This window comes from Manihot esculenta, chromosome 3 (assembly GCF_001659605.2).
Source record: "Manihot esculenta cultivar AM560-2 chromosome 3, M.esculenta_v8, whole genome shotgun sequence".
Taxonomy (NCBI): Eukaryota; Viridiplantae; Streptophyta; class Magnoliopsida; order Malpighiales; family Euphorbiaceae; genus Manihot; species Manihot esculenta.
Window position 1 is genome coordinate 26737617 of NC_035163.2, and position 69136 is coordinate 26806752.

Here is a 69136-nt window from a genome sequence, read left to right on the forward strand (position 1 = left end):
TAAGAATTGGAAGGAGATATTTCGTTATTGTGAAAGAGTCATGTGTCTATTTCTGTAATTGGCTTTTTTTCAAATTTTATTAATTTAATTATTTCGGGATGTAATGTTCAATGGAGATTTACTATTATGGATTTCTGAAATCGCAACGACGACGTCAATCTTGAAATGTTATTCGAGATTTATCTCGTAAAAATTTTATTTCGTATTTTTATTCGGGAGATTTTAATGATTTATGCTCGAGAAATAAGAAATAAGGAGAGTATCTTTACCAAATTATTTTATGCAAAAATTAGACTCTAGAACTGATATATCTATTAGATGAATTCATAGTAATGCTACTCTAACCGCTCATATTTTAGTTAGAGAATTTATTAGATATAATCATATTTTTATTTGGAATGATATCTCTATTTGTTTAATGAAATTTTATTAATACAAACAATATTTCTTAAAGAAGTGAAATTTAGCATAACTTTATCTTTCTATTCCAATTTTTGTAGTTTATAGTTTGAAGTATTTTTTAATATTTTATAAAAAATATAATAATTTAATAATTTATTTCATTCATCTCATAATTTTTATTTATTTATTTTTTAATATATTAAGTGATGTGATAGAAATAAGACTATTTTGTAATTGATCAATGTTGTAAAAGAGAAAATCATAAAAGAAATTAAAGCAATCATTAAAATAAAAAATACAGCGAATATAAAAAGTGATTTAAAATTTAAAAATAATTAAAAGTAATTAGATTGGAGAATACATATATTTATTTATGTGATTTTTGACTTTTATATTATTAAAAAATGAAATAACTTACAAGTAATTTATTCCATCAGTTGCCTCTAAAGTTTTCGAAAATAAATAATTAAAAGAAAATTTTGTATTTTGTACATTTTGTTTAATATTTTAAAAATATTTTTAAAAAAATAAAAAATAATTTAAACTTTGATCGCCCCAAAATATCTCTAACCGTTAGAATATTCTTATAAGCAAGCTGTACTCAGATTCCTCCCAATATTTTCAAGCCTGTGATTTATGACTTTGACTTAAGAAACTAGAAGAGTGAATTGTTGAAAAATCAAGATGAAGCTCCTTTATCACTGTTAATAAGAAGAAAATTCTGATACGATATCTAATTTAGAATGAAAAATAGAGATTTAAAATTAAAATTAAATATTTAAAAATAAAAAATAAATATTTAAAATTAAGTAAAAAACTTTTAAAATATAGTATTATAATTATATATAAAAATATTAAATGGCCAGCAATAAAATTAAAAATTAAATATTAAAATTTTAGCTTTAACAAATGCATAACAAAATACTCAAAATATTAATTAATAAATCATTTGAATAATAATACATCTTTCAGTAGTGAGTCTTAATATATAAAATATATAAAATAATTTAAACACCCTAATACAATTAATTTTTTTTATATAGAATAAACTATTGTAATTATTTTTAAACATGCCGCGATGGATTACTCGTTTGTCGCCAACAAAAATGTTTCCTCAGATTTTTTTCTTTATGGCTGATTTTTTTTTTTTTTTTTAAATACAGAATCACAACTATGAATTCCAGTCTGTTTATTTCTTTTTACCTTAATTTATACGCACTCAAGTATGGATCTAGAATTTAATAAAAAAATAAAATATATATTTATATTTGTAATATTTTTATCCATAAAATATATGTAATATATTCTTGTAATTTCTATTTAATTCGATTAATATTGTTTATTTAAAATGCAAATAATAAAAATTTTGATAGTGTTAACTAAATGAACTTTTTTTTTTGTCTTGAAAAAATTATTGAGGGGGTACTCACTCCTTTTCTTGCCTGGTGGCTTTTCTCTGGGCGTGGGCTGTGCTCTCCTATGTTGAATGTGCTGCCCTTCATTTGATTTTGGGCTTTGGACCTTCTTTTCTAAATAAAATTTCTGTAAATTATTTTGGGCCATAGCCTACTGTTGTTATTACTTGAACCTTCTTCTATTGGGTCATTGGCCTTCCTATTAATATAAATTTTTGTTTAAAAAAAATGTAGACAAGAAAAGCCCATAAGGACTAGGGAGGGAATTACTATTGCCATGTTTTCATACATTATAATTACGTTTCTTGTTAAGATGTCAAATTATAATTTCTTATAAACTGATGTTTATTGGTAATGTCACCTTCAAGCTTTGATGGTCCAACCATGTTTCTGTTCTTTCCTTCAAGATTTTTTGCATTTTTGCCGTGAGTCCATGTTAATCTACTTTTACTCTATGCTCATTATGTGGTGAGTATTTCTCTTCTTTCCTTCTTAAAAGAACTAACACGAGTTTTCTCAATTTTCATTGTGAATAATGCTGGTTTGATGCAGCCATTGATTATCCCCAACCTGCAACACTTGCAGCAAACAAAAACCCAAACATACAAAAGGTCCTGCAAATTCTGTACTTTGATTAATAAGTGTAAAGTTGAACAATTTCTTAGCTTTTCAAATTAGGCTATTAGTTTGATAACCCAATGGCATATAAACCAATACTATCAACAAAAATTCAATAGGAAATCCAATTCCTGCCATAACCCAGAAAACCATGTTCCATAACTCCCACTTTTCTCTGGCTTTGGCTTTAGTTATACCTTCTCAACCTGGAACTTGATTTTACATCCCAGAAAGTCCACTACTGTATAGCATGAGAATTTGCCTTTCAAAACTTTATGAGGCATTTCTGCTCAAAGCCATCTCCTGTATGACAAGTCAGTACCAACTACTTCATTGGATTTTAACCATAAGATACAAGAAACCAAACCTCACCTAATCATCAGCATAATAGCATATTAAAGTTCTTTCTGTTACCATCTCTTTAAAAAAATACTTTTTCAGATACAGAGATCTCTTTTTTCTTTCTCTTTATATGTATAATCACACATACGCGGAGAGTAATCAAATCCAAAGAATAGGCAGAAAAATTAAAAAACAACATAATTTGATTTGCTTCATAATTACAGAACATGTGGTCTGGCAATACTTGCTCAAGGCCATACATGAGATATAACAAGGTAAGATTAAATTATCACTAGACAGGATTAGAACACAGCCTGCTCTGTTCGCTAGCAAGAGAGAACTTCAGTTCTCAAATACAACACAAGGAAAATTTTCAAATCCCATCATAATACCAACCAAAATTTCCAGATTCTAACCAAGAACAGAGCCCCCTAAATAACATAATCATACCACTCAATGTGGGAGGTGTGGTCCATAGTAAAACTGGGAATTTTGTCAAGCTTAACTGGGTTCTGCTTCCCTCCCACCAATTTAGCTGGGTTACCAACAGCAGTTGTCCTGGCTGGCACGTCCTTCAACACCACAGAACAAGCCCCAATTTTGGCTCCATCACCAATCCTAATGTTACCCAAAATACAAGTCCCAGCCCCAATCAAAACCCCATCACCAATCTTTGGGTGCCTGTCTCCAGAACACTTCCCTGTACCACCCAAAGTTACATTATGCAAGATTGACACATTATTCCCAATCACAGCAGTCTCTCCAACAACTAACCCTGTAGCATGATCAAGTAATATACCCTGTCCAATCTTTGCTCCTGGATGAATATCAACAGCAAAAGCCTCAGATACTCTGTTTTGTATCAGTAAAGCTAAAATATTTTTACCTTGCGCCCATAATTTATGAGCTACTCTATGGGCTTGGCACGCCAGAAACCCTTTGAAATTCAAGAAGCAGTGCACATAGCTTATGCAGGCTGGGTCTCTTTCCTTCACAGCTCTCAAGTCTTCCTTCACCGCACTAATGACGTCTTGATTCTCTTCAAGCACCGCCAGAAAAATATCATACAGAGTACTACTAGGAAGGCTAGAATTGCTCAGCTTGATTGCAAGATGATTCGCCAACGCCCTTTCTAGCGTCTTCTGAGACAGAATGGATGTACAGTAGTAGGCGGAGAGAATCGGTTCCTTTTCAACATCTAACCTGGCTTCCTCCTGCATTTTGAGCCATGGATCTGCTTTATACTCGTCTTCGTGGTGAAGATCTTCAAGAACTGACTGCGAGTGTATGGTTTTCATATGATTCTTAGCAAAGGGTAAGCCAGAAACGTGCTCAGAGAAACTGGGTCGACAGTATTTCGCATAATTGTATACGTTATCATCACTTTGAGACCTGTTTGGATCGCGAGAAAATTGAGAAGTGTCAGCTCTAGGGGCGTCAACACAAGCAGCCATGCGATTACAATAGAGATGCTCGGAAAGGGAGCAAAATGATGAAGAAGCGGATGGAAGCAAGAAGGGATTGCGGCGGGAGAAGGGAGAATATAAGGACTTATATAGAGAAGGGGTTACATCCAGGAGCTTCATTGCAACTTGCAAATGAGATTTTCTTGGGAAAATTTTTTAGTGGATGCCGAAAGAAACAAAGAAAACACAACGAGGCGATTGTGATTGCAAGTGGACTGTGACCTCATAAATTTATAGACTCTGAGAAAGGAGCCTTGACAAGCTCTGGTGCTCAATCTCACACGCGATCTTTGCTCTATGCAGTTTCAGTTGGGTGAAGCGAATATCCGCCACACGGCAAAATTATTGAGGCGCACAAAGTTATGCTGTTGAGTCCTTTTCATTTCAACCATAATTTTTATTAGAAAAAAAAAATTATTATTTAATATCTGCACTATAAAAAACTCACAAATTATTTTTTTTTTAATTTAAAAAAAATATTAAAAACACCTTTAAAAATTTTAAATTTTTTCATTAATTTTAACATTAATATATTAAAAAATTACAATATTTTCAATATTAAAAAACTAATTAATATATTATTTACAAAATTAAAAAATAAACTAGTAAAATTTTTTGTATCATATAAATTAAATAGCAAATATTTAATTAATAAAATAATTAATTCACATGTTTTTTATTATTTTGACTTTTATTATATTTTAACTTTACTAGTAGCTAATAGATACTAATATAATGCCAAATCATTATTTTATTTGTGATTATTAATAAAAAGTCTAATATATTTTCTGTCAACTATCATAGCTTAGTTTCCTTAATTTAAATGTTTACTTCATTTATATTCAATTAAATTATTTTATTATTAATTAATTTAAAATAGCATTTGACAATAAAAATTATATTTCTTTAATTAGTATAATGAAAAGCAAAATCTTTTTTCTCTTTTTTCTAAATATAGATAATTTTATTTAACATGCATTATATATTCTTATACTCATTACATTACTTTTAAATATAATATAAAGTTATATTATAAAAAATATTTATATTTTATAATTTAATTCTATAATAAAGTATTAAAATTATAATATTATACTTTATATTATTATTTTTAATTAAATAAAATAAAAATAATTTATAATAAATATAAATATGAGTGTTTTAGATAATCTTATTATTTATTGCTCCTACCATTTTGATATGTAATATAAAATATATGTAAACTAAAAAAATAAAAAAATTATATGAATTTATTATAGATAATAATTTAATTAAATTAATATTTAATTAAATACTTGTTTATTTTATTTCTAAATATAATATATTATAAAATTTTATTTTTTTAGTATATTAAAATACATCATTTTTTATTAATATTATTATAAACATTTTAATATTTATTACAAAACTCATTTAATTAAAAAAAATCTATGAAACTGTTTTAATCAGTTAGAACCACGGCTTTTTTTATAAAAAAAAAATTCAATTATAATAAAAATAATTATAAGAATTTAAACAAAAAATATTAAGAATTTAAATTTTATATAAACTCTACTATTAATTTAATTAATATAAATTAATTAAATTGAACTTTTAAAAAAAATAAATTATTTATCTAATAAATTTATTATTTTTTATTAAATTTAACCTACCTAAAATTTTAATTAAAATTATATATTAAAACCATATCATCAATAAAACTATAAACATATTTAATTAAATTTGTATTCTCCTCTTTCACACATAATTATATATTATAGATTACATAAACATATGATATTATGTTAAATATCCATATGTAATTGTATAAATATTCTAAAAATATTATTATTATTGTTATTTACATTTTTAAATGGATTTTCTAACTTTGAAAATAAAAAAAAATACTTATTCATAAATAAAATTCTATAAATATAGTTTTAAAAAATGAGGGGTAAAGGGAAATTGTATTAATTAAAAAATATTAATTTTAATTAATTTAAATAAAAATTTAATTGATTGAATATAATTAAAACAAATATTTTTAAATTAAAATTAAAGAACATGTAATAGTTATTTTATTAAAAAATATTTTTTTGATAAGAAAATAGTTTCCACAAACAAATACAAATTAATTATATTTTTTAATTATGTCTCATGAAATATTTATAAAATTTAGGGTGTATTTATCATTTAAGGACATGATGGGAATTAGAAGTAAATTTTAATAAAAAAAAAAAGAATTTATTTTAATGAAATGTGTCAGGAGCATGACATATATATATAAAAGGTTAATTATTAAATAATAAAATCGTATCCTCGTTTAACATTTTTTAATATAAATAAAGATACGTGCACTTAACAATCATATTGAGTCAAATAGAAGTTAGAAACGGTGAGTTTAGGGATAAAAATAGTAATAAAATTGTTGGAGGTATGTACCGTAAGAAGCACATTACACATGGCCATGGCTAAAGAGAAAGAGAAAGAGAAAGAGAAGTGCAACTCCATTGTTCACTTTTCCTACGTCTCCTTGTCTTCGTAATTGACAATGGAGTGGACAGAGATGAAGTGAACCTGGGCTCTTGTCCTGTCTCTTACAAGCACAGAGATCCTATCCTTTCTCTTTACTCAAAAGTTGCAATCTTTCGACTTCCTTCCGCGCTTCTCTTTCCTCTCCCAACGCCGCATCACTCCGCGTAAAACATGCCGTCCAACATATAATCTTTGAACATCCTTATTTAAACTAAATATATATATATATAGTATAAAAATTTATATATTTACGTTATAAATTAATTTAAATTCAATTTAAATAAAATTTTCTTTTTTTTTTTAAATAGAGGTCGAGAGAGTCGAACCTTAGATCTTTCAAGATTACATGATGCACTTTCCATCAGGCTAAACTTTAAAATCTTAACGAGATTTCATTTATAATTATAATCACATTCAAATGTAAAATTTTCTTTTTATATACAAGATGTAATAAATTTTATTAATATATTCAATTTTAAAAAGATGTATTTTAATCAATGCATTAACCGTGTTCATGTAAATTTATAATTGAATTTGTAAACTTTAATCTTTTTAAATTAATTTTTTTCAACACTTATTATATTTTTAATTGGATTTTCTAGATATGTCAAAGTTTATATATTATATAATACGTATAAATATATATATATTTTTTATTTTTTTATTTTCAAAAAAAAAAAATTGAATGAGACTAATGCAGCACGCAAATGTTTCCATAATGTCTAGATTCTTCCAAAACGCCGACTCACGTCTAAGTTAACCACTCAAGAGTCAAGAGTGACCGGGCAATTACGGAAGCAGGTCAAAAAAAAAAAAGTAAAATTGGGAAAGTGACAGGCCCATGACGTGAATGCCGATGAATCCAGTGCACAACGCGCAACATTGTCTCTTTAACCAACGCAAGACAGACCTTCAGAGGAAAAAGTAAAAAAAAAAAAACTAAAACATACTAAAATTTATATAAAAATAAATAGAATTTATGTTTTTCTATTTTAAATTTATTATCAATAGAATTAAAAAATATTTATTTTTTATTTTTTTATTATTAAAACATTTAGAATTGAAATATTTAAAATAAATTTAAATTTTTACATAAATAAATTAATATAAAATTTATCATACACACATAAATTTAAATATAAATATTTAATTTTAATAAGTATTAAAATTTTTAAAAATGGAGTATGTGGAGGTTTAACGGTCGTTCTTCACGGGCCTTACGGAATCGATACGTATTCAGATAGTAACCAAAAAGCATATGCTTTCACTGCATTCCTCCACGCGTGCACTACTCTCAGATTATGAAAAAAAAAAAATAAAAACACCAAAAGTTACGGTACGATTTGATTTTAAAGCACGTTTGTCGGTGAGTTTGTAGGCCAAATAAGTAATTTTCAGAAAAAAGTACAATTTTTAAATCCTATTAAAAAAATAGTTTGTACAAAAATTATTTTATTATTTATCTTTTTATATTAAAAATAATTTTATTATTTTTAAAATTAAAATTGAATGAGTAAAATTTAATATCTCTCAGATTTATTCAGATATAATTATTATCGTACTAAATTATGAGTGCATAAGTGATAAATTAGTTAAAATTTATTCTATAATTATTATTATTAATTATGGTAATTTTTGTTTTGTGAATATTTAAAATTTTAATAAATGGAAACAAAATATACATAGTAAATTCTACTAGCAATTTAGTAAATAATTTGCAGTGTTTGCTTCTTTAGGCAACTCATTGAAGAAATTTATATTACAATTAATATATATTTATATTTTTTATATATTACTATTTTAAATATTTATAAACAATAAATATATTTTTATAATTAATAATAAAACTAAAGTAAATTTTTATTAATTTATTAACATTATATGAAGGCTTATGTTTTCAATTAATCATAAAATAAATATTTGAAATATTACAAAATTCATAAAAAAAAAATACTATACTAATATAAATATATAAATGCATTTACCTTTACTAAAAAAATATAAAATAAAAGCAAAAATATAAGCTAATTGACACAAGAAAACGTTGTTTTTTTTATCTGTATTTATTATACATATATAATTAATTATATATACATATTTATATTTATATATTTATTATATACAAATGATTATAAATTTTTTTTTAAATCATGTGATGTGGGGACATATATGGTTGTGTAAGTTGATTATAAGCATTAATTGACAGGACATTAGACATGAGCTTTCAAATTAGTTCAGAACGAATAAAGTACAGGGGACATTTATTCCCAATGAAGTTTGGGCTAATGTTAAAATTGGCCCTGTACTTTATTATTATTTTATTTTATAAATTTTAAATATTTAATTTATTATTATTATTATTATTATTACTGTTTTATAAATTTTAAATATTTAATTTAACTAAATGCTGCAGATAAAAAATAAATATATAAACAATTAAATTAAATTGTTAGTAAGTTTTTATTAAAAAAAAATATTTTATAAACATTTAATATAAAATTTATTAAATTTTATATTTCGAATTAACTCTGTAATTAGTGTTATTTTATACTCAAAAATTTAGTTTGATAATAAGTGAAGTAAATTCAAGAGATCTCAAATTTTACTTCACTAACTTTCAATTCTCATTTTTAAAAAAATAGAGTTATTTTAAATTTATTAATAATTATTTTAATTTTATTTTTTTATTTATATTATGTTACCCTTATAAAATTTATTTTTATTACTTTTTTAAATTAATTTTTCATATTAATAAATTATTCAAAATATAATAAATAATAATTAAACTGATTATAATATATATTTTTTAAAAATTTATAATATTTTTATTTTATAGTTTTTATTATTTCAAAATTATCATTTATTTTTCTTTTTAATATATAAATTAATTATTATAATTTTATTTATCCTTGAGTTGGATAAATTATCTGAAGAAAATCGCTTAACCGTAATAAGAGTACAAAAAATTAAGTGTTTCTCATCACAACACTTTTTCATAGCAAAAGTGTTTACCGATTTTCTGAAAAAATATTATATTCTAACATTTTAATTAAGCGAGATATGATATACGATGAATTAAGTAAGAAGAGAATACTCCTATTATTACTTGCTCAATCACCTAAGAGTTTCTCCGCAAGGTTCGTCCGCAAAAGATGAATCAAAGTCTAAAATCAAGTTGAAAAGCGTAGTTAATACACAACATTATGTACTACCTTTGTTGGTCTTGAAGGACCGAGGAGGTTAAATTAGTCGAAATTTTTAAAATTAATATAATTAAAAAATTATTTTTTTTTATAAAAAAATAAATAATAAAATAAAAGGAATAATATTTATTATTATATTAAAATAATGATATATATATGAAAAATAATTATATATTTAAAAATTATTATTAATTTTGAATTATATTATATAATAAATTAATATTTTTATATTTATTTTATTAATATAATAAATTAATATATATTTTTATTAATTATTTTACAAAATATCAGTAACAGTTAAGGTGAATTATAAAGTATCCGTTGCAATCACTTGTATATATGTGTACTTTATTATTATTATCTTGTTTTTGTCGGAACATATGTGTACTTGGCTGTAGGGTTGATCATTTGGTCGGTTTGATTTAAAATCGAACTGAATTGAATAAATTGAAAATTGAAATTTTAGTATTTATGAAAATCGAACCAAATTGATTTTGGTCAGAAACCGAACCGAATCGGTCTGATTCGGTTCGGTTTGATCGGTTTCAATTTTTAATAATTTTTTTATTTTTTTACACTTTATTTTTAATATTTTAAAATTTAATTAAAATATTTTAATTTTAATATGATTTAATTTCTCTATATTATTAAAAAAATATATTATTATCACTAATCGGTTCGGTTTAATTTTTTCGATTTTTTTCTGATTAAAACCGAACCGAACTGAAATAACTGAAATTTTTGAAATTATAAATCAAACCGAACCGAAATGTATAAAAAACCGAATTAAATTTTCAAATCGATTCAGTTTGATCAATTTTTTCAGTTTGAATCGAATACTGTCCACCCTTGGTTGAGGTTTTGTTTAAAAATTAGAGTTATTAACGACATTAAAAAATTTCCAACTGCTAACTCAGAAGTCACGATTAAAAAAAACATTGAAAATTTGGACAAAAAAATCATAATCATTAAATTTAACAAGTAAATTTTAAAATTAAAATTAATTTAAAATAATTATAAAAGAAAAATAAGAGGTTCTGATTGACTCGAATCATCAGGAAAGAAAACGAGAGATTCGGCGATCAGCAGCACAGCAGTGAGCCACTCAAAGTGAAGTTGGTAGGGCCTAATTTCCGATCAATATCACATCCCCTGGCCTCTTGCGTAAAATGCTCAACTCCACAGCCTCATCTATAGATAGAAAAATCCTACCCAAATCTCAATTTGTGAATTTAAAATATAAACAAGTGTTTGGACGTAAATGAAAACGTTGTGTTGGATTTATAATTATAAATTCAGTTTAAATAAAAATTATTGTGTATATATAAAATTAATTTTTTTAATTTCTTAAAAATATTTTTTTTATAAAATTTATAAAGTAAACATAATACAGGCCCTTGCATTGCAATTCAGAAACTTCCAAAATTAACAATCAACTCATACTCATAATATAAAGTCCAAGCCTCCTCAAGATTATCACCGTTGGAAACAAAGGCAAGAGGAAAATTTAAATAGACTAGAGCTTGGAACGACGGATACAGAACAATAAGGGAAGAGATAGAGGTTCCAACGATCTCAATTTCTTGTAGATTTTAAGAACCTAAGTATTCCACCTATTGTATCGAAATTTTGTTCATAGAGAATATCAATTCCAAAATTTAAAAAAAAAAAGTCATAAGCAAAAAAACAATATCAAACTGCAAAGTAAAAATTTACACTATCAAAGTACAATAACTTTATTATTTGATTTCACTTATCCAGATCTTAGAGGCTTTTCTCTTTGCAGAATCACCCGAAAAATAAAGAAATTTTAAATAATATGTATAGTTCACTTAGAAGTGAGAAGAGATATCTACTTTATAAATAACTAAGAGTAAAAGGCATTTTCGTTTTAAAAAAGGACAAAAAAAATAACGGATTGGAGATTTAAAAAAGGACCTCTGGAAAAAGAAAATTGCAAGAAAAATTTTCTTTAAAAATTTAGAGAGACAGTACAGTAATTTTTTTCTTAAAATAAATCTTAGATTAACCATATAAGAAATACATTTATTATATGTGGATCTCAGCAATATATGTCTTGAGATTTCTCTTCAATACTATTCAATAAAATTTATTTAAAGATAATAAAAATAATCAAAACTCAAAATAACAATTTAGGGATGTGATAATTTTAAGATTCAAAAGTTAGAAAGATGGAAATATGTGGATGAATTATAATGACTGCTGGACTTTCTACACTCGAAGTAAGGTTGGACTCTAAAAGAAGGATGCAGGTCTGAGACCCATCAGACCCTTCTTAAAATAAATTAGTTCCATGCGACACATATCAGCCTAGTAATAAGAATCAGACCGGACAAACTACACGCGTGGATCCATCTAAAGAAAACTTAATTTGGTGACGTGACAAGATATAAAGGAGCAGGCTCGGTCGTCTCGCAGCGCTGCTTCTATGCGCATTGGAAGGTATTAAATGGCCGCTTGACGTGGAGAGAAATTGTAACACACTCGTACATACGAATCTGAGTGACAAAAACAGATAATATTATAGCAGAAAAAAAAAGATTAGACGTTACTAGCAGATAAAATAATATAAATAAAAAGAGAAAAACGTCTTATTCTCCAATTCAGTTTATACGACCACCGTAAATATTATTTTTCAGATCTTAGATTAAATGCTCTGTTGTAGTAAGTGAATAAGTTGACATTAAGTAAGTGAATAAGTTGACATAGTAATGATACTGAATATAAAATTTTTAAATTCTTTAAGATTGGAGTCGTATAGGGTTATGAAGTTGAAAGATGGAATAAAATTCTTATTTTTATTATGAGAGGGTACATATATACCGTTTATATAAAGTGTATATGGTGTGTGTAAACTGTTGCATAAGAATTTTCAGTCGAATTATTAATAATAAACTGTTACTTCATTTAATATTTAATTAAATTATCTAACTTTTAATAGAAATTATGTGAGAGCAGTGAAAACAAACACATTTAAAATTTTATAAGATTATTTAAGGAGTCAAGTGTTCAAGTATTCATAACAGGGATGTTATAATAGTTGAACTGCTTTGCACTCCTTATAAGTCCTGAATGTCAGAGAGTTTGAATGGGCCGACCATCTTTATACACTCTCATTCGTCGTTTGCCCAAATCACGAGAATAGCATTATATACATCTTCCACAAATATGATTAAAGTTTAAAGAGGCAAAATCAAAGCCAACTTTTTTCTTTTATATTTATTTATAGATAGTATGGTTTGGTATTATTAATTAATCCTCGTGCATGGAATTTCAGACAATTCTCATTTCCCGTCAAGGTTCTCATTTAGGTAAGAGTCGTAATCAGGAAAAGAAAGGCTATTAAGGGTCGGAATTGTTGGATGGATGGGGCGTAGCCGTAGAGTAGAGGGACTGAAAATGGAATAGACCAATGATCTGCTGAAAACTCAGCGCCACAAAAAAGTATAAATAGTAATAATTGTCACTCAAGTCCCTTTCACAAATCACAAATTCTTTTTACTTCTACTTTACCTGCCAATGAAAATTATATCAGCAAAAGAAATCTGCTTCGATACGTAACAATATTTAATCCTTGTATTATTTTCAATTTTAAAAAATATATAAAAATATTTTAAAAAATTTACTATTTACATTTTCAAATCAATTTTAATTATTAAATATTTTATTATTTAATATCTATAATTTAAAAAAATTTACTAATTAATTGTTCAATTTTATAAAAATATACTAATTAATCTCTATTTTAAATTTCTTTTACAAAAGTATACTAATTAATCTATATTTTAAATGCCATTTATAATAATTTTATAACTTCAAATAACAAATTTATTTTTTTCAAATACCATCTAACTAATATATTATATATATTTAAACAAAGAGAAGCACTTTGTCAAGTTGGACAAAAAAAAAAAAAAGAAATGATAATATTATAAGAAATTACAGGTTCTTAGAGAGTCAGAGACGCTAATCAAAACACAAGAAACATCCACAAAGAAGCTCTACATGTCTATTTTACCTTTCGAACATCCGACCAGCATTAGTGAATTTTCACATGCAACATTGTTTATAATTTATCCAACGAAAAAAATTTTAAGAGCTATAAGAGCCTTGTAGGACAAGCAAACAACTTACTTCTTCAAGCAAACCTTCCCCAAGCTTGCTTTTCTTGGAAGAATTGGTTGGATACCTGACAATGACTATATTCATAAGTCCACAAGCCCTGTGAAAAATTAAAGCAAATTAATCACAGTTAAGAACGATATCCTGCATAAAACACAATCAAAACAACCACAGAAAGAACCATATCTGCCAAACCATAGTAATGACACATGAAATCAAACTTCCCCTATGGGGAGGACAAGGAGATGAGTAGGTTTGTACAGGAGATTGGATGTGATGTGGCATTAAAACGAAATCAAAATAACCAAAAAGATAGAGCACACTGAAGATTGAAATACATATTATTTGAGGTTGTTAAATACAGAAAAATATGGCAAAAAGTTGCTTCCTCATCTGACAGTAAAGTGGCATCTGCATTTTTTAATTTATTCCCATTTATCCTTTTGATCTCCACAGCAGCTACTCATATGCATTGATTGCCTGTTTTACTGAAATGTGCTATTTAGCATCATTCATAATGAGATAGTAATTAGAGTTGAAAATTCAAAATCAATTTAACTTTTTCCTAGATTAGAATGACATAGCAGCATCTCTGGTTCTGCATGCATCTAAGTTTCAATTTGTCAAGGGAATGCTCTTTTATGGTCATCTTTGGCCATAATTGTATAGGAACCGAAGTTCATGGCTTAATCTGTTTGCTTAAAATTGCAACAAGGGTCGACAGTCACGGATTTCTATGTAACTTGGACAAATTGCAAAGTTAAAAAGGGATACACGGAGTAACTTGATAACTTCAAGAAATTTACCTAACTTGGTGTTTCATGTTTGCTACTTCATAGCTTGACCTCCACATCAACCCCAGCAGGAAGGTCAAGTTGCATCAATGAATCAATTGTCTGAGCAGTTGGGTAGAGAATATCTATTAGGCGCTGGTGTGTTCTGATCTCAAAATGGAATCTAGCGTCCTTGTGCACATGGGGGGATTTCAGGACACAGTATATTCGTTTCTTTGTCGGTAATGGTACAGGACCCATGGTTTTTGCATTGGTAGTCCTAGCAGCATCCATTATCTGCTTGCAGGAGTCCTCGATCAAGGGCACCCAGTAAGACCTTAGCTTAATCCTAATTTTCTGCTTTGGAGCCATCTAAGAACAGGCACAACATTGAGGAAAATAAACTTTTCTTAAAACATATGGATCAGTAAAACAAAGAGATAGTTCAAGATGAAAGAAGATAATTATGATTATTGGGAACAACTTCAGTGTTGTTAAATATCACGGTAGCAGTGTTGTGATCTGAATCTGATTTAAAATCATCTTGGCTGCCACCAGAAACTATATTGTGCAAACAACATAATTGAAAATATAGCTAATGCAGAAACCAATGCTCTGGCAATGGGAAAATGTGTTAGATGCCTACACCAAAATCAATTTTCCTATATTATTTCAAAGTAAAAGCCCAAAGTAGTATTTTTGCTCAGACAGACTATGATTACTTAACAAAGTCCTTCAAGGCTTAAACAGACAAGAGGATCCTATGATTACTTAACAAAGTACTTTCCGGAAAAAGGAATAGCCAAAGAGAATTCTTGATCTCTCTCAATTAGAAAATCCAGGATACGTATAAATTCAATTTATTATTTTACGTGTAAAAGAATTTAAGTAGGGGACAAACAAGAAAAAGAAAAGGAATTTTTTTAAGAATATTTGTACCCTATGTCCCTAGCAGATAATAATGATCAATTGCAGACATGAAACTCAAAGCTTGCAAAGAAAAAAAAATGGAAACCTATCTAGATTATGACTTAAAATTAAAAATATCATGCACGTCTCAAAAATACTTATATGCAAAACCACTGCACATCGACAACTAATTCTAGTTGCAAAAGGCTTCTACAGGAAGGCGCTCAAGCACATGATTCTGAGAAACATGGAGTGATCCAAAACACTTTACAACAAATACACAAGTTTCTGGTAAAAATAATTCCAACATCCCATGGCAGTCTTGCGTGAAATTAAATCTTTCTGGATACTACATTACTCAATAGAATTCATAACATCAGAGGCACTAAACAAATTGCCTCTCATCACTAAAAAGTATGACCCCCCTATCTGAGCTACAAAGATAAATAATAGGTTGTTTTACATAATGAATTACAGATATAGACAGCAGGCAAATTTCAATAAGAAGCTGCTTTTATAACAAATTGCATCTCCACATTTTTAGATGTGACAAGATCAAACCATACTCAGAGGCAGAAAATAACTCAGTGTATGCAGTTTCATGCAATTCATTATTCAATATAATATGAAAAAAAAAAATGACTGACACCACCTTAGTAAAACTTTGAGTCTCACTGGCATATCAGACAGAGGCTTAAAAAAGAAGACAACTTATATTTCTTAGCACAAAATGTATATGAAAGGGAGTTTTCAAACGTGCAAAAGAGAGCCACCAATGATATTATGGAGAAGCTACCAAAGTTACGCATGATTCATTCTCTATTAAAGGGAAGAGGAACAAACGGGAAAAGTAAGCTCTACGTCTTATTTGTTTGGCTACCTTGGTTCCTTCAACTACGCTGTATGGTTACACAGAGAATGAGAGGCATACTGGCATTTATGCGAGGTTCATTAGTATGATACTCCATTCGTCCCACAAAATTAAGCTTCCTTTCCGATTTCACTTGTCCAAAATTATAAGCCACCTTCCTTTTTCATATGGTGATTTATTTATTAACTTACTAGTGTACCGCTATTAAACATGCATTCAAAATGTAAGATTTATTTCAAGAATAATTTAGTTTTTAATCAAGCCAGAGTGTAGGATATATTAGGAAAAGACTACACAAAATTTATTACTTTAACCATATTAACATATTTTCTTAATCCATGTGAAAATAAGAGCTTATCTTCGTGAGATGGAATACTATAATTCCTCTGCAATCCCAAAGTAACAATTATATATATCATTTCATGATTTTTTTTTATTTCCCCACAATGTATCAGGAGAAAGATACCTTATCTGCATCTGCTCCAATGCCGAGCGATGGTGAAGTTGGTGTTGCAGAATCTCCAACCTGCAGCACACACAAAGTCAAGAAAAGGATGAAATTATTTTGAATACTTCTATGCTTTCCCCATAATTTCTGGGCAGCCAACCAGAGCATTGACATAAAAGTGAGAAAAAGGTAATCAACAATGAGAAACAATATATAATTTGAGAAGGAAATAAAAGGGAAAGGGGGGAAATTGAAACTAGACCTCACCAAGCTAAATTCTAGTCTTACCCTCAATTTTTTTTTTCCTTTATAGCATTTTTTTCCCATTTTTCACAATTTGCACGAAATAAAGTTTGCAAACTCAGTGCGAGAGCAAGATACCGGAATATTTAAAGCGAGAAGGATATGCAAAAACCTCAAACTTAAAAATTAATCGTAATTGCATCAGAAAGAAAAATTTTAGCTTCATTCTCTTACATTTCGCCCATTTTCTCAGAAACCAAACATGAACAGGTGGAAAATAGACATCGAAACAGACCTGAAAAGTTTCAGTCTCAGGTTCATCAAGGGTTTCTGGAGGTGGGTCTAGAGTATCGTCAGAATCCAAAGTCTCAGGAGCAGCAAAAACCCTGCTTGGTGAGAGCTTTAGGGAGCTAAAGGCACCGTTAACAGAATTGGAGAGCAAAGTCAATGAAGACGAAGAAAAGAGCTTGGTTGGTGTAGCAGGTTTAGTGGCGAAAGAAGGCGAAGTAGCAAGAGGAGGGATAAGCGTCGTAGCTATTGAAGATATTGCCATGCTTTTCTTCTTCTTCTTCTTCGTCTGGCAGTCTCCGAGTGTTGAAACCTCTCAGCCCTTTGTGAAATTATCCAATCATTTTGTCCATTTAAAAAATATATATATTTTTTGCCATTTTGAAAAAAATAAAAGGAAGAAATTTAATACATTAGGTCTCTGGTCGGGTCTGCTTGGGTGGGAGGCCCATCTCCATCTCTGGTGTTGGTTTTGATTATATGGGTTAGGCCTAATGGCCTGCATTTTCTTATTCATTTGGCTGGATTAATTTAACTTTGCTAAATCAATTATCTTATTTTAAGAACTTTTCACTTATTCGTCTCCCCTTCTGCTTTGTCCCAGAATCTAACAGCATGTTCCCTATTTAAAGTTGTAAATTTTTTGGAGATGACAAAAAAGAAAGGGAGAAAGAAAGAAAAAATAGAGAGAGAGAGAGATGTCACAAGTGAGAATACTGAAGCAAAATGCACAATCATTTTCTACGACCAAGCATTCAAACCACTGAAGACAAGTAGAAGTCCAGCTACTCAAATGGGAACAGAATATAATAAGTTATTTCAACATCATCAAGCTACAACTTACAGGCAGGAAGCACATTGAGGTATCACTATGGGAAATCTGACTCCATTAGGCGCTTTTAACCAATGGAATTCATATGCCAGTCCAATTCTCAAGTAAACAACAACCAAGAGAACCTTTAAAATCATATATAATTCCTGTACATCTATGATTTTGAATGCCAAACTGAGTTGGAGGGGTTGCCATTGTCATGTTAATATTTACAAAGGCGTACCGACCACCAACTGAAACCTACCCACATTAGTAGCACCATGGGAATCATGAGATGATGCACTCCAAGCCTGCTTCGAGCATCTTATGCTGTCACTCCCATGAATTCCACAGCCTTGCAATTCTTCTCAGAAGACTCCAACGCTTCTATATCTGTTTTTTCATTATTGTCTCTACCATCACCTTCATCACTGTCTTGAACTTCACCTACTTTATCATGACAAACATTAATGTCATTACTACCATCCTCATCAGCTTTATCATCAGAGTCCATATGATCTAGGATGCCATCGTTGCTGATTAATGTAGCTACATCAGGCTTTTTCTCTTTATTGCTAACAAGTTCAGCACTGGTAGGAACTTCAGTACAGGACAAAGCAAAACCACTGGGCTTCACGTCCTCGGTAACTGTTGAAGACATGGACATTTTGGCATCTGGGCTAAATGTTGCTGATATGGCTGAAAGTATATCAGGTTTTACCTGAATATCAATCCATTGATTTCCCACCCAATCTCTGGAAGTTCTCAGATCCTTTTTGTGTATGCTCAAGAAGAAGCTCTCACCTAATGCCACAGCAATTGATGAGGCAAGGGGAGATATAAAGAAGAGTAGAAAGAAGGAAATAATAGTAGCGCATCATAGTATTCTCCTAAAATAAGCATACCAGGAAAGTAAACTTGCAGCATATCATCACAGCTACTGTTGATCCCGGTTACCACCCCTTCCCACCAGCCATCACTCCACCATGCATCAACTGCAGAGCCAACCTCAAAAGCTAGGTCTGCTTGTTCATTTACAGGAGGAGATGGTCGAATTGTTGACCGGCCTGAATGCCTCATGCCAAGTTTATCAAGCATAGCCAATTTGAAAGCTGGGATCCATTCCTACAGATAACAGGTCAAACTTAATAGAGAAGAATTTCAACATTCAACCTCAAAAGAAAATAGTTGAATAAATTGATAACATGTATAGAATGTCACAATCCATTGCTGATGAACAGAACTTTCATGTAGGAAGAACAAGAAGAGTCAACAAGGCTGTAACAATGGTAAACACCAAACACCAGTGGTGTAGCCACAACATTTTCAACTGGGTCACTTATTTGATGAATTAATTTACAATTACTATCTATAAATATAAAGAAAATTATTACTTATAAATCACCAATAAAAAAAATTCTCATGCACACACTTGTTTAAGCTTTTTAATCACAATAAAAAATTGAAACTAATTTAATGAACTATGAATAACTAAATAATACCATAAAACAACTTTTGAACAATAAAAGGTTACTAAAATTACATACAACTTGAAGGTTTGGAAATATTAAAAGAAAAAAAATTCTTGGTTTTGTTTAATATTTCCAGTGCGGTCAATTATGTAAAAGATCTCTAAAATTCTTAACTGACCCAATTTTCAGATCCAGGAAAATTTATAACATGTATGAGAATCTTTAATGTCTCATGATGAATACTATCAAAGCAATTCTATCATTACTGGTCGTATACACATATAACAATATAGGTGGGAAAAAATAGAGAGTAATAACAAGACGGGTGGGAAAAATAGAGTGCAATGTTTTTCCAAAGCCTTTCAAGCACAAAAAAAAAGGGAACAAATTAATGAACTAGAAATAACTGAATAATATCATAAAATAATATTTTAAAAATAAATTGTTACTAAATTACATACCATTTAAAGTTTCGGAAATATTTCAAAAGAAATCTTGGTTTCATTTAATATTTTCAGTGGGATCAATTTAGCAAACAAATTTAAAATATCACATTTACCCAATTTCTACTTCTGGAAAATGATATACCAGGTGGGAAACTCATTATCATTACAAGTTTTATACAAACATAACAAGCTGGATGGAAAATAATATGAAGAGTATTTCGTAATGTCTAAACATACCTCAATATTGCCATACTCATCTTCATCCCGCAAATCATCATATTTAATTTTTATCCGTTTTTGAGACACCTGCAATACGGTACACTTAAACCAGCAACCTCGTATGCCACTATCTTGGCACAATAATTCTATCTTTTCATCAACCTTAAATAGTGGGCTACATGGATTCTGAGACTCAACGTGCTTGAGTGGAAGCAATCTCTTGCCTGGCATGCCATATCTTAGATTAAAACATGAAGGCTCCAAAGTCATCATCTGGCTTCCAGAAATTCCAACTCCTGAATGATCTCTCGCAAAAGTTTCAATCCCTCTACCACTTCTGGTTCTCTTGGCTCCCAATTTCACATTCTCATTTAGACTCAATTCTTCATCTTCTTCACCAGCTAGGCCATTGTCTAGGCCTATAGAGTCAGCCCCAGAAAATGGTTTGGAGTTCAAACAAGAAAGAATTGGTTGATCAAAGTACCCACGCAATTTGCTCAAATCAAAGGGCTTTACTTTATTGCTTCTGAACTGCCTAAAGCACAAATGCGTTCTGGTTGATAAAGCATTAGGAAAAGAAGCCAAGCATTCCTCATAATGCTCCAATGTCAAGACTGTAGCAGGACCATCAACACATTCTGCACTAATGACCTGTGAATAAGGTGTGATGAAAACTTCTTTTGGGTGAGTATTTCTTAGAGGAACCACACCCTTGACTTCCTGGTTATGATGAAACCACCTCACTTTGACCTTCTTTTGTCCCCTCTTGTCTTCATACATATCTTCTAAATAAGCAAGATAATGATTCTCTCCTTTAGCCATGACAAAAACAAACGACTGAATCTGGAAATGCAAACAAGGGAACAGGTAATAGGAATGTTAGGCTAGTGAAATGGAAATACTAACAGGGTTACAATTAAATGTCATCATTCATAGATGAAAAATGAGATAAAAACCAACATGTCCTAAGCTGGGGAGAAACACATTCAAAATCTATGAATTAAACCCTACGATCCCTCCGCACATTTTATTAACTTGAATAAGATCTACTTCATACCCGCCAAGAACATATAAGTCAAATTGCATATTGCAACATGATAGTTTATGATGCATCTGAATTCAACTCAATCAATTTTTCCTAAGCACTCATTCAAGTGAATCTCACACATCTTAATACAACCAGCCCATAATTAGAACTTAAAAGCAAAATATTTCCTCTTTTTCTAACATTTTAAGAAAAAAATTTAAAGCTTTCAATTTTACATGTTTGGATTTCACTCGTTAAGGCTTTTCGTTTTCTGACTAGGTTGTAAAGGAATAGCAATCATTTAATATCAGATATTCATACTTCCAGTGTTCCACTAAATAACTGATGAAACACTAAATACTAGAATTCTACAGAAAGGTGAGGAAGTTTGATCAAGGACACGAATGCACTTCTCCCTCACTCAGAGTTAATACCTCATCTCCTGCATTCCCTTTTTGATTTAACAAAAAAAGTTGCTTACCACTATTCTCACCCCATTTCTACAGAAAGCTGGGTAGTGTTTGAGCTGTTTTCCACATGTCCATGGAACACCTGACCACACGATGTCCGAATTGTGTCCAGTCAAGCTCCTAGAAAGCCGGCCCTGTAATGCATGAGCTAATTGTACATCAGAGCACTAATTTTAAGAGGAATCTGAAGCGATTTTTTTAAAAAGGAAAGAGAAGAAGAAAACCCGAGGACAACATCCCATATCTGGTACCTGTGTATGTTGAGCACTAAATCCATTCAAGGTATGTTGAGGAGATTCTGAAGTTTGCAGTGAATCATATTTTGGTGATTCTGCATCAAAAGACATTCAATTAACAGTTGCTGATAAAGCAAAAAGTAATCGGAACTCGAGAAACAATTAAATAAAATATATTTTTCGGCTTTGCAAGTAGGTATACATAATAAATACTCGAACGTAGCTACAAAGGGAAAATAACAGACAGAACTAGCAGCAATTAATTTTGCAAGAAACAAATGAGATGTATAATGCCAGGATTTAGTGGCATTTGTCTAAAGATTGCATTGGAAAGGCCTATCACGTACTCTAGCTAAGATCTTTTAGTTTGGACTGCACGTGTCTGAAGGTAGTAGATTTAATGAGACAGCCATATGCAGTACACAAACCAACAAATGTTAAACTTCAAACTCAATGCTGGACAAGAGTTAAAAAATACAAATTTTGAATATAAACATTCTCTTGAATAAACAATTCAAAGAAAACAAAAAAGTTGATAAATTTGTGAGGAACGCAATGAGGAGCATAACTTTTAGAATAGTGGAGGAAGTATGAATCATAAATGCATATCGCATAACATTAAACAATGAACAATACAAGTTGAGATGACAATTTATGGTTTTGAGCTTAACTAAAACCAGAGAACATTAAAAGATTTGAACTTTCCATCAGATATCAGCTCACAAATTATACATGCTACACATATCACAAACTAGCGACTGATATGTATAATATCAAATTTACATGATAAACCATAACCATATATGAACTAAAACAATAAATAATAATAATAATAATGAAACGAGGATAAAACATACTGGACCGGTCACCCTGTAGATGCTGCTTTGATAACATAGACGTAAGCCAATCCACGACCTCCCTTCTTGACCTCCATTTGAAACCAGCATGAATTGAATTGTCAGCGCCATAAGCCTGCACAAACTCCTCAGCAACTACATAGAACATGTGCCTAACACTCCTCTCAGTGCCCACAACAGCAAGAATAGATTCCCCAGCAGAGTCCTTTAGGAAATAGTGAACCACACGGTTTCCCCGCTCCTGGGAAACAAATTGCTCTTTCCATTCCACGAAACAGTGACCACTTCCGGTCATGTTGACAGAAGGCACCAAGAGGGAGCATATAAAACACCAGAAACCCGGTGATAATCCTTTTTACATAGCCAAAATGCTCAATGGTACTGGCAAAGTTTTAAAATCCCATCCAATGGATGCTTAAATAGTTGGATCGCACTATTTTCAAACTAAGCTACAATTACAATATATTGTTGTTCTAAAGCGGTTAACCCTAGCACAGCCATGATTTATCTGCCCAAAAGCAAAACAGCTAAAGCAACAAGAAGTAAAAGGTCACAAATTTGACTGAATGCCATAATAGCAATATAGCTTAAGCAACAAAACCATATCAGAAACTCTAATCAGGTGGCTAGAATGCTCCACATAACTAAAAAGTGAGACACATTGAGGAAGCCAACCAACTACCTCGGTTTCTTCAAAATCACTTCCTCAGCAATAGTTCAAAAAGGGTCTAAAGAGTTATAAATCTAATCAAAGCACAGATTGGTTTGCAGTCATGAAATTCGATAAGCCCTAGAAGCCACACCGAAGTTTGAACTCAAACTCAAAGGAGTCTACCAAACAAGTAGGTGCCGGAGAAAACTGACCAGAAGAGAGAACAATCTAAGCTTTGAAGATCTGAGAGCAGATCAGAAACCAAGTCAAGGGAACTGAAATCCAAGTTATAAAGCATCCAGCAGCACCAAGATATGGCTTTGACCGACTCAACTAACAGAATCATCAGAAAAACAAAATGGGCATTTCAGTTTACGCAGGCAAAACAAAATACTAAGAACAAAAAACGAATTTCTAGAGGTCTTTCTCGAGAAGGAAGATGACTGTGACGGTGGTTGTGAAGAGTTTAAGAAATTGGTGAAGAAATGAGGTTGTCCAGCATTTTTGGTGGGCATTGAAAGGGAGAGGAAAAGAAGAGAAAGTGAAGGGAAGGTGAAGAGATGAGAGGAGAAGAGAGAGTAGAGAAAGAAGCCATTTTCATGAGCGTTTTGAGAGCTGAAGAGGTTAAGCATGCAGATGATGATGATGATTATTAATGGAGAGAGAGAAAGAGGAGGGGAAGGGAGGGAGGGAGCAAGTGAGGGTGGACAAATGGATGATGAGAAATAAGGAAACAGTTTGACAAAAGGAATGATGATTAACATGGATAGACTTTCCCTGGTAACCAAACAAAACTTTTTGTGGGGCCTAGCTCATCTCTGTCCATTTTTTGGATAGGGTTTTAAGTTTCAAGTTCGTAAACTCATTGGGCCCAAGCCAGCTCTTTGTGAGCTATGTCTCTCTTTCTAATTGTGGGCTATATAACGGTTGATTGAGTGGGCCATGTAACGTTCTTCTTTCACTTTTCTTCGTCTTCGGAACCACGTTTGAGTTTATGTCTACGTTACTCTTCGGAGATAATCAAGAATTATCCAAGGTTTTATGGGGCGTCTGAGGCAGAGAGCTAGAGAGTGGCCATGAGTCATCATGGAGTTATCTTCGATGAAAAACTACTGAAAATTTCTAAAGAGCAAGCGTTGTATAGTAAATGCAAATAAAGCTATATATCATCATTACGAACATCGATCTGTTGATATCCATTCGATTCGAGGAGGTCCAATTTATTGAAGATTTGATTATGTAAATAGGGTTAGGAGTCGCTGTATTTCTTTTCACAATTGAAGTTGATGAAAACTGTCCTTTGTGTTGAAATTCACTACTGGATCTTCTGAATCATTAATTTGAGAAAATATGTATTTACTGAGTTGATACTCTGGGTAACCAGAGGTTCTTATACAAAAGGTGGCTCAATAACAATCGCTCCGAGATCTAAATTAGCATTATCTTTAGGTTCAACAAGGCAACTCTTGGCAGAGTGTCATACGAAGCAACTGATTTCTGAAAATCTAGGCAATTTTCTCATCCAACCAAGGCATTAACTACAGTTTAGACAACAATTCATCAAAACAAACAGCAAGGGAGAAAGTATTAGATTAAACCACCTTTTCAATAACTAAGAATGGAGAGAGAACAGGACATACTACGTCCATTCTTAGAACTGGAGTTAATGTTTGTCACCAAAACACCCGCTCTAGTAAAGCAATGCCAACGATTTCATAGACAATTCAACAGGAACATTCAACTGTTTTGGACGGCTACAGTTTGCGGACCTTCTTGATTGCACCTCTTACGTGCCAAGATTTGGTGTGCGAGTTGATACTGGTGGACCATATGAATATCTCCATTGATTGCAAGCTGAGCACTTGTCCAACTTCACACTGTTATGCAAGGTGCAGAATTTGCAGGACCACGTTGTATGCTTGGTGCTTGCATCTTTTGGCTTTTCTGTGCTACAAAGCTTGCAGATTGGGGCTAATGACTGCACGAAGCCAATATTATTCACATGTAAATGTCAAGTTTAAGCCATCTTCAAAATAAATAAATAAATAAACAATTCAAACTTTCAGATACCCAGAAGAAACAAAGATAAGCAGAGCATAATGTGTAGCTATAAAAGTTAAACACCAGGTCTATGTTTAAACCTTAAAGTATACAGAACACATTACCTAACTCTAAAATGTGTTCATGTAAAATGTGCTCATCACATATACAAATAAACCACAACCACAAAGTACGTCCAAACAGAATGACATTTTATCCATAAAGTAATTAAATAAAAAACCGATCACTTACTGGATTCAATAATGTACATGCTCCACATTCCCACATATCACGCTCCTCTGAATTATGTACTGTACTGTGATTAGGTTTCCAACCTAAAGATGAACCACTAGTTGAATCCACAAAATTAGAATCAGAAGATGAATTCTTATAAGAGTTAGAAATTCTCTTTTTAGTGCTGGTGCCATAGTCAAGAATTGAACCAGAGGTTGGAACTTCTGTAGACAAGTCTATAATATTGGACCCTGAATGACCATTAAAAGATAGAAAAGTTGTGCTGTTATTTTGTTCACGGCTTCTTTTTTTACCAATATCTGGCCTTGAGCTTCCTGTAATTTGCCCCATGCTCGAGAGGTCTTTTATGATATCACTGCTACTTTCTCCTTCCTCAAAAACCTCAGCAGACTGAGAACCACACCAAATCTCATCCTGCAATCTCCTTTCTGCAGCCATTGCAGCAGCTTGTATAGGACTAAGTGCAACCATAATGGTGCTATCACCACCAAGCCGTTTAGGTCCGGATGGTAACATAGATCCCAATTTTGCCCTCTTTTCTGCAGCTTGTAAGGCAGTTTTGGGAAGAGATGAAAGGGGAGGTTGGCGGGAAAACCCACCCAAACGCCTACCTGGCAGATCAAACCCCTCCCCTGTCCCACTTATTCCCTTGGAAAGCAGCTCCTCACATTCCTGTCAAAAGCAGTAAAATAAAATGAGCAATGCATATGAAGGCCACCTGACTTGTGTTCAAGTTCCACACAAGCAAAGATTACTAGTGACTAAAAGACTGCATGAAATACGAAGGACATTCTAAATGATTGGTATAGCCATATCAATAATCATACTAATCATAATACAAGCACTAAATTGAGGAAAAACATATAGTACCTTTCTCAACTCATCCCAAAGCTTGTAGAAATTGGCGTTGTGAGGACCGTGAGCATTATGGCATAGTTCATGAAGCATCGTATCAAGAACTTGATCGAATGGAATGAAATCCCAATCTCTGTTTGGTCTGCGAAGCCTCAGTTTCACATGCACTCCACCTCCTACGTTCAACCCCAAAAGAGATGGATTGTTTGGACTGCAGTTCCATTTCAATATTTTCATCAATCAGTTGAAGTGGAAGCAAAACAAAACAAAAATCATCTATAAAATGTAAACTCTAAGCATCTGAGAAGATTCATTATTAATTGTGGATAGCAAAGAGAGCAAAACTTAGACTTCAAAAAACTAAAATAAAATTAAGAAATAAGGAGCGGAAAAATTCGACGTACCAAAATTCGGAGAGGAGCTTGACACGCCATTTGTGATTACGCATAATGGGTTGAACTTGTTTGGCTATTTTCTCGAGCACCTTCTTCGCTTCTTCTTCTCCTGGTTTCTTTAAGGCTTTGACTTCCCATACTTTATGCAAATCCCCCAAATTCATCTGCTTCGTCTTCTGGGCTCGAAAAATCAAAACCCTAATAAACCCAGAGGAGTCAAAAAGTAGTACAAAGAAATTGCTAATCGAAATCCATCGCCGTCATTGTTGCCACCGGATTCTGAATTCTCATTTGCTTAATCGAAAATAGAACGAAACGAATTAGTAATGCAATTGGTTCACAAAGTGCTTGATTTCGTCTCGTGCGCGGATGACACCTCATGCCTTGGCGGGATTTCGAATATAACGCGAGTTGCGTTTTTGCTTTCAAAGTTTAAAGAACCTTCATTTGCGGACCCCGATTCGTGGGGTCCACATGGTCCGACTATTAGGTGAACCCTTGATTTCAAAATTTTCAAAGATCTAACCCAAGTAAATTAAAATATTTTTTCCCTAAAAAAAAAATATTATTTAAAGTAAAATTTTATAAAATAAGATTTTTATTGCTCGTTAACTTTTATAATTTTTATTATTTATAAAATAAAAATTTTAAAAAACATTTAAAAGTTATTTGGGTTGAAAATAGATGTTTTTATATATTTTTAAGAATTTCCGTCCAAATCACGGCTTGAGAGGATCAAAATTTGAAAGCATGGAAAAGGAAATGTTAATTTTTAGAGGAGATTTTTTTTTTTCAAAGTAATAGAAGATTTTATAATATTTATAAACCTTCAAAAATTTTGGAGGTGCCTTTGGAAGAGAGAGTAGAAAAAGAGGTTTTCTGATATTTTTAAAAACTTTAAAAAATTTTAATTTCACCCTACCAATTAATACTTTAAAAATATTTTTTTAAAATAATAAATAATTATTAAAATTTAAAAATCAATAAAAAAATTTATCTTATAAAATTATGCTTTAAAAAATCGTATTTTGCTTTACTCTTTTGGCCAATCAGAGTGTAAAAAGGATAAAAATGCTGGAAATGGAGGGATGAGAATAGGCTGGGCCTCCAAGACTCTTGACAACTAGCTCAAAATCGGGCCAAATTTTCCATTTCAACCCAACTTTGTTTCGTTAAATAATTTTGTACAATTCTCAAAAAATTTTCAATTTCAATTGGCTATCGATTTATAGTTCCTCCTAATTTACATTCGATTTTGATTCGTCCTGATTTTATATTAAAAATAAATATGTAATTTATTTACAGATTTAAAAAAAATTTCTAATTCTGAAATTCTATTTAAAAAAAAATCAAATTGATTATACTTTTAATCGTGTTAGTTTAATCGTGTTTGTTCATATATAAAATAGTATGCATTTTTTATCATATTTTGACCATTACGAGCTTCATGTTAATATGATTTTATCTAATGGCCAATTTGAAAATTTAAAAAAATATATAATATTTGAATAAACTCCGAAGTTGATTTATGATTTATCTAATGATCAAATTCTCCATTCATATTTAAAAAGTATAACAATATTAAATTCATAGAGAGACCGAAATCCCAAGCCTCCAATTATTTTTTCTTCTAAGAAAGTGTCAAAATTTCTAATGTATTTTCTTGGAAGAATTAGATCCACCCACTAGAATCTAGCAAATGTTTGTTCAATTTCCTTATAAGAAGGGCTTGGTAAAAGAAAACAACTCATGGGATATATGGGTATTGCTGAATACAAAGAACCAATGAAAATAAGAAAATTGGAAACGAACTAAGATTAATTTCTAACAAAAGCCCAAATTAAATTACTTAAATGCTAATTTTTTTAAGTTTTAAGCATTGATAATTAAACTAAGAAAGGATTCTGAAATTTTGAATCCTGTATTACATACTTGATTTTTTTTTTTCTCCTATTGATTAAAACTAATTAAAGGGCCTTGCTAGTTTCAAGGACTCCTAGCAAGCAACACTAGTAAATGCACAACTCCGAGAGATAATGCAGCAGAGCCCTCAAATTTTTTTTAGAGATGCACAAATCTCCAAAGCGTGGAACAATCTTGAAGTTGTTGACACTGTTGCAAATTTTCTTAAAGTAAAATCCTTTTTGACAAAAAAATATCCTACTTAATTTAAACACAGTATATTTATCAAATTTTAATTAAATTTCAACAAATTGGCATGTAATACATATCAAGTTCAATAAATTTCTTCAATTTTGTTGCTTTAAATGGTTAAAAATAAAAATATATGACTTGCCTCAGAACGCTGATTGGAGTCCTTGCCGAGACAGAAGTGTTTGGGTGTTTCGCTTGTATTTTTACCACGCATCGAAGTTTGAAAAGGGCTGGGAGTTGAGAGTGTCCGACCAATCCTTCGACTACTACACTCAAACGGAAACCAATTGCTTAACAGAAAATCCTTGGTCCAATTTATTGCCCTTTAGCTCAACCATCGATCGCCAATATAGCACCTCCTCTTCCTTCCCAATAATTCCTGCCAAAAAAACCCAATCTTTTCGGTGTCCCAAATCTCACCCATTGAAGTATTATCAAACCCAGCTGCTACTTTCCCGAGAAAAATTATTTCTGCTCTGGAAGCCATAAAGTTTCTCTCTCTTTCGCTGTTTTTAATTTTTATGGTTTGATCATAAAGGGGGAGTTTGTTTTCAATCTTCTTGGTTTGTTTTAGAGCAAATAACAATGGCGGGTATAGCTATAGTATTAGATCTGTTGAGGAAAAATCCCAACTTTTATTCATCTCAGTTTTCTGCCTCCGCGGCTGTCACCGCTGCCGCCGCCTCCGTTGCTGCTGCCGGCACACCCTTTGCTTCTAGGTTCTTGTTCGGGTACCTCCCTCCGCTCACTCCATGAGATATGTATGCTTGTGTGCGTGTTTGTATAGACATATATAGATACATGAGCTCTTTGTGATACAGTGGCTATTGCTACAATTGATTTTTGGGTATTGGGTGTTCACAGGCATGCATTAGATAGGTTATGGTAATTGATTTTCTAGGTCTTTTATGCAATGGGAGTTTATTCAGCATATGTTATTTAGTTTGATTGCTCATTATTTACTGGCAGAACTATGGTTTGATGAAGAATTGCTGCTGGTACGTCTAGAGACTGGAATGTGAATAGGTTCCAAATTTGAGCTTGTGATAAGTAGATTACTATAGCAGCTATTGGGATTATTTTTAGAATCATCTTATGGTAATGATTTTCATATTGAATTACCAATGCTCAATGCCTGTCCTTATTGTTGGGTATTGTAGTATAGGTTGGGGGCCATGAACAAGCCTATGACACTTTGCTTTTGAAATAGGATATTACGTCCATTGATTGCGTTTGCTTCCTAAGTTATATAAACTATCTTCCTTCATTGTTCTCAAGTCACTAGTAGCTTACAATTGATCTATTTGCAGTCGTCACTAGTTCATTACTTTATACTTTTAGCACTAAAATATTATCTCTGGTTTGCGGTCATTATTTTGGGAAAAGCAGGGAAGGAAAAGACTAGCTCGGAATTTTGAGCCTGGAACTTCTGCTTGAAATTGTTTGATGTTTTCCTTTCCATCTTTCTTCATTTCATTTGTTCTTTTAAATGTTTGGCAGTAATTGTATAAATATATGGCTTTTTCTTAATTTTATCTTTGGCCACATATTAATTCTCTCCATGCCATGACAGATATTCTGGGACACGAGTTGCTCATTGTGATGCTGGTGCAGTATTATCCGATGATTACATTTCCAATATACGAAAAGCATCTGGAGATACTTTTCAGCATGATTCTTTGAAATACACCACTAAGGAGTACCATGTTGAGTTAAAACCACTCTTATCAGCTTTTGAATGGAAGCAACTAGCTATGACGTCTCTGAGGTCATTTTTGCTGTTTTATTTGCCTCTTCTGGAGCCTGCTTCAAATACAGAAGAGGATGATGATGACTTCCTGCAGGATGCTCCAGAAGAGCGCCATGTAGATTTTGTAGTTCCTTTTCAAAAATCAGTGAAGCAAATTGTTCGTGAGGTGAGTTTTGTTGCCTCTCAATTTCATGAATGCTTATTTTTAACCATTTTAGACCAAATTTCAGTCAATGAGCTCTTACTTTAGTGTTTTATATTGCTGTAACTGGGATAAGGGGTAGTAATTTCAATCACTAAGGCAACACAAAGTACTCTAGGAAAACTTCTTGCATATTTTATAGGAATATTTGTTGATGGGTGATGACATATTAGAATTATACATAAAATATTGCATGTGTGGCTGGCCATTGTTTGTTCTGAATGAGATTGTAGCAACAGGAAATAAGTGAGTCAGATTTTGCCAAGAATTTTGATCACCTTTCTTTTTTATATTTGGATTTTTTTAAAGGATTTTATCATGAACTTTTCTTGATAAAGAGCTACAGTGAATAAGGGTTTTTATTTGGCTTGCATTTCCACAGTTGCACTTCTTTGGTGTTCTTGTGGCTGTTTGATTTATCACTTCAGTACATTAATGTTTATCAACTTTTATTGTCAATCGGACTTTACTTTCTCAACATTCAAATTACTGATGCATCTGCCACTTCCTGGTCTTATTCTAGTTTTCACTTAGAGCCTGTTTTACTTGTGGAAAATAGTTATTTGTTTTTCATTTTTTATAAAAAACATGGGGAAACATGAGAAATGTTTTCATCTATCAATAAGAGGAAACAATTTTCTAATTCAAAAAACTTTAAAAACTATACATATCTTTCATAATAAAAAAAAGTCATTATTACAGATTATATTATAAAAAAACTTTTTCCATTTTTCATTAGAAACCTTTTCCTGAAATTTCCATAATTTTTCCATAAATGAATAGGCACTTAGTTTTTCTCAGTAAGCCCCTTATTATTGTTTTTTAGATTTTGATTTTCTTAAGTGGTACTAAGAAGGTATCCTTGTTGGATTGCGGAACCTGTTTTCACCCATGTTATAACATTCTGCCTCTCAAAGCTATGGATCTTACTTGAAGATGTAGTGGAGCTCTACAACTTTTTCTCCTACTGAATCTCTGTAACAGCTATTCAAATATTATTAGCTTGTGCACATCTATAAAAAACAGTGCATGAATCTTGCACTGGTTTAGTTGTTTTGATAATGTAATTTTGAAAACCACTTAACGGAATTATGTCTTGTTTGCCATCTCAGACTACTGTTGTTACCACAAGACGAATTCTGGAAAGGCTTGCTGTGCATTATGTTTCACAGAGGTTGGCTTGGAAACTTCTAAAAGGTAGTTTCCTTTAGTAACATAATCATTGTGATAGTTTAGAAGGCACTTTCCTCCAGGAATATAATCATTATGATATTTTTATCCAACTCCCAATTGTTGCATGTGAAGAACCAATGACAAACAATTATCAGTATCAGTTTTCTATTCAGAACAATGTTTCTATTTTTACAACCTGCTGACGTTACATTATGAGAGAGAAGAATAGTTATTGAATAACAAAGGATTGATGAGGTGGCATTAGAAAGGCAGGAAAGGAATTAAGTATTTAGTTGCAACAGGTTAGTTGTTAAGTAGCTCAATTAGTTACTAGCATTGTGTCTACTATATAACTCATCAGAGATCATCTCTTGTTTTGCCTTCCAGATTTTATCAGGAAATAACAATTCTTATCCTCTTCCTGTTATCTTCTAATTTCTTTCTATCTATTATTCACAAATTTCATCTGTAATTCTTTAGGGTTTCTAATCCCAACACTGAACTTTCTGATCAGCAACTAATGGATTGGATTAATATTTGCAGATGTTCCTAAATCAGCTGTGCGCAAAGCTGAAAGGGGAATGCCTACTATTCTCTACATTTTCAGAGTTAGCCGGACAACTTTTAGAGGTAAAACTTTGTTCCTCATATTCTGTTGTTGGAGTTTGAGTAAAAGTCTCCTTCTTCTTCTTCCCCTCCAAGCTAAATTCTCTTGTGCCTCATTTATGTATATGCTTAAGCAGGACACTTTTTAGGAGTTGCTGCATCATGGATTGTACAAGTTGGCATCGAGGTTTACCGGTTCATTAATCGTTTAGCAAAATCTGAAGAAGAGAACAACAAGGTTGAGAAATCAGAACAAGTTATAGTTCTTGGGAAGAAGGTTACCGGTGTTACTCTCAGGTGCAGTGCATCATTAGTTTTTGCTTCTATTGGGGCGGGCATTGGCGCAACTCTAATTCGACCTTCAACAGGCCAGTGGATTGGTGAGTAAGATTTCATTTAGTTCCTTTGTTTTCTTGGTGTCGAACCTGTCCAAATCTGTTACATTCCTTGTGATGCCATGTTATGAAGATGCTTTTTGTTTGTTTTTTTTTTTTTTTTCAGGCTGTGCTATTGGGGATTTAGCTGGGCCGATTGTCGTATCACTGTGCCTCGAAAAAGTTCTACACACCGAACTCTAGAACAGTGGCAATAGATTATTTGATATACTTTGAACCTGCTGCTTAATTGATTGGCTTATAACAATTTGAGTTTTGATGGTGGTATAATTCTGCACAATTGATATTGCCATTTTTAAAGCTCGACTATTAAAAAGAGAAGAACTATGTTAGAAGCTATATAACCCCAGGTTTCGTAGCAGATACAGTTTTCTAAGCTGTTGTTAGAAATCACCCTCAAGGCCATTGTTACTTTCTTAATAAGTTTCAACTAATTGTTGCTTTAGATGATATGAATTATACTGTGCCAAATGACAGGAAAAAAAGGGCTTGAAACTGCATTTCATTTGGCTATTTCCTGTTGCATGATGAATTATCTGGCTGAATTAAAGTTTTTATATGCAATCTTACAATCATTGGACCAGAATCTTTAACCTTTTGCATTCTTACAGAGACCTGAGATGTGCTACATGATAAAAAAAGCTATCATTTCTTACCAGTATACTAATAAAGCCTGCCCTGACAATCTTGAAAATGCAATTCTTTAAGCTATACGTCTTGAAACAACCCTATGATTTTACTTGCTATGAAGCTAAGCCTCCAACACAGAAACCAAGCTACCAACCTCTCTGATTTCCTCAGGTATCCCATATCATCACGACAGCAATTACTGCAACGCCCAACAACACTGCCAAGAACTTGTGATGGGGTGTGTCAACTGAAGCCGCCTGCTGGGGCCTGTAGCCCTTGGCTAGAAGATGATTTATTGCTACATAGATGAATACTCCACATGCTAGTCCCATTGATATGGCATATATCCAGTCTGCCACTGGACCTTGAGTTGTTGCATCTATAACTATCCCAATAGCCACACCGACTGGACTTGAAATGGCAAATGCAAAGGCGTAAGCGACACATGATAGGAAGGGACGATCAGGGATCATCCGAAGAAGAGCTATTCCCATTGCAATAGCTGCAAATATTTTGTGCAGACAGATAGTCCATAAAGCTTTCCAAGCATCAGCTTTCGTCTCTGCAACTCCGATCGCAATGCCCTCGAAGATAGAGTGGAAACACAAGGCAACTATAAGCAAAACACTATCCCCAAATGAGCTGACAGATGCAAGTGAAGATTTTGCAGAGGCAGCATCAGAACCATTGTGCATCTGTGAATACCAAGAAGAAAAACAGCTTAGTTATAAAAAGCACTAGTAAATCAAAATAGAGTATTAAGGGTATATTAGAAACCAGAAGATTTATTAATCTACCTGAAAATGGGGCTGTGAAGTTCCATGGTGGCTTGTTTTTCCATGCTCAATGGTGTCTGTGGGGAAGAAAAGAAAGGGTTGACAATTAGGAATTACCAATTAAACAAACAATCCTGAAAATGAAATTTACTGACCTTGACGCTCCAAATCTCCATTGGCCTCACCGGTTTTCTTGCCGTACACATAAGAAATAACACAATCAGCAAGCATAGTCATCAAATAACCAGCACTGGCCAACATGAAAGCAAAAGGGTACTGTTTCTTAGTCAATTCCTCGAAGGTCTCATTTGCATCGCTCAAAAAATGCATCAAAGCAGTCCCCAAGAACACCCCTCCGGCGAACTGAGTTCCCAGCACCAAGAACACCTCGTCCCACTTCATGAAGTAGGGTGAGACCCCGGCAACAAAAGTCCCAACAAACACCAAAATCAAGCACCATATTTTCACCAAGATTAAGGACTTCTCCCTCAGATTGACATGAACATCACCACCAGCAGCATCAGCATCCTCATCGTCGTGGCCACCACCGTGTGCAGCGGCGAGGAGGAGAGAAGAAAGGAAGAGGGAAAGAAAGAGGAGAAAGCGAAACATGGGTACTGGGTAGTGAAAGAGATGGTGAATACGAATCCACCCGGGAAAACTGGAGACAGAGCTTTCTCCCTTCCATCTCTTAATCTACATATCTATATACAGAGGTGAATGACCGGGGGAGGAAATAATTTGTCGTATACTTGTACTGCACAAGGAGAGGGAGAGAGTTGGGGGTTGTACTTGGAGGAACAAGACGAATAGCTACGTTTAATTCAAATTATAATTAAAACTTTTAATATTATACTTAATTTTTTCATTTAAAATTTTTAATTATTTTATAATTACAGCCAATCAATTTTAAATTAATATATATGCGTTATTTATTTATTTTTTAAATATTAATTAAATTTATATAAACAATCTTTTAATTAAATATTGTATTTCTAATTTAAAATATAAATTTATCATTTTAAATAAAATTTTAAATTTAACTGATTTTAAATTAGAAATTTTGAAGTTTAAATTAGTATTGAGATAGTAAGAGTTAAATATTTTTAAAATATATAGTTAATTAGAGTTAAAAATTATCTATATAAATTTAATTAATATTTAAAAAATAAATAAATTATTTAGTATTAATTATAATCCAATAAATTTAAAAGTTAAAATCTTGTTAGCAAAATGGAAAGGTTTACCTGCGACCTTGCGAAATGAGTTTATGATCAACTATAATTTTTTGCTTACGTGTCAATTTTGAATTGGCACAGGTCACTGGTGGTTAGGTTGTTCTTTACTTTCCATATCGTGAGCTTAGAAAATTTCGGAAGCTAATTAATGTTTGACAAATGACAACCTCCCACTTACCTGTCTTCCAAACATAGGATTATCCACTTTTCTTTCTTCTTTTTTTTAAAAAAATCAAAATAAAATATAACATTAAATTTACAATTTAATTCCAGTGCTGCAAGTAAAATTTATGTATTAGTACCCATATTTTGAAAAACCGCAATTTGATTCTTATAATTTTAAATAATAAGAGATTAATCCATATATGAAAAGACTTTTTTTTTCAATTTACACCTTATAATTTTGTACATCTTAACAATTTAATCTTATTTAAATATAAAAAACATTTATCTTTAACAATTAATACAAGGATAACTTTTATGGGGGAATTGATTTTTAGTCTGTAAAATTACAAAGCTAACTGGTAACACATCAGTTAGGTTAAAACCTAAAATCTTCATTAAAATTTGGCAAAAAGAAAAAAAAAAAAAAAGACAGACTAAATTTAAAATTATGGATAGCAAAATTTTACATTAAACAAAGAAGAAGAAGACAGGGAGACTGTCCAAATCTAGCAGTAGCATCTCCGCCCTGCAGATACATAGATGCCTTTGCGTAAGATTTACAGCCACGTTGGAATCTCTTGAGTTTATATATCATGCTCGACACCTTTATCTCGCATGATGAACTTCCCATCCTGAGCCGCACGAATACAATCAGAAATTGAAGCTCTACATTTACATGATCTTTGACGATAGATCGGAAGTAGGGTTAAGATGTGGGAGCGAACACTGCATGATTGGATTAATTATTATTTGATTTAAAGAAATTTCAACGTGGGATCTACTTCAAAGTGGCGTTGACGTCAAGCTGGCTCGGCCAGGCCAAGTCGTTGTACTGGGTCCTTAGGACAGTGACGTTGCAGCAGAACCTAAAACCAATCCTAGATTAGGCATCCCAAGGCAAGGACTATGGACCTAGGCCATGAATTGGACCGTTAATTCCGGGCGCGGAAAGGAACTTTCTATTAGAGAGCCAGTTACAAACCCCTTTTTTGAACCCTTATTAAACTTGAATCGATATATAATCTACTAAAAAATTTACTATTTAGAATTGGTAGACAAGGCCATTTCAAAAAAAAAAAGAAAGAAAGAAAGAATTGGTAGACAAGTTAATTATTAAATAATAAATTAAGTTTATTTGTTTTACTTTATGAAAAATATTTAGAATTTAAATTTAATCGAAACTATAAAAGACTAATTATAAAAGTTTTATACAAACCAATCTTCGTTTTGTTCAAAACCATACTGATTTTGATTCAATCCGCAGATCAGATCAAATTGCTGGTTCCAAACAAAATCGGCCCTTGGTCAAAGGCATACGGATACGGACCCCTCACTATCAGCGTCACACTGTCATAGGAAGATGCATCATTAGACCCAAACCCATTCATGGCGTGAACATTTTAACGAGGTAGAATTGCAAAAGAATCAAGGGAATAACAGATCCCTTATATATCCCATAAGGGCATGTCGAGAAGCAGCTTTATTGGCAAAGCTGTTGAGATTTCAAGGGTTATCCACGTCAATAGGATGAATAACGTAACAGCTCAGTCTCTCCAAGTGATTATTTTCTTTGACACAAATCAATTACGTAATTCTCTCCTTGCCTTTTCAGGGCCTTTCTATGATTCTCTGTCAAAAAATAAAAAGAAAATCTCTTCACACTGATCACATTTGAACACATTTGACAATACATTCAAAGGACGATAGGAAATTATCTGAGTTCACACATCTAAATCATGATAGCTCCGATTAATTGGTCAAGTGAAACAAAAATTGTACCAACACTAGAAAATTGGCCACGTATATTAACTCAACGTTTGCTATAGAACAAACAAGATTAAACAGAATACTCGATGTTCAAGATGATTGACCAACAATTATGATGCTAACAGCCGAAGCAAAAATTACAAATCTCATGTCAGGCATTTAATGATGAAGAGAAAAGGGTTTCATCAATTTATAATCTTTCTTTAACCAGAAATTTCTTCTCGGGCAAGAACAAATGGGCTTCATTACTTCAATACCAATATCTTCACATTCATCTCCTGAAGACTCGTTGAGTATATTACTATGTTATAGCCTGATGCTCACATTCTTCGGAAAAAACCTTGCTGCCTCTGTTCTTGCATTCTCCTGGATCATCATTCAATAGGATTAACATGCCATTCAGTTAATAAAATTTTGCTCATTTAATTTGCATGTCACATCAATGTTGGCTTCAAGCAACCCAATAAATTCGGATAAACTCCATAGGCAAGAAAGATTATAATTTTACCTCTGCGTTTGCTTGGAACGTTCCTTAAATTCTTGTGCAATATCCTTCCTTTCATAAGATGCTAACACTTTTCTGATATCTGATGGACTTGCACGAGCAACATCTGCACACAAACCAGAACGGTACTTTTACTACATATCATGCAAGCCTAGGGGACAGAGTTTTGTTCTGCCCTTGGTTTGATGTTTCATCTAACGGATTCTCAAAATTTATGGTAGAGATTCCATATTATTTTCATATAAACCTAACATATGCACCCAATAAAACCAACATACTTACATTCAAGAAATGGAATGAGATCCAAAAGTGTTGTATCCACAGATCCTTCTCCTTTCTCATCAATCTCAAATGGCTTGATAGGGACACAATTTTCTGGCTGAAGGCTATTTTCAAAAGCATGAGCACTCACATATATAATTTTACCTGGATCTCTATTAAGTTTAGATAGATCCTGAAAAAAACAATTATATTTCTTACAAATTATTGATTTCACAATAGTAACAGCTTCAGAAACACTAACAAAAATTTAAATAAATAAAATAAAGTAAAACAAAATTGAAAAAGCAACAAGCTTCAGAAGGCATTGCCAACATGGAATAGATCTCTTTCTAGCAAAGTGGCAACATGAAATTTATCTTATCAATGATGCATTATAACAACAGCTGCAATCAGCCACAAAATATAATGGATACATGTTGAAAAGCAGCTCATATGCATCTAAACTGCAACTACACCATGCCACAAAAATCACTTTGTTTATTGATTCCTCATGCTTCATTTAAAATTAAGTATTGGATTCTCATCCACCTCATTAAGCAGCCTTATAGATGCCAGGAATAACCAGCTAAAATAAAATCCCCATTCAATAGTCATCCTAGGCATGGGCAATCATTGTCACAGTTTAAAATTGTATTGCCCTGAACCAGAATTGTCTGAATGACTCCTGTTGTTGTTTATAAGAGTTTTTTTTTACTATATATATATATATAACTTACTTGGGGCCATCTTTGGAATTTTAGCCAGGTCTCAAATTCAAGTTCCATCCAAGTTGAATTGGGGGGAGGAGATGGTGGGATCTATGGGATGAAAAAGCCTCACCAATGAACTAAACCCCAAAAAAAGCCCTAGATTATGGCTTCTAACTACAGTGGCCTAATATGCAATCCTTAGTACACCTGGCACCAATGACGGAAATTACTTTGATTCTAAGCAAACCTTAGCAACAACGAGCAAAGATATGTGTTCTCATTGGTTAAGAAAATTTTCGGCTGCTGACAAATCTTGGAGACTCACGTATATTGCAAACTCTGAAACAAAGATGGGGAGTGACAAATTAAATAATAAAATAAAATAGTCCAGGAGTTAATTGTTTGGGTTAAGAGTATCTTCCATTCCCTTGGACTTTGAAATGAAACCATGTAGATACAAATCACCTACATGTCAAAAACAAATGAAACTTCTGGTTCATCTTCTAATTCTACATGAAACATATTGCAGATTAAGTTACTCCAACATAAATGTGAAGGACATTCTGGTTCCAGGGCCACATTTGGGGAGGTTGGGAGGCCAAATAAGCCTTTTTTTTTTTCAAAAAAAAAAAGGAATGTTTTAGATGCTACTGAAAGATTATGTTTTCATCCATCTAATCAACATATTTAAGAGTTTTTTATTTTATTTTTTTAATAGTAGCTCCAGCAACAATGCCAAACAAACTCCAGTAACATCTAGATGCCCCCCACCACAAAATTCAATGTTTCAAGGAAGAACATGGTAGACAGGGTTGATGAACTGAAAAAGACAAGTAATGTTAGCAGAAATACCAAGGATTACACACCTGCAAAAATTAGAAAATAGAGAAAATTGAACAAAAGAAATTTTTAGTAGTTTGGCAAGTGTGCCTACATCCGTGGACATCACCTGTTTTTTTTTTTAATAGAAAATGGAGATATTTGTATTGACTAATACTAATGCGCCCAGGATTCCTAATACAGATAGAATTACATAACCACCCCAACAACAAAAACACCTCAGATCAGCAATGCTGTACTGTACATAGGATTTGCATTCTACCCTCATAATGGAGCTCCTCTTTGCCCAGGGCCTCGTTGAACAGTAAGTTCCCCTCTAACAAATATGATCTATACGTCAACAAGTATATCTCCATAGTTCAACAGAACCTAGAGAGATCATGCACTACAATACAACACATTAAAGCCAGAGCATTATATGCAATATGAAATATGATATAGCACACATGGACTGCTCAACACATATAGCTAGAGAAGCATTAGAACAATTTCCGAATTCCGATTCTCATCATAAGGACACGGGGAAGGAATTCAATTCCAGAAACCCTTAACTCGACAAATATTTACAGGTAGCAAATGTCAAACATATAATCGTCTACCAGAATGTGAGATTCATTTCAATATAACATCTATAAGCAGTTTAAAAGAGAGTATTTCAGGGTGGAGTGGAATGAAGAAAGCAATAAACCATACTCTATAATGCTTTCCATCCTGATACTTTGTAGCACCCCTTGACAGCCTATATCGAATGCAGTGGTTGGTGTCCAACCTTTCAACAACAGGATCTACATACTGCACAAGCCAAAAAAGATAACTCATAATGACAATGAATTTGAGGAATAAAAGTGCATTGATAGCATATGATAGAGTGAGGTGACAAAATATGAATTCAAATTACCATGTTCAGCTGATCAGAATACACAACGATTTCATATAACCTTGAGAGGTGTTGCAAGAAATCATCAACCCCAGGTCTTTTGAAGGTACGCCAACCTCTATCACGCTTTACACAACAACAAAACAGGCATTCTTAAAAATTATATCTGATACAAATCCCTCAAGCACATATTAGTAAAACAAACTGTAAGTGATAAATCTTCTATGAACACACAAACCGAGAACAGAGGTGAAGAGAACTTGCATGAACACATATATGAGACTCAAACCACTTTATAAGATCAGGGAAACGTACAAAATTTAAACTTTATAAAGAAAAAATTGATATCATTTCCACTAGAAGCGTTTAACTCCAAGCCTTACCTTCCAATCACTATAAATGATGGTCTCATTAAGATCCAAAACCAGAGTAAAAACATGTTGCTCAGACGGATGCAAATCAGGTAATAGTTTATCTGAGGTTGGTTCAGTAAACCCCTACATAACACCATCAAAGGGTCAACAACAATAAAATATTTAAAAAATGGAGTACATACAAGATGATGGTGCATGTCATTTAATAACATACTTTAACTTGTTCTTCAATTGCCCTTCTTGTATCCAAGTAAAGTTCAACTGCTTTAGCAGGAACTGAAATATCACAGTCAGACAAATGACTTTGTTAATGCCAAAGATAAAAACAGATGCAAAGAAAAAGGTCCTAGCATGTTGCTGCAGAACTAGAGTACACAAAGCATTATTAAACTGCTGTTCAACAGCTTGAAGACCATTTAGTCACAGGTCCAAAACAACCACCTCATTCCCCAGTTGGTACTACAGTTTAATAGTTCAGGAGAATGGATTCAGGAAAATCTGCACCTGATAGCTGTCCAAACTTAATTATGGAGAACCATTATCAGATAATCTACAAACTAACACATGTAGCAAATCCACCATTAAATACCTTCACTTAATAGCTCAGCAGTAGATACCTAGAAAAATTCTCAGTTGCTGTAGCAACAGACGTGGTTTATTTATAACCAGGAACTGTGAAACAAAACATAAGCCATTGAGTCCCAAGTTTATCTGCATCATAAACTGACTAAATCACAAATTCACAATGAAGTTGTGAACTTGATCTCCAAAGCAACATTCCATCCACAGCTGTTATTGACCATGCAGCATCTATATCCTAGAGACGCCGAATACACTCTTGTATTTTTTGGTATGCATTAAGAAGAAAGAAGATCCGTTACATATGCACTGGATCGGCAGAACAGAAGAGGACAGAAGGAAAAAGAAGCAGAGAGAAGAAACAAAAGACGATCGAGAAAGGAGAAAAGGAGGGAAGGAGAGAAGAAAATAGTAGTTGTATTTTTGAATTTATCGAGTACCCACCTGTCAATGCCATCCTATTTACACAATATATTCCCCTATACACTCTCAGTTCTCACAGCTCCTGTTCTCTAATTAGTTATAACATTTTCCTGTCCTTGCAATCATTTTTGTCTTCAACAATGAATAAGCAAAGCTAAAATATGACAAAGAAACTGTTGCCTACATATGCAACATATTCCAACATTAGAGTGATTTCAGGAAAGGCATCTGTCACAACAGCTTGAGAGGCATTTGAGAAACAAAGAGCTGCATCAAGGGCCTGATTTTCTTCCTCTGTCATCTCCTCATTCCAAACTCGTTTGCTTTGAGCAGTATATATTTTCCTTTATTTGATTGCAATGTTAAAAAATAAAGGATATTAATAAATTTATGTATAGATAGCCTAGTAGCGTTAATAAGATTCTCAAAGTCCAGAAAATGACTTTTAAAAAAAATAGTTATTTTCCTAAAAAATTACTTAATTTTCCTTTTGACGAGGAAGATGTTTTCTATTAACTGGTGAGGAAGATGTTTTCCATTAACTAATTTTCCTAAATGCCCCAAATGTTAAAAAATGCAGAAAATATTTTCAATAAGACAAATGAAGTCTTTGTTTTCTCCTAATTTCGGAAGTATCTTCTTTAAGGATCACAAGAATACTCAACTGCAATTCCAAATCACAACTGCCACAAGACTAATACTATCTATGCTGATCCCTTCCTTTCCCTGTTCCATTTTTTTCCCATATCAATAACACACCTAGCTGGCAACAAGAAAAGATTGTTATGTAAATCTCCTTGGAGCAATTCAAATTTATACCACAACAATCCATGACCATTGTCAAGAATTTCAGCAAAGTAAAGAACAGAGAAGTCTTCAATTGAAGGGTCCATATCTTCATCAAACTTTTGAAAATAATTTAATATGGGTGCAGGAGCATGATTATCAGTCCCAGCAAAATCATGTTCCGAAAATTAGAACCACCAAAATCCACGTGAACTTCTTAGTCCACGGCAAGACCATCACAGCCATCAGAATCTCTCTTTTCCATGACTGGAACAATCTGAATTATGGTCACCCCTTCTGCCAAAACCCTTGATCTTTATCAAGATTGTATATTATCTCACAACTTTCTTCCCCATTTCTCTAACATTAGGATGTGGCAAGGGCAAAATTTCCCTAGTATCATTCCCATGTGAAATGCTTTGGAATTCACCAACTTGAAATCCTATGAACAGGGTTTCTTTCTCAAGAAAGAAGAAAAAAGAATCTATGGAGAAGAATTTCAAGAAAGGAAGAGAATAGTAGAAAGAAGAGTAGAGGAAATCCGAAATGAGAAATGTGCAAAGAAGAAGAAGAGGTAGAAGAGCCTGATTTGAAGCAAGGCTCCTCTCAACAACTCCAGCAACAGATTTGGAAACAAAACCCTCAGAGGTACAGAGTTCTGACCCAACTTGTTACATTGCACCAGATTGGCAGAAGAAAAGAGAAGGAAGAATGACAAAAAGATGAGACGCAGGGAAGAGAAACAGAATGAAGAGGTCAAGAAAGGATAAAGAGGGACAGAGGGAACACACACAGAGAAAAAGAGAGAATAATTGCAGTATTATTGAATCTTAAGTAACCAACTTTTACAGCGCCATCCAATTTATATAATATATTCTCCTACACATTCTCACAACTTCTATTCTCTTATTAGTCATAGCAAATTCCTAAGGTCACTACTGAAATTTAAATTCAAAAAGGAAAGTTGAATTTGAATAGATACGCAAAGAAAATAATTTTGTGGCTTAACAACTGATGATTCAAGTTGAAGAAAAACATCACATAGGCACCCGATGTAGCCGCAACATTACACAAAGAATAAAACTAATTTGCAGATACCAAAGGTAACTTCCTCTTGAAGATGGATGATCTTGCTGGAATGTATGAAATAAAACCCATATTATGAGAAAGGTTTCTGGAAAAAGGAAATAAAACATATATTAGGGGATCTTACCTGTCATTGCAGCAGAATAGAGCAAACCCTGATATTTCTGCACAAGAGTATGATAACAGAGTTAAAAAACTTTAATGGCATTTCACCAAGTACTATGAATTAAGGGCAGTTCAGCAACCATTAGACACAACTACTCTGAATAACCAAGGCAGAGATACAATGAAGTGGCAGTGAGATTCTCCTAGTTTACTGTCATAAAACTCATTCAAAGTTTCAAACCATTTGCCTCAAAACAAATACTCACATACCTTCTACTTGTCACTAGTTTCTTCTTAAATTCCTACTTATGCCATATCAATGCTATGCATAGCTTTTAAAACATACAACTCGAATAACTCTTACCACATAGATCATATTGAGAGGGGAAAAAAGGAACTCCAAAATGATAAAGGCAAAGTAATATTAAGGCAAAGCTCCAGGTTAGACTTACCTCAATGGAGGATTCATCTTCACCTGCCTTGTAGTTAACTGATTGACGCAATGCTTTTGTCTTATCCTCTATTTCGTCCAATGTATATGCTGAAAACACGTAAAAATGCAATATTAGTTCTGACTGCAATACCCAGTGAATCAAAATAACTTCAGACACAAAAAGCATAGATACTCAAATAGGACTAATTATATTTGTCGTGGAAATTATTCAATCACGCCTAGCCGTCCTGATTTATCATGTTCCAACCAACTTCTCTTTCTCCAAAGCTGAACTCCGCTGCCAAAAGCCTCGGAATAAATTCCAAAACGAAAAGCAAAAAAGACTAGGACCAACCGTATGTTGCGTAGCCAGCAAAACCAGTAGCTCCAGTAAGAGTGGCTATAAGCCCATACTTAAAAAGGCTCCAGCCTTTCCTATCCGAACTCGCAGCAGCCTCAGCCGACGACTCCGCCGCAGCAGCTGTCGCCTCGGCGGCTTGATCAGTGATGATGGATTGAGAAGAGATGATCGATTCTTTGTCGACGTTTGAACTAAAAGTTCGTCGATTAGGTTTCTTACTTCTCGATACAATGGATGAAACGCGAGATCGAAGTAAACTTGAAGCCATTGTTAGGGCTTTTCAAGGTCTTGGGGTATAGGGGTTAAATAGGGTTTTGTGTGCGCGCTGATTTTGGAGAGAGCGAGAGCGAGAGAAATTCAGAGACGGTTTGGTTAAGTTTTGCTAATTGATTTGGTTCGGTTTATCTCTAAAACTAGTGAGGATTAGAAATTCCCTAATTGGGTTTTGCTGCTTGGTTGTTAGCCTCCGGCCGACTTTTGTTTCGCCAAGTCGGCTTTAGTCTCATATTATTTTTTTAAAACAAAATTTCATTGTTTCATGGATAAGTAATTGAAAACAAATATCTTATAATTTTTACAATAAAAAAAATACTAATATAATATTTTTAAAAAATACTTAAAACTTTTATTCTTAACAAAGGTTCCATGGACCTAAACTTCTAGATGGTTACCTAGAATGTTCAAAATATTTTCTGTTTAAATTTTATCAAATAATTACCAAATTAAAGAACTTAATGTTAACAAAAGAACTTTTTAAAAACACCAAATTAAACTAAAACCACTCACATCAATTTAATTTTTATATTAAATATTAAAATATACATATTTTTTTTAAAACCCGATTTATATAAATAAATTTAAAACCAATGATATTGTTGAATATATAAATTTCATATATTCATATCATGATTACTCATATTTACATTAAATTTTTTAAAATGCAACACTTCTTTATTTTTCCCACATATTGAGAAACTATATAATAAAATCAAATAATCTTAAAAAAAATATTAACAATAATCATATTTTTAAATGATTATTTAAGGCCAGAGGGGAGACACTAGAAAAATCAATGCACAAAGAAACACTTCATAACCAGGCATATTTCTCAAAATACAGAGTAACCCTGAAACCACAAAATGACAGTTCAGATTCAGCTTCTCACACCCACTTAAGTCTCTGCTTTTATTTGGTCACACTTCCTCCATATCTCAATCGCTTTAGTTTCTCAGTAACACAGAAGGCAAAAGAAAGGAAAACAAAAAATCGGTATCTCCAATACGTCTTCCCCAAATTAACCACCCCCAAAAACATATGCAAGGGAATGCCATGCCAACCAAGAATCAACATCCTTGAATTGAGTTGTGGATTTGAGAGTTTGGGTTTCTATCATTTGAGCTTCAGTCATCTTCTGTACTGAACCACTAAACTTTATTAAAGCAAACATTGCACGGTAAAATAAATAAAATAAAAGTAAGCCCATATACTGCATAATAGTCAACTCTCATTTTTCTTGTAATATTTTAATTTATCAATTTTTTTTTAAAACAAAAATAGCTATAAAAAATTGACTATTCTATTTTTGCACCATAAAATAAAATGAAATGTAACTTGGATGCGTTGCTCTGTCAACGGAGGTAATCTTCTAATCTCCTTGTCCTTACATTGCAGTGTTACATTATCTTAAAATACAAAAGTTTTATACATAGCTAATAGCTTTACCTGATGACCGCTGGATTTCCCTACCCCCAATCCTGAGCCTAAATTACGGCCACGGCCCATAAAAGGAAGGCTCGCACGCCTTTTCAAGTAAAACAGGCCCGGATCATCAGACCCCTGAGACCGGACTCCACCAGATTCTTCCTCATCGAGATCGGCCCAGCCCGTATAACCTCCCCACGGATTCCTTCTCCTCCTGGGTTCATCGTCCAGCCCAGCTCTCGGCCCAGCCCAAAATCCAGAACGAGACTCGTCATACAGCCTGGCAGATCCGCTCAAGTGTACGCACGGGGGAGAATCAGAGGCCGTTACGCATGGAGCAGGCGCCTGATACCCTCGTACGCCCATATCTGTATGGCAGAGACGCGTGGTCCAATCATGGGAGAGTCATTATACGTCACCAGCAAGCAGGAAGAAAAGGATAAAAGGGATACCCCTCTAGAGAGATAGGCCAAGTTTTATTCTTCAATACAAAAACCCTTGTAAAACCCTATTCTATTGGATCTCAGATCATCAATTGGCGCCGTCTGTGGGAAACGACGGAGATTTTTTCATCACCGGAGTTTTCACTCTTAACAAAACCCACTGAGATCCACGATGGCTAATCACCAGGAGAGTAACCTTAACGTCCCAAACGACCTAAGCTCTGCCCAAGATGGGCAACAATTCTCCTTTTCTAGTCCTACGACATTCAACAACCAAACGCCTGTTCCTCTTAATCCCTCGCCAAGTTTGGCAAGGAATACTCCCACTGTTACCCTGTCTAACCAGGATCTTCAAAACATGACTTTCCAGTTACAAAATAACGCCCACTGGTTGGGGCAGATAATGCAACAGAGAGGCCTCAGCACCCCAGTAAATACACTCCCGGTTGTAGAGGAACCTCAGACCAATGACCCCTGACCTGCACCTGACCGTCTTCAAACCAGCAGCCGCGATATTGGAGAAAGAGGGAGAAGAGCCGGGGAAGAGGAAGAACCAGAGGCCTGAATCCATGCGAGGAGGGCGAGAGAGATGATAGAAAATGAGGAGGTGGATAACTATTCAGCCGAAACAACTAGATGGACGGAAACTGAAGCAGAGGAGGAGGATTACCACCTGGAGAAAAAACCCAGCCCGGAAGACGAGAAGGTGGACCAAAAGTTGAAGAGATTGAGAGAACAGCTCTTAGCTGAGCTAGGTAAGAAAGACCAAAGCCAAACCTCTTTGCCTACTTCTTCCCCTTTCTCAAAGTGGGTGCAGCAAGAGACTGTCCCTAAGAAGTTTATGATGCCATCAATGGCGGCCTATGACGGAGCTGGCAACCCAAGGGAGCACGTCATGAACTATAAGACCTTCATGGAGTTGCAAACTCTGTCAGATGCCTTAATGTGTAAAGTGTTTCCAACGACACTCTCGGGACCAGCGCGGGCGTGGTTCAACAGCCTTGAGGCCGGAAGTATCAGAAGTTTCGGAGACTTAGCCACTCGCTTCATCAGTCGATTCATAGCCGGGGTGCCAGCAGAGAGGAAGACAAGCTACTTTGAGACAGTAAGACAGAGAGGGGGCGAATCACTCAGAGAGTATGTTGCTCGTTTCAATACGGAGGCCCTGCAAATTCCCGAGCTCGATGAAGGAAGGGCGGTAGAGGCCATGCAAAAGGGAACGACCTCTACCGAGTTCTTCGGTTCCTTAAGCAGGAAGCCTCCGACCTCCCTGGCCAAGCTGATGAAGAGAGCGGAGAAGTATATAAGGCAGGATGACGCCTTAGTAACAAGCCGATTTGCCAAAGGGATGACAGAAAAAGAAAAAGCCTCAGAAGAAAGGAGGCCGGAGAAACATGAAAAGAAACACGGCAAGAGGCCCAAGCCGTACAAGCAGGCTTGGGAGCGAAGGGATCAAAGGCCTCCCCCTCCACGGGTCCATGAGCCAAGATTGCCTCCCCCTTGGGTCCCTGAGAAGCCGACTCCACTAAATGCGTCCAGAGCCGAGGTGCTCATGGCTGTCCAAGATAAGGAGTTCCTCCAGTGGCCCCAACCTATGAAGTCGGAAGCAGACCAACGGAATCCTGACAAATATTGTCAATATCATCGGACGCATGGCCACGATACCAACAACTGCTTCCAGTTGATAGCAGAGATTGAGAGGTTGATAAAGAAGGGGCATCTCAAGAACTTCGTGAAGAAATCAGAGGGACAAAGGCCTCAATCCAATCCGGCGGTTCAGATGCCGAGGAGAACAGGAACTGGACCAGTGAACGACGGATCCAGTGGGACCATCAACATGATTGTTGGAGGAACGGGAGGTCGGATGGGCCGCCGAGGGAAGAAGAGAAATCGGGAGGGAGAGAGCAGCAGTACTGAGGTCATGCAAATCGTTGACCACTCTCCCATGACCATCACCTTCTCTTCAGAAGATGCTCAGGGTATTCAGATGCCCCATGATGACGCGCTCGTCATTGAAGCCGTCATTCATAATTATCGGGTAAAGAAGGTCTTAGTGGATGACGGAAGTAAAGTCAACTTGCTACCATACCGGGTCTTTCAGCAGATGGGAATTCAGGAAGAACAGTTGGTCCGAGACCAGGCACCAATCAAGGGGATCGGAGGAGTACCGATGCTCGTAGAAGGGAAGGTGAAGCTGGCTCTCACCTTAGGTGAAGCACCCAGAACTCGCACTCACCACGAAGTATTTTTAGTGGTCAAACTTCCGTTGAGCTATAATGTGATCCTGGGGAGGCCTGCGCTGTTCAACTTCGAAGCTGTCACCAGTATCAGGTATTTGGCGCTTAAATTTCCAACAGAAGAAGGAGTGGGAATAGTCCGGGGCAGCCAGGAAGAGGCAAGAGCAATATACTTAGCCACAGTAGCAGAACCGAGCTCCATTGGAAAAGCTCTTGACTCGGAAGTTCTAGAGGTTCGGGATGAGAAAATAGAGGCCAGGACAGAACCGGTGGGGGAGCTGGAGATCTTCCCTTTATCAGAAGCAGAGGCAGAAAAGGTCTTCAGTCTCAACGCCGGCCTCACTGAAGAACAAAAAGTTGAAGTCATGGCCCTGATCCGAGGTCATGCGTCTAGTTTCGCCTGGAAGCCCTCCGACATGCCTGGAATTGACCCTAAGGTAATGACACACAAACTGAATGTACTCCCCGAAGCCAAGCCAGTAAAGCAGAGGAAGAGAGTAGTGGGAAGAGAGAAGCAGCAGGCCACCAGGGAAGAGGTGCAGAAACTCGAGGAGGCAGGCTTTATTAGGGAAGTTATGTACCCGCAGTGGCTAGCAAATCCTGTATTAGTCAAAAAAGCCAATGGCAAATATAGGATGTGCATAGATTTTACTGACCTAAATAAGGTCTGCCCTAATGATTGTTATCCACTTCCTGATATTAATAAAATGGTCGACTCTACGGCCGATTTCGATTATATGTCTTCTTTGGATGCTATGTCTGGTTATCATCAAATCCCAATGGAAAGGTCGGATGAGGAAAAGATCTCGTTTATAACTGAAGATGGAACTTATTGCTACAGAGCTATGCCATTCGGATTGAGGAATCCGGGGCAACTTACCAAAGGTTGATGAATAAAATCTTCAAAAACCAGATTGGCAGAAATGTAGAGGTTTATGTAGATGATATGGTGGTCAAAAGCCCAAATTTCCAGCAGCACGTAGCAGACTTGAGGGAGGTATTCGGGGTATTAAACCAGTACAGAATGAAGTTGAACCCAGCAAAATGTGCTTTCTTTATTAGAGGAGGAAAATTCTTGGGATTCATGGTGAGCGGAAAAGGCATCGAGCCTGTAACGACCCGAAAATCGGACCGCTACCGGCGCTAGGATCCGGGTCGACTTAAGACCGCCGGGACCCGTAGCAAGCCAAACATACATCCTGTGAACCTGCTTAATCCCATACATGATCAACAACATATATAAAAGTTAAAACTTTTCTTTCATTCATTTTCTCATACACCAAACTTAACCTGCGCATGCACTGAACATAGACATAATCATAAACATTGGCCCCTCTGTGGGACCTCATCAATGCCCCAATGGGTGGCATAACATGTATTGAGTTGGTTTACATCTACATCATAAAACATCTAAGATCATGTAATAAAAGGGATTACAATATCCATAGGGTCAAGCACAACTTCTAATCCTCAATATCATTATACATAACATGACTATTCAAACTTTACATCATCTTACAATTTATCATGTCCACTTTCTAACTATTACAATTACAAGACTTTACTCTTCTTGACTTCTCTGTCTAGCCCGTACCTGCAATCCTGGGGGATTAGGGAAAAGGGGTGAGCTACTAGAGCCCAGTGAGCAGAATGATAAAACATTTGAAACATATGATAACATGAAATGCATCACATCACAGCTAATCACATCAAGGATGAATTTGTCACCAATAGTCCTCTACATGTTCCAACTGTGCCAGGGGCGTAGAATGAGCCTCACTGGTCTTTCTCTTACATAATCATAACATAGCATGACATAACATTCCATAATGCCAGGGGCGTAGAATGGGCCTCACTGGTCTTTCTCTTACATAGTGCCAGGGGCGTAGAATGGGCCTCACTGGTCTTTCGTACCGTATCATCATCATATCATATCATACGAGGACTAAAGGATCATTCAACATTCATCCACATCATCAACATATTATGCAATGCAACATATTCGTGATTTATAATGCAAACAACCTAAATATCTCATGTCATTCATGATGCGTGAATCATGCTAAAACGGGTTTATTATTTAAAAGCATAAGAGTTATTCTACTCACCTCTAGCTGAAGCTTTACTGACTCAGAAGCAGATGAACTCACTGCTGGGGTCCTCGGTTCCTCGGGTCCGAACCTACACAGGTGGACTCAAATGAGGGACCAACCAAACATGAACATAACTCTAAACTACTCCCCCAAAACCCCCTGAACATCATGAAACAATCATGCAAAACATGTAAAAGAAGGCTGGACAGGGCACTTTCGGCGGCAGGTTCGGCGGCCGAAAGTCCCTCCAGAGCCGAAAGTCAGGCAGGTTCGGCGGCACCTTCGGCGGCCGAAACTCCCAGATAGAGGCGAAACTCATGCATGTTCGGCGGCACCTTCGGCGACCGAAACTCTCAGACAAAGACGAAAGTCTCCTTTCGGGGGCAAGCTTCGGCAGCCGAAGGCTGCCTCCACAAGAGGGTTCGACAGCCGAAAGTCCTTTCTGCTGCCGAACCTGGTTTCTCCCGAAGGGCAGAAACTTGGTTCAAACATGCACAAATGCCTCAAACTCATGCCATTATGCATTTAGCTCAACCAAAACATGCATACAAGCTCTTAGGGGTCTCAAACTACCTTAAACCCCAACTACAACACATCAAGCAACACAAATCCAACATACATTGCTCAAAACATAACATAAACTCAAAAACCTAACTATAAGCTAAACATGCATTCTACCCCAAAGATCTTCATAAAACTAACTTTAAACATGCAATGAGCTTAAGATCGGCTCTTACCTCTTGAAGATCGAGAGAGAGACGACCTAAAACTCGGAGGTGGGAGAGAGTGGGTTCTTGAACCTCCAAGCTCCAAAACTTTGCTCAAAAGCTCAAATCTTCAAAACAAAGTTAAAACAGATGAAAATCTTGAAAGATCTAGAGGAAAAACATCAAAGATTGGTGAGGGACGGCGGAGAGCTCACCTTGGCCGAAAATGGGGAAAAAGCTTGCCCATTTTCGGCTAAGGGACCCTTTTATAGTGGCTGGTCAGGCCACGTTCGGGGGCCGAACGTGCCTCCGCATGCATGCCATGTTCGGCGGCCGAACCTGGACTTCCCTCACTTATGCCTTCGGGGGCCTAAAGCACACCCGAAATGCATGCATGTTCGGCGGCCGAACTTTGAGTTTCGGCGGCCGAACCTGAGTTTTCCTCCAAGGGTGTTTTTATTCAAAAACTCATTTCCTCTTTACTTAATATCATCAAAAACATTAAAAAATTTCATGAAAATATGGTTTTACCCTTCTAGAGGTCTCCGACATCCGAAATTCCACCGGACGGTAGGAATTCTGATACCGGAGTCTAGCCGGGTATTACGAGCCTAACTCGGAGAAGGTAGAAGCCATATTGAAAATGCCAGAGCCGACCTGTGTAAAGGACGTCCAAAGACTAACCGGAAGAGTAGTAGCACTCAACCGATTCATGTCAAGGTCAACAGAAAAATGCTTACCATTTTTCAAAAAATTGAGGAAGGTGCCAAACTTTGAATGGACAGAAGACTGCCAAAAAGCCTTCGCAGAGCTTAAGGGATATCTCAGCTCGCCCCACGTACTCAGTAGTCCTGTGAAAGGAGAAGAACTTCTGATATACTTGGCAGCCTCAGAACAAGCAGTCAGCGCAGTGTTAGTAAGGGTGGAAGAAGGGGAGCAAAAACCCGTTTTTTACGTCAGCAAGGTACTCAGAGATACCGAGGTCAGATATTCGAACATTGAAAAAATGGCTTACGCCCTATTGCTAGCAGTCCAGAAATTCAAAGTTTATTTGGAAGGCCACCAAGGAGTTGTGATGACAGACCAACCCTTAAAGAAGATTCTACGCAGGCCGGAAACTTCAGGTCGGAAACTTCAGGTCGGATGTTGGCTTGGTCCGTAGAGATCAGCCCTTACTGTCTAGAGTATCGACCTAGGACAGCTATAAAATCTCAAGCCTTGGCTGACTTCATAGCAGAATGCACATTCAACGGGAGCAGAGAGGATCATCCTCAGGGATAGCAGGAAATGAACGTGAGGGGGAGCCTCATCCAGAATTTAACTGGAAGTTGTATGTAGATGGAGCATCAGGCACTGAGGGCAGTGGTGCTGGAATAATGCTTAAGGGGCCAGAGGATTTTAAGGTATGTTACGCCTTACGTCTAGAGTTCAAAGCCTCGAATAATGTGGCAGAATATGAAGCCCTGATAAATGGGATGTTGGTGGCACTGGAAGTGGGAGTAACCGATCTCGAGATAAACAGCGACTCTCAGCTGGTGATCAACCAAGTAACAGGGATGTATCAGGCTAGAGATCCCATTATGCAGATTTACCTGGCTAAAGTAAAAACTTTAGAAGCCGAGCTCACAAGTCGAGGATTAACCATCAGATTTCAAAGGATACCCCGAGAGGAAAATGAGGAAGCAGATCTGCTTAGCCGATTATCCAAAGAAGAATTGGAATAGCTTTTCGATGAAGTGTACATACAACATGTCCATATACCTGCTTTTAATAAAACTAACACGATATTGCAGGTAGAAAAGAACCCGACTTGGATGACCCCTTACTTAGAATACCTGGAGAAAGGTAAACTCCCCGAGGATAAAAATGAAGCCAAAAAGATAGCAGCTCGTGCCGCTAACTACCAAGCGATAAGGGGGACCTTATACAGAAAAGGAAAGTCCAGTCCGTGGCTCCGATGCGTGAGCCCGAAAGAGGCTACGAAGGTGATGGAAGAAATACATAGAGGCATGTGTGGAGCCCACGAGGGAGGAGGGACATTAGCTAATAAAGTATTCAGGCAAGGGTATTATTGGCCCACTGTTAAAAAAGAAGCAGAAGAGTTCGTCCGAAGATGCGACGTATGCCAGAGATTCGCTAATGCCATCAAAACTCCAGCCACTCCTCAAGCCAGCATATCCAGTCCATGGCCTTTCTCGCAATGGGGAATTGACATCCTGGGACCTTTCCCCAAGACTACGGGGCAGAAGAAATTTGTAGTGGTGGCTGTAGAGTACTTCTCAAAATGGCCAGAGGCGGAAGCAATAGCCACAATTACAGCTCGAAAGATGATAGATTTTATGTAGGGACATATCATCTGCAGATTTGGTGTACCCAGAGTGCTTATTTCAGATAATGGCAGACAGTTTGATTGCAGCACCTTCAGAGCTTTCACAACGAACATGGGTATCTGGCATAAATTCTCCTCTGTGGCTCATCCTCAAACTAACGGCCAAACAGAGGTCACCAACAGAGCCATCCTACAAGGATTAAAAAAGCGGCTAGATGGGGCAAAGGCAAATTGGGCAGAAGAACTCAACAGCATCCTGTGGGCACTCCGAACCACCCCTAGAACACCCACTAAAGAAACGCCCTTTGCACTTGCCTATGGTACAGAGGCCGTAGTCCCAGTTGAGTTGCAGATTCCTACTCATCGAGTCCAATTTGCTAGTGAGAGCTCTAATGACGACAAGCTAAGAAGCAACCTGGATGCCCTTGAGGAAATCAGGGAAGAAGCTCAAATCCGAACTGCCGCCTATCAACAACGGGCAGCACGATATTACAACCAAAAGGTCAGAGAAAGAAGCTTGAAAGTGGGAGACCTGGCCTTAAGAAACCTGGAAGCCACAGGAAAAAGGGCGGCAGCTGGCAAGCTAGCACCGACCTGGGAGGGCCCGTTCAAGGTAACAAAAGTAGTCCGGCCAGGAGTATACCGGATTGAAGATATGCAAGGGAACCATAAGCCCCACGCTTGGAATATTCAACACCTAAAGAGGTATTTCCCCTGATATAGTTGTAAAGAAAAATATTGTATTATGATAAATATGAAGGAAACAAATTGCTTACACAATAAGATTATCTTTATGTATAAAACTCCTCCATGACAAAGAAAGAACAGGGCTCGGAGAGACCCCTTAGAGGAACAAGACCTCAGGGAGGTAGGTGTACAGGATCCCCTAGATTTCCTAACACCATGAACCAAACTGAGAAGACAAATAGCCGGCGGGGCCCCGAGGTCACCCCGGAACAAAAACGACCAGGATCTCGTGAGATCTCCTGGAGCACAAACAGCCGGCGGGGCCCCGAGGTCACCCCGGAACAAAAACGACCAGGATCTCGTGAGATCTCCTGGAGCACAAACAGCCGGCGGGGCCCCGAGGTCACCCCGGAATAAAAACGACCAGGATCTCGTGAGATCTTCTGGAGCACAAACAGCCGGCGGGGCCCCGAGGTCACCCCGGAATAAAAACGACCAGGATCTCGTGAGATCTCCTGGAGCACAAACAGCTGGCGGGGCCCCGAGGTCACCCCGGAATAAAAACGACCAAGATCTCGTGAGATCTCCTGGAGTACAAACAGCCGGCGGGGCCCCGAGGTCACCCCGGAATAAAAACGACCAGGATCTCGTGAGATCTCCTGGAGCACAAACAGCCGGCGGGGCCCCGAGGTCACCCCGGAATAAAAACGACCAGGATCTCGTAAGATCTCTTAGAGCACAAACAACCGGCGAGGCCCCGAGGCCATCTCGGAAAAATAAAAGAAGACCGGGATCCCCTAAGAACTCCCGGGAAAACAAAGCAAAAACAGCTGATGAAGGCCTTAAGGCCTTCCTTAAGCAAAAATTCCCCATATCATATGCAGGGACAATTCATAAAAATACAGTTTCGACCTCACAGAAAGATGAGTCCAAAGGCATCAAAGAAAGGCCAAACTCCGATCTCCCGAAGGAGCTCGGAGCACTATAGCCAAAAGGCACTAAACTTAAAAAGTGATCGCTGACGCTAAGCTAGCTCAGCTTACAAAGAGATCTAGACAGCAAATAGCCTGGAAAACACCCAAGGGTATGATAAGCATCACATGCCATAGGTGTAAAAAGCCTAAGTGAAGAGTGAAGAGCCGAGCTCTCAGCTCGGACAAAAAAAAAAAAAAAAAAAAAAAAAGCTGAAGGACCGTGCTCATAACTCGAGTCAGTTCGCCATAAATAGACATCCGAGCTCACAACCAAGGAAAAAGGAAAAAATTATTTAAAATAAACCCCCACAAACATATATAGAGTTTAAGGATTTACCCCCTCAACACTCATGTAATGAAAGGTTGAGGAGGCAAAGGGGCAACTTGGGAAAAAAGGAAGCCCAACTAAGTACCATTAAAAGGTATGTGATCGGACTTCTCATAAGCTCAGACAATTAGCTGAGAACCGAGCTCATAACTAAAGGCTAGTTTAGTTCGGAAAAAGCTTATACAGTGTAAGTATTACAATTACGAAAAGAAGAGATAAATTCCAAGATATATGAAAAACAATAAGTAATTCAAGTAACAAGAAATTAAAATTCCATTGAGAGAAATGGCTATTACAATCTATTTATCTGCGGAGGTTGAAGGGAAAATAGTCCTTAAGGGACTTACATTTTTAAGAACATCCTCGCCTACATTATTTTTATTTACAATCATATCTGAAGGAAGCCCTGTAACGACCCGAAAATCGGACCGCTACCGGCGCTAGGATCCGGGTCGACTTAAGGCCGCCGGGACCCGTAGCAAGCCTGACATAAAACCTGTGAACCTGTATAATCCCAAACATGATCAACAACATGCATAAAATTAAAACTTTTCTTTCCATACTCATCAACCAAACTCAACCTGTGTATAACATTAACATAACATTAATCCCTCTATGGGACCTCATCTGTACCCCCAATGGGTGGTATAACATTCGTTGAGTTGGTTTACATAAACATCATAAAAATCTCTAAGATCATGTGTTAAAAGGGATACAACAATCTATAGTCAAGCACACACTAACATCCATGAACCTCATTACATAACTACACTGTACTTTTACATTACAATTTGATCATGTCCTTTGCTAGCTATTACATAAGCATGACTTCTTTACTCTATCCGGACTCCCGCACTATACTGTACCTGCAAGCCTGGGGGTAAAGGGAGAGGGGTGAGCTAAAAGCCCAGTGAGTAGAGCTATTAAAACACATTAACACTATACTCTATGAAATGCATCATAACACAAACAATTCACATAAGGGTTGGGTGAACTTGTCACCAATTAGTCCAAGCTAACATAGTGCCAGGCCGTAGCATGGGGTCCTGGTCTTCCTGTCACACATACATTACTTACCATTATTCCAGGGCCTCCTCTGGGCTCCTGGTCTTCGAGTCCACAATCGTGCCAGGCCGTAGAATGGGGTCCTGGTCTTTCATTTCCGTGCCAGGCCGTAGAATGGGGTCCTGGTCTTCCTGTCATGGACTAATTGGGTCATCCAACATTCACCCACATCAACAACATATGATGCAATGCAACATATTCGTGAAGCTAATGCAATCATCCTATTGCATAATCATGATGCATGAAACATGATAAAACATTTAATTTAAAAGATTAAGTTTAGTTCCACTCACCTCTGGCTGACTCTGACAACACCAAAGCAGCTGAACTCACTGCTGGGGTCCTTGGTTCCTCGGGTCCGAACCTACACAGGTGGACTTAAATGAGGGACCAAACATACCTGAACATAACTATAAACTACTCCCCAAAAACCCCCTAAAACATCATGAATTAATCACATAGAGATATGCATGAAATGGCTGAACAGGGCACTTTCGGCGGCAGGTTCAGCGGCCGAAAGTCCTGGACAGATCCGAAAGTCAGGCAGGTTCGGCGGCACCTTCGGCGGCCGAAAGTCCCAGACAGAGACGAAAGTCTCTTTTCGGGGGCTACTTCGGCAGCCGAATGCTGCCTCCACAAAGGGGGTTCGGCGGCCGAAACTCCCTTCGGCGGTCGAACCTGGTTTCTGCCAGAAGGGCAGAAACTTGGTTCAAACGAACCTCTTGCCTCCCAAAACCTCCCATCATGCATAATCTTGTTCTACAACATGCATACTTCACATACATTACACCTAGGGGTCTCAAACTATCATATACCCCAACTACAACACTTCAAACACACAAAAATCAACATACATTGCTCAAATCATCAAAATAACCCATAAACTCAACATATAACCTAACACGCATTTCTACCCATAGATCTTTCATAAAACTTATTTAAAACACATAAGGAGCTTAAGATCGGCTCTTACCTCTTGAAGATCGAGAGAGAGACGACCTAAACTTGGAGATCCACGAAAATGAGCTCCTGAGTTCCCAGAGCTCCAAAACTTGTTTCAAAAGCTTAAATCTTCAAAACCAAGTGAAAACAAGTGAAAATCTTGAAAGATTTAGAGGAAGAACATCAAAAACGGGTGAGGGACGGCGGAAAGCTCACCTTGGCCGAAAATGGGGAAAAGCTCGCCCGTTTTCGGCTAAGGGACCCTTTTATAGTGGCTGGCCAGACCACGTTCGGGGGCCGAATGTGCCTCCGCATGCATGCTATGTTCGGCGGCCGAACATGAGGTTCGGCGGCCGAACCTGGACTTCCCTCACTCATGCTTTCGGGAGCCTAACGTGCCTCCAAAACGCATGCATGTTCGGCGGCCGAACTTGTCTTTCGGCGGCCGAACCTGGGTTTTCCTCCAAGGACTTTTCATGCAAACACTCCTTTAATTTCATACTTAAAACCATTAAAAACATGAAAACATTTTACAAAAACATGATTTTACCCTACTAGAGGCTTCCGACATCCGAGATTCCACCGGACAGTAGGAATTCCGATACCGGAGTCTAGCCGGGTATTACATTCTCCCCCCCTTAAGAACATTCGTCCCCGAATGTTCCTCAACTAGTACATGCATATCATGAAACGTAACATACATACTAAACACATAGATACTAACCTCTAAAAGAGATGGGGATACTGTTGGAGCATGGACTCCCGTGTCTCTCAGGTACACTCCTCAATATTGTGGTGGTTCCAAAGGACTTTCACCATCGGGATTTCCTTGTTTCTCAGCTTCCTGATCTGGGTGTCTAGGATCCGTACTGGCTGCTCAACATAGGTGAGATCCTCTTGGATCTCCACATCAGGCTCACTAAGAACCTTGCCCGGATCTGACACGAATTTCCTCAACATAGAAACATGGAAAACCGGATGGATTCTTGCCATAGAAGCAGGTAAATCCAGCTTGTACGATACATTCCCAATCCTTTGCAGGACTTCGAAGGGTCCGATGTATCGCGGAGCCAGCTTACCTTTCTTCCCGAACCGAACCACTCCTTTCATTGGAGACACCTTAAGCAATACCAGATCCCCCTCCTGAAACTCTACTAGTCTTCTGCGGATGTCTGCATAACTCTTCTGTCTGCTTGCAGCAGTCTTGATTCTTTCTCTGATTAAGGGTACCACCCTGCTGGTGATCTCTACTAGTTCAGGCCCTGCCAAGGCCTTTTCTCCAACTTCTTCCCAGCAAACAGGTGACCTGCACTTCCTCCCATATAATGCTTCATATGGAGCCATCCCGATGCTAGCATGATGGCTGTTATTGTAGGCAAACTCCACCAAAGGTAGATGCTGCCTCCAAGAACCGCCAAAGTCCAGTACACACATTCTGAGCATATCTTCTATGGTCTGGATGGTCCTCTCTGACTGTCCGTCTGTCTGTGGATGGAAGGCAGTGCTGAAATCCAATCTAGTACCCATGGCATCCTGCAGACTCCGCCAAAACCTGGAGGTGAACTGGGGTCCTCTATCCGACACTATAGAAACAGGAACCCCATGAAGTCTGACTATCTCATCAACGTACACCTGCGCCAACTTGTCCACAGAATAGCCACTCCTGACAGGGATGAAGTGAGCAGATTTGGTAAGTCTGTCCACAATCACCCATATGGAGTCCAACCTGTTGGACGTTGCCGGTAACCCCACTACGAAGTCCATAGCTATATTCTCCCATTTCCACTCTGGAATAGGTAGTGGGTTAAGCATTCCAGCCGGCTTCTGATGTTCCAGCTTCACCCTCTGACACACTTCGCAGGCTGACACGAACTGTGCCACTTCTTTCTTCATAGCTGGCCACCAATAAACCTTCTTTAGATCCTGATACATCTTGGTGGCTCCGGGGTGAACGCTGTATCTTGCATTATGAGCCTCTCTCATAATGTCTCCTTTTAGCCCTATGTCATCTGGTACACATAAACGACTCCCATAGCGGAGGATCCCCTTACTGTCAAATCTGAACTCACTGTCCTTGCCTGACTGAACAGTCCTGGCAATCTTCACTAACTCTGGGTCCTCATGCTGTTTCTGAGCTACCTGCTCCAGAAACACGGGTGTCACTTTCATCTGAGCAACCAAGGCACCTGTACCAGACAACTCCATCTGTAGACCTTCCTTAATAAGCTTGTAGAACTCCTTCACCACTGGCCTCCTCTCTGCCGATATGTGGGATAGACTGCCTAGTGACTTCCGGCTTAGGGCGTCTGCCACAACATTCGCCTTACCCGGATGGTACTGAATCTTGCAATCATAGTCACTCAGCAGCTCTACCCACCTCCTCTGTCTCAAATTCAAATCTCTTTGACTCAGGATGTATTGCAGGCTCTTATGATCTGTAAAGATCTCGCATTTAACCCCATAGAGGTAGTGCCTCCACATCTTGAGTGCAAAGATTACTGCTGCCATCTCAAGGTCATGTGTGGGGTAATTCAACTCATGCTTCTTTAGCTGCCTAGAAGCATAAGCAATCACTCTCTCATTCTGCATAAGCACACAACCCAGTCCCACACGGGACGCATCGCAAAAGACTGTAAAGTCCTCTCCACTAGATGGCAGTGTAACACCCCTTACCCTATCAAAGAGTAGATAGAGCAAGGAATGTCACAAACTATACCTTTTTAGATATATCAGGACTAAACAATTTCTTTTATCTGTAAATACCAAGTGTTTAGGTAATACATGTAAATTTCATCAAATGATTAAAATAAGCGTGAGATTTTTAAACCAAAATTTTCGGCAGAGTTTTCTCTGTTTCATTAGCACTTTAACCTGTAATACATATGAACATCACACTTATAATAACACTAACAACTGTCACTTGATATCTTACTATTCTTTGATTTACATAACCTTCACAACTCACTCTATTTAATATGTACATGCCAAAATAAAACTGTACTATGACTCCGAGACTCAAAACAACCAGCTATGATGATGGCCTTGATATCTGATGTAGATCTCTGATAACTTCTGTTGCCCTATTTTATCTACAACCTGCGTGAGGTAAAAACCAACACGCTAAGCTAATGCTCAGTGGGTGATAGCAAACAAATAACAAAATAGAGCAAACAAGTTCACGTATACAGATAATCGGAATAAAAACATCTTCTTTTTCCGTTATTGCACATTTTCTATTTATAATAAATTACCACAGCTTAGTGCATGTAAGAGATGCAAACATATTAACACTCACTAATAAGTTCACAAAATCAAGTATCAATCTTAATTAAGATCTTAGCCCTTATAAACACATAGTAGGATCGTCTAGGTAGATAAGGAGTTATAACGGTAGGCACAGAGTGCCGAACGGTAGGCTCAGAGGCCAAAACTGTGATAGCAGGGCTCTATGACCGTGCTTATGAGGTACCTGATATGTAACCTCAAATAAAAATCATGTATCGGTAGCAGTACTGCGAACTCTGTATGTTTATATGGCATGCCATACCCTTAAGCTAACCCCGACTCCTATTATGTTTACCAGGGCCAAGCACTATTAATTCAATGTAGCAATGTAAAATGCATACCATTTGAAGCTATTTGAATTCATTTTCCAAGTTACATATATCATATGCCAAGATTTACAATATGGAAAACTCATGGCAAATAGTGCAAAACTTTATTGACTTAGCATTTTAATGTAGAAAACTACATTCTGCCATATATTGCATCAACTTTTCAAGTAGTTTAGAGTTATAATTTAACTTCATTTTCTTCATAAGAAATGTACATTTATGTCTTATCTTTCCAACAAGGTATGATTCATGCAATTCTGATCATCCTAACTTAAGTTATGAATTTTTCTTTACCAGCTGCTCAATCAGGTCTTAATCAGTCCAGTATTAGTACCTGTTTATAGTATCACAAAAATTATCAGATTCATACATTTCTATACAAATTCAAGCTTAAGTGTCTTCTACAAAGTTTTAGGTATACTTCTTAGGATTCATTTGGCACTGGTATTAACAAATTTCACTTAGTACATAATTAGTTATAGTATAATCAATACACACTGTTCCGGATGCACTAACTCTGTATCCAGTTTAGGTTCACTTCAAATTTTCATCATCTTACCTACAGATTCAGAATTTGGTCAATTCATAAAAGTTTTAGATCTTTGTCTTATCTTTCATTTGGTATATCTTAGGACTAATTTCAATAAATACACAATAAGTTATAAGGCTTCCAACACTGACTGTCCTGTTAGAACCTATTCTGGCAGATTTGCACTTTTAGCTCTCATGTTAAATTTCTTTACTCTAAGCCTTTCAAACATCATTTTAACATTCATATAACATATTTATACAGTCAAAGCAACATTTCCAGCAAGTAAAATCAACCCCTAATTTCACTTATTCATGGCAGAATCCAAGGAAAACAGAAAATCATACAAACACCAAACCTTTCTTGAATTCCTCCTTTCTTTTCCTCTTCTAATCTCTAGCTATCTCCTTTCCCTTTGATGTTCCTTCACCTAGGTCAATTTATGTCTTAGGAAAGGATTGAATAAACTATAAATTAAAGCTTTATAATTCAAATCCATGCATGAAGAAATGAGATGATGCTATTTCCTACTCATTTCTAAACTTACCTTTGATTTTCAAGCTTGGTGTATATGGAACCCTAAACTTTTCTTCTTCAATCCCTTCAATATATGGCTCTTCCTTTAGATCTAGGTCTTAGGATGAATTTTTGTTAAAGGAAGAAATTGATTTGGTGAGGTTTTGGCTTGGCTTTGGTGGAAGGAAGACAAACAAAGCTTTGGTCTTCTATGGTGTGAGCTACGGCAATTGTGTGATGGAGAAGATGAAAATCCCTTTTTTTCTTTTTTAATTTGCTTTTTCTTTTCTCCTTCCCTTAGTTAGGTGACACATGGAAAGTAAAAATTTGACTTTTATGTTTTAACTTTCCATATTTATACTTTAACCCACTAAACTCTTTATCATGTTTCAATTTAGTTTTTTAAACTTTCAATAATCCTAGATTGACCTACTAAAATATGCTTTTAGCCTTTAGAAGTCCTTTCCACTTAAGCAAGCATGACGGATTTAAAACAAACACCTCAAGCAAGCACGTCAGAAAACCCTAAGCACCTCCCAAAAGTGACTCGTTCCCGACTCGCTAATCACACTGTCTACTTTATTTCTGAATATGTCCGTTTCTATATTTGAGTTTTCTATAATTCAGTTATTAGCAGATTAGAGTTATGCTAGTACCTCCCCTAAGTAGCTCGGGGTAAGCTAGCACCTCCCCTAATGCCACTTACTTTAGTAGTGAAATAGCCTAACCCATACCTAGTGATGTCACTGCTCTAGCTATGGGTTTGAGGATGTTACAACTCTTCCCCTCTTAAGAAATTTCGTCCTCGAAATTTTACCTGCTTTGAATAGCTGTGGATATTGTTGCTTCATCACCTCTTCACTCTCCCATGTAGCTTCTTCTGCCTTGTGATTTCTCCACAACACTTTCACTAAGGGAATCTTCTTATTCCTTAACTCTTTTATTTCCCTTGCTAAAATTTTCACTGGTTCTTCTTCATAAGTCAGGTCAGACTGTACATCAATGGTTTCAGCTGGAATGACATGTGATGGGTCAGATCTGTATCTTCTTAGCATGGATACATGGAAGACATTATGTATTCTGTCTAACTCTGGAGGTAAAGCTAGCCTGTAGGCTACTGGACCCACACGCTCAATTACATCATATGGACCAATAAACCGAGGGCTTAGCTTACCTTTCTTGCCAAATCTTAGCACTTTCTTCCATGGTGAAACTTTCAAAAACACTTTATCCCCAATAGCAAATTCTATATCTTTTCTTTTCAAATCTGCATATGATTTTTGCCTATCTGTTGCAGCTTTCAATCTTTCTTTGATAATCTTCACTTTCTCCTCAGTCTGTCTTATCAACTCTGGACCTACAAGTTTAGCTTCACTGAGTTCTGTCCAGCACAATGGGGTTCTACATTTTCTGCCATATAATGCTTCATAAGGAGCCATTTTAATACTAGCCTGATAACTGTTGTTGTAAGCAAATTCTACTAGTGGAAGATATCTTTCCCAGCTTCCTTCAAATTCAATTACACAACTTCTGAGCATATCTTCCAAAACTTGAATTACTCTCTCTGACTGGCCATCTGTCTGAGGATGAAAAGCTGTACTAAAATTCAATCTTGTCCCTAGAGCTTCATGTAGTTTTTCCCAGAATCTGGATGTGAATCTTGGATCTCTGTCTGATATAATAGAGATAGGAATACCATGTAGTCTCACAATTTCATTAATGTACAATTCGGCATACTTTTCTAATGTATAATCCATTCTGATTGGCAAGAAATGCGCTGATTTAGTTAATTTGTCAACTATTACCCAGATGGCATCTTTCTTCCTTGGTGTGAGTGGCAATCCGGTTACAAAATCCATGGTAATTCTATCCCATTTCCATTCTGGTATAGCGATAGGCTGCAATAATCCTGATGGAACCTGATGCTCTGCTTTTACCCGTTGACATGTCAAACATTTTGTTACAAATTCAGCTATATCTCTTTTCATACCTGGCCACCAATAGTGCATCTTCAGATCTTGATACATCTTAGTGCTACCTGGATGCATAACATATGGACTGTTGTGTGCCTCTGTAAGAATACTCTGTTTCAACTCTCCAATGTTAGGTACACATATTCTATCACCATAGTACAAGTAGCCATCATCACTTATCACATGCTTCTGCTTCTTTCCCTCTTGTACTTGTCTAGTCCATAAAGCTATTTCTGTATCTTCTTTCTGTGCTTCTTTAATTTGTTACAGTAAGTTGGGTCTAACTTTCAATTCTGCTACGATAGCTCCATCATCTGCTATAGTCAACTGCGCATTCATTGCTCTTAATGCAAATAAGGATTTCCTGCTGAGTGCATCTGCTACCAGATTAGCTTTGCCTGGGTGATAATCTATGATGCAATCATAATCTTTCAGTAACTCCATCCATCTTCTCTGTCTCAGGTTTAACTCCTTTTGTGTGGGCAAGTATTTCAGACTTTTATGATCTGTATAAATGTAACATTTCTCACCATATAAGTAATGTCTCCATATCTTTAGTGCAAAAACTATGGCCGCCAACTCTAGATCATGGGTAGGATAGTTCTTCTCATGTGGCTTCAGTTGTCTGGAAGCATAGGCAATCACTTTACCTTCCTGCATCAAAACACATCCAAGTCCATTGTGAGAAGCATCACTATATATCACAAATTCCTTGCCAGAAACAGGTTGCGTAAGTACAGGTGCTTCAGTGAGCATAGTCTTTAATCTGTCAAAGCTTGCCTGACATCTATCATCCCAAACATACTTAACATTCTTATGTAATAATTTAGTCAATGGAGCTGCTATAAGTGAAAACCCTTTCACAAACCGTCTGTAGTACCCAGCTAGACCTAAGAAACTCCTAACCTCTGCAACATTCTTTGGTGGCTTCCATTCCAGAATAGCTTTAATCTTCTGTGGATCTACTCTGATTCCCTCTGCTGATACAACATGTCCCAAAAATGCTATTTCATCGAGCCAAAACTCACATTTACTGAACTTGGCATAAAGTTGCTTTTCCCTCAGAGTCTGCAACACTATCCTCAGATGTCTATCATGGTCTTCCCTAGTTTTAGAGTATACCAGTATATCATCAATGAATACTACAACAAACTGGTCTAAATATGGACGGAAGATACGGTTCATCAGATCCATGAATGATGCAGGTGCATTTGTTAACCCGAATGGCATAACCAGAAACTCATAATGTCCATATCGTGTTCTGAATGCAGTCTTAGGCACATCTGTCCCTTTAACTCTCAACTGATGGTAGCCCGATCTCAAATCTATCTTAGAGAAAATGCTGGCCCCTTTTAACTGATCAAACAAATCATCTATTCTGGGCAGTGGATATTTATTCTTTATAGTTACCTTATTCAACTGTCTGTAATCAATGCACAATCGAAGAGATCCATCTTTCTTTTTTCACAAACAACACTGGTGCACCCCATGGTGAAACACTAGGTCGAATAAAGCCCTTATCAAGTAACTCTTGCAACTGTATTTTCAACTCTTTCAATTCTGTAGGAGCCATTCTGTAAGGAGCAATTGAAATAGGTGCGGTGCCTGGCACAACTTCTATAGCAAAATCCACTTCCCTTTCTGGAGGTAACCCTGGCAACTCTTCAGGAAATACATCTGGAAAATGACATACTGTGGGTAGGTTTGACACACTAGGACCTTCCTTCTTAGTTTCAATCACACTAGCTAGATAAGCTGTACAGCCTTTTCTAATCAACCTCCTAGCTGTAGTGGCAGATATGACATTAGAGAGGTAATCTGACCTCTCACCCACAACTATAACCTCAGAACCCTCTAATGTTTTGAGTGTAACTCGCTTTAACTTACAGTCAACTATGACATGATGTCTAGACAACCAATCCATACCCAGAATCACATCAAACTCTCTAAAAGGTAACTCTATCAGGTCACCTAAAAAGGTATGACCTTGCACACATATAGGACAATCTCTGTAAACTCTATTCACAATCACAAGATGTCCTAAGGGATTGGTCACTGCTATGTCATGCTCTAAAGGTTCTACTTCAATTCCCTTCTCATTATTGATGGGTATGCTGATGTATGAATGTGTGGAACCAGGATCAATTAATGCATAAATATGTTTGCCAAAGATAGAAATTTACCAGCAATAACATCTGGTTTGTCCTGGTCTTCCCTTGCACGAATAGCATATGCCCTGGCAGGTGCTCTAGTGTCTGGTCTATCTACTGTCTCTGATACTCTGTGACTCTGAGCACTGCTAGATTCACCTCTACCTCTACCTCTGCCTCTAGACCCTGTCGGCAAAGATCTCTCTGTCTGTATAGGCTGCACTGACTGGCCTCTAGGACAATCCCTCATAAAGTGGTCTGAGCTTCCACATAAGTAGCAAGCCCCAGTTAATCTCCTGCATACTCCACCATGTCGCCTGCCACAATGCTCACATACAGGTGGCAACCCTCTACCTGGTCCTCCTGTACTGGATACTGAGGTTGTCTGCTGTCCAGACCTCACTACTGAACTTTGCCCAGGTCTTTGAATCTGCCTAGGTGGCCCTCTCTGCCCTGTCTGCTGAAATTCCCTCTGTCTCTTACTACTTGTCTGAGATGCAGAGGATTGTCCCTGATATTGGCTCTGGCTCCTCTTCTGCTGCCCTTTCTGCCTTCTACTTTGCTCTTCTTCTTTATTCGCTCCAGACTGTGGGCTGTCTCTACTAAAACTGAGAGTTCCCTAATATGCATAACTGTGAGGTACATCCTTATATCAGCATGCAATCCTTGCTCAAAGCGTTTACATCTCTCTTCCTCTGTAGGAACTATCTCTGTGGCATACTTACTAAGTCTAACAAATTCTCGCTCATACTCAGTTACTGTAAGCCTGCCTTGTCTGAGGTATAAAAATTCCCTTCTTCTCTCCTCTATATATAAGGCCCCAATATATTTCTTCTTAAACTCTGCTAAAAAGAATTCCCAAGTCTGCCGCTCTAGTCTAACCATCTGTGTCAAAGTTGTCCACCATCTATAAGCTTCATCTTTCAGCAATGATACTGCACACATCAAGCTCTCTGCTGGTGAACACTGTAGCTGCTGTAAGACCCTTTCTGTACTTTCTAACCAGAATTCTGCAGCTGAAGGATCATCTTCCTTTTTACCTCTAAACTCTGTGGCACCATATTTCTGAGTTTTTCTATTGGAGGCCTAGGTTGTGCCTGGGCTACAACAGGTGGTGGTGGTGGTACCTCTGGTACATTTTGTGTAACCCTCCTAATCAACTCAGCTATTTGCTGAAAATGCATCCTGCCCTGGTCCGCCAGCAGCAGCAGGTGGAGGAGCAGCAGCAGGTGCAGCTGCCTCAGAGGGAGCATGACTATCTACCTCTTCATCTATGCTCTCT

The 69136-nt window shown here is 36.0% G+C and overlaps 9 protein-coding genes across 9 annotated transcripts in view; 2 read left to right on the forward strand and 7 right to left on the reverse strand.

Annotated features, from left to right (window-relative positions):
• Nucleotides 1–2962: 2962 nt before the first annotated feature.
• LOC110611917 (serine acetyltransferase 1, chloroplastic) lies at nucleotides 2963–4573 on the reverse strand. Its single transcript, XM_021752479.2, has one exon. The coding sequence runs from the start codon at nucleotides 4361–4363 to the stop codon at nucleotides 3209–3211; it is 1155 nt and encodes a 384-aa protein (XP_021608171.1). The 5' UTR covers nucleotides 4364–4573; the 3' UTR covers nucleotides 2963–3208.
• A 9318-nt stretch (nucleotides 4574–13891) lies between these two features.
• Nucleotides 13892–17994, reverse strand: LOC110612350 (30S ribosomal protein S10, chloroplastic). Its single transcript, XM_021753118.2, has 4 exons — nucleotides 17643–17994; nucleotides 17123–17182; nucleotides 14910–15248; nucleotides 13892–14203 (listed from the first exon to the last, which is right to left on the reverse strand). Exons 1-3 carry the CDS (start codon nucleotides 17898–17900, stop codon nucleotides 14937–14939), a joined length of 630 nt encoding a protein of 209 aa, XP_021608810.1. The 5' UTR covers nucleotides 17901–17994; the 3' UTR covers nucleotides 13892–14203; nucleotides 14910–14936.
• Nucleotides 17995–18421: 427 nt separating this feature from the next.
• On the reverse strand, nucleotides 18422–24509 carry LOC110610722. The gene is made up of 6 exons (XM_021750777.2): nucleotides 23174–24509; nucleotides 22332–22411; nucleotides 22092–22214; nucleotides 20602–21426; nucleotides 19352–19571; nucleotides 18422–19250 (listed from the first exon to the last, which is right to left on the reverse strand). The coding sequence occupies exons 1-6, from the start codon at nucleotides 23466–23468 to the stop codon at nucleotides 18772–18774; spliced, it is 2022 nt and encodes a 673-aa protein (XP_021606469.2). The 5' UTR covers nucleotides 23469–24509; the 3' UTR covers nucleotides 18422–18771.
• A 939-nt stretch (nucleotides 24510–25448) lies between these two features.
• Nucleotides 25449–27785, reverse strand: LOC110610724. The gene is made up of 4 exons (XM_021750778.2): nucleotides 27380–27785; nucleotides 26991–27186; nucleotides 26118–26792; nucleotides 25449–25803 (listed from the first exon to the last, which is right to left on the reverse strand). The coding sequence occupies exons 1-4, from the start codon at nucleotides 27532–27534 to the stop codon at nucleotides 25612–25614; spliced, it is 1218 nt and encodes a 405-aa protein (XP_021606470.1). The 5' UTR covers nucleotides 27535–27785; the 3' UTR covers nucleotides 25449–25611.
• A 1873-nt stretch (nucleotides 27786–29658) lies between these two features.
• On the forward strand, nucleotides 29659–34164 carry LOC110611174. Its single transcript, XM_021751332.2, has 6 exons — nucleotides 29659–30255; nucleotides 31098–31440; nucleotides 32589–32673; nucleotides 33193–33279; nucleotides 33393–33635; nucleotides 33757–34164. Exons 1-6 carry the CDS (start codon nucleotides 30110–30112, stop codon nucleotides 33831–33833), a joined length of 981 nt encoding a protein of 326 aa, XP_021607024.2. The 5' UTR covers nucleotides 29659–30109; the 3' UTR covers nucleotides 33834–34164.
• Nucleotides 34165–34172: 8 nt separating this feature from the next.
• LOC110611173 (zinc transporter 11) lies at nucleotides 34173–35837 on the reverse strand. The gene is made up of 3 exons (XM_021751331.2): nucleotides 35212–35837; nucleotides 35078–35133; nucleotides 34173–34975 (listed from the first exon to the last, which is right to left on the reverse strand). Exons 1-3 carry the CDS (start codon nucleotides 35666–35668, stop codon nucleotides 34448–34450), a joined length of 1041 nt encoding a protein of 346 aa, XP_021607023.2. The 5' UTR covers nucleotides 35669–35837; the 3' UTR covers nucleotides 34173–34447.
• Nucleotides 35838–38179: 2342 nt separating this feature from the next.
• LOC122723247 (mitochondrial import inner membrane translocase subunit TIM50-like) lies at nucleotides 38180–45991 on the reverse strand. Its single transcript, XM_043954965.1, has 10 exons — nucleotides 45561–45991; nucleotides 45225–45313; nucleotides 44795–44831; nucleotides 42008–42069; nucleotides 41803–41916; nucleotides 41441–41545; nucleotides 41236–41334; nucleotides 39014–39185; nucleotides 38735–38837; nucleotides 38180–38592 (listed from the first exon to the last, which is right to left on the reverse strand). The coding sequence occupies exons 1-10, from the start codon at nucleotides 45832–45834 to the stop codon at nucleotides 38547–38549; spliced, it is 1101 nt and encodes a 366-aa protein (XP_043810900.1). The 5' UTR covers nucleotides 45835–45991; the 3' UTR covers nucleotides 38180–38546.
• Nucleotides 45992–53985: 7994 nt separating this feature from the next.
• On the forward strand, nucleotides 53986–54471 carry LOC122723312 (uncharacterized protein Mb2253c-like). The gene has a single exon (XM_043955110.1). It carries the CDS (start codon nucleotides 53986–53988, stop codon nucleotides 54469–54471), a length of 486 nt encoding a protein of 161 aa, XP_043811045.1.
• Nucleotides 54472–61979: 7508 nt separating this feature from the next.
• LOC122723313 overlaps nucleotides 61980–69136 on the reverse strand; it is a 15775-nt gene continuing 8618 nt past the window's right edge. The window contains exons 2-5 of the mRNA XM_043955111.1: nucleotides 68590–68789; nucleotides 67888–68473; nucleotides 63574–63645; nucleotides 61980–62168 (exon numbers count right to left, since the gene is read on the reverse strand). Coding sequence (XP_043811046.1) covers nucleotides 63605–63645; nucleotides 67888–68473; nucleotides 68590–68789 — 827 coding nt within the window. The 3' untranslated portion in view covers nucleotides 61980–62168; nucleotides 63574–63604. The remainder of the gene's footprint in view (nucleotides 62169–63573; nucleotides 63646–67887; nucleotides 68474–68589; nucleotides 68790–69136) is intronic.

Coding starts and splice junctions, on each gene's coding strand:
- LOC110611917 (XM_021752479.2), bottom strand. CDS start 4,363: ATGAAGCTCCTGGATGTAACCCCTTCTCTATATAAGTCCTTATATTCT.
- LOC110612350 (XM_021753118.2), bottom strand. CDS start 17,900: ATGGCAATATCTTCAATAGCTACGACGCTTATCCCTCCTCTTGCTACT. Junction 17,183..17,642: donor CTGAGACTGAAACTTTTCAG/GTCTGTTTCGAT, acceptor TGTGTGCTGCAG/GTTGGAGATTCTGCAACACC. Junction 15,249..17,122: donor TTGGAGCAGATGCAGATAAG/GTATCTTTCTCC, acceptor GCCTGTTCTTAG/ATGGCTCCAAAGCAGAAAAT.
- LOC110610722 (XM_021750777.2), bottom strand. CDS start 23,468: ATGACCGGAAGTGGTCACTGTTTCGTGGAATGGAAAGAGCAATTTGTT. Junction 22,215..22,331: donor TTAGTGCTCAACATACACAG/GTACCAGATATG, acceptor CATGCATTACAG/GGCCGGCTTTCTAGGAGCTT. Junction 19,251..19,351: donor GCTGCAAGTTTACTTTCCTG/GTATGCTTATTT, acceptor CTGTGGCATTAG/GTGAGAGCTTCTTCTTGAGC.
- LOC110610724 (XM_021750778.2), bottom strand. CDS start 27,534: ATGAATTTGGGGGATTTGCATAAAGTATGGGAAGTCAAAGCCTTAAAG. Junction 27,187..27,379: donor AAGCTCCTCTCCGAATTTTG/GTACGTCGAATT, acceptor ATGGAACTGCAG/TCCAAACAATCCATCTCTTT. Junction 25,804..26,117: donor CATGTACATTATTGAATCCA/GTAAGTGATCGG, acceptor GGCTTCGTGCAG/TCATTAGCCCCAATCTGCAA.
- LOC110611174 (XM_021751332.2), top strand. CDS start 30,110: ATGGCGGGTATAGCTATAGTATTAGATCTGTTGAGGAAAAATCCCAAC. Junction 30,256..31,097: donor GCTTCTAGGTTCTTGTTCGG/GTACCTCCCTCC, acceptor ATGCCATGACAG/ATATTCTGGGACACGAGTTG. Junction 33,280..33,392: donor TAGCCGGACAACTTTTAGAG/GTAAAACTTTGT, acceptor ATGCTTAAGCAG/GACACTTTTTAGGAGTTGCT.
- LOC110611173 (XM_021751331.2), bottom strand. CDS start 35,668: ATGTTTCGCTTTCTCCTCTTTCTTTCCCTCTTCCTTTCTTCTCTCCTC. Junction 35,134..35,211: donor TGGAGATTTGGAGCGTCAAG/GTCAGTAAATTT, acceptor TCTTCCCCACAG/ACACCATTGAGCATGGAAAA. Junction 34,976..35,077: donor CTTCACAGCCCCATTTTCAG/GTAGATTAATAA, acceptor TGGTATTCACAG/ATGCACAATGGTTCTGATGC.
- LOC122723247 (XM_043954965.1), bottom strand. CDS start 45,834: ATGGCTTCAAGTTTACTTCGATCTCGCGTTTCATCCATTGTATCGAGA. Junction 38,838..39,013: donor TCTCATTCCATTTCTTGAAT/GTAAGTATGTTG, acceptor GTTTGTGTGCAG/ATGTTGCTCGTGCAAGTCCA. Junction 38,593..38,734: donor CGTTCCAAGCAAACGCAGAG/GTAAAATTATAA, acceptor ATGATGATCCAG/GAGAATGCAAGAACAGAGGC.
- LOC122723312 (XM_043955110.1), top strand. CDS start 53,986: ATGCACATTCAACGGGAGCAGAGAGGATCATCCTCAGGGATAGCAGGA.